Source organism: Zea mays, chromosome 2 (assembly GCF_902167145.1).
Source record: "Zea mays cultivar B73 chromosome 2, Zm-B73-REFERENCE-NAM-5.0, whole genome shotgun sequence".
Taxonomy (NCBI): Eukaryota; Viridiplantae; Streptophyta; class Magnoliopsida; order Poales; family Poaceae; genus Zea; species Zea mays.
In genome coordinates this window covers 10,737,133-10,806,888 of record NC_050097.1, presented here as the reverse complement: position 1 = coordinate 10,806,888, position 69,756 = coordinate 10,737,133, and the positions used below count along the sequence as shown (strand labels likewise).

The window sequence follows — 69,756 nt, the reverse complement described above, 5'->3', positions numbered from 1 at the left end:
CTGCTTGTTCGCGCGGCCGTTGCTCGACGCTGGAGGCTATAAGATGTGGCTCACGTGACCAAGTTCTCCCCTTCTCTCGCCCACTCGCGCCGCATCGGCTAAAACCCCACAAATCACTGTCGCGTTCGTCCGCAAGGGGGGGGGGGGGGGGGGGGGGGGGGGGGGGGGGATTCGTCGTCGTCGCCAGTGACACGAGCCTACGCCACCAATTAGCGACCGGGGTTGACGCGGGTGCGTTCGGCAGCGTGCGCGGATCGTGTGGGAGACAAATTGAGCTTGGGAGGTCAAACTCGGGCCCTGGAATTGCTCGCTGTCGTCGTGGGCCTGGTGTATTCCGCCGTGCGCCGTGGTCAGGGCATCCGAGCGCATAATCCAAGGTAAAACTACCTTAATACTAACCGCTACCATGCTCTCTCCGTTTTGCGCGCAACTACGCTAGGATTAGTGTCTGTCGGCGTTCGCTCGGGTCCTCCGTTCATGGCGCCGCCGCGAGGAGGGAACATGTCGTCTCGCGGACTCGTCTCGCGTCGCAGTGGGGAAGAGGGCCGGTAACCGTTGATCTCTGCGGCAGCGGTATGGATTAACTCTGAGTAAAGTTTCGCGTAATCCAATCTGGATGGTTGATCTGTGAACCAACGATCTAGATTGAGCGAGGATATCAGTGAGGGTAGTGAGTGGGGAGCGTCCCATCGGGATCGGACGATCGGCGTGTGCATCAGACTTCATTAAATCGTGAACGTAGATCCAGGATCGGAGGGCCCAGAGTGAATACTGGTTCGTTCGAGCAGACATCTAATCCTCATCGTCGGATGTTGATCGGACGACTGTTAACGCGAGATACCCCTTCGGCTTGCGCTTTGCAAATAGGACCCTCGAGTTAAATGAAATAGAACCCGCAGTCCGTAGAGGAAATTCGACTGAGTCTTAGAATTAGTTGCACTGGGGCCCCTGACTTTTCTAGTTATTGGGGCCCAATCCAGAACAGTATTAAACCAGAGAATTTAAATTATAAATGGATTTTATTTATATAAATAAGTGCTAAAACTTGTAAAATGCATAGAAATTCCATTTTTGGTCCAAATTGAGCCATTCCACTTTCTAAATTTTTGTAATATTATTCTTTATCACTTAAAGTCTCTGTTTTGGCATGAAAACAGTAAGAAAATTAATCTCTCATTTAATTCTACTTCAAGCACATTAAACCTTAGGAAATTCATAACTTGAAATCTATAACCCCAAAATTGGTGATTCCAGTTCCTATGATCTCATTTTAATGTGTAGATTTTTACTGTATATTTTATTTACATGTTTGATGTGTTGTTAATTTATGCTATACTATGTGTGTATTGTGTTGACGCGAGTAGACGAGCAAGCCACTGTGGATTCTGGGGTTCAACAAGTAGAGATAGCTGAGCAGGAGCTCATTGAAGGCAAGTTGTGCCCTTGATCACTTACTTCTCCCAGCCATGTTCTTATTAATTTTAATGATCTGCATAGGTTAATTTTGATGGGATCCTTTAGGTTACCCCAGTTTTGGTTATCTTTATACCTTGTTCACCCCTAAAATATTTTTTGGGTAGTACTTGCTATTGCTTTATGTGGATTGGGTATGAAGATACACTACTCATGATTATTCTGTTATTATCTTGTTATTATTATTGTTCATGTTAAGATCATTAAATTAATGGGAACATGGAGCGACCACCCGGGAAAACAGTGCTACCACAAGGGTATAATGGGACGCCCTTGGCTGATTAACTAGGAAAGCTAGTGGAGGTCTTCCTTACCCGAAAGGGGCAAGGGCAGTAGGGAGTGGTCAGTGTAGGAAGGTCCTTGGGTTGATTTTGTTGCGATGGCGGTCAGGCAAGAACCCTGCATTGGAGCTTCCTATAAACTGTAGCGGGATTTCTGAAGCTAGTGGAACTTTGTAAAGGCCTCGTAGTGTTACCCTGCCTCGCCTCCTCGGTAGAGGTGTATGGGATTGGCCATCTCTTGGCAGATGGGTAACATGACTTGTGGGTAAAGATGCGCAACCTCTGCAGAGTGTAAAACTGGTATACTAGCCGTGCTCACAGTCATGAGCGGCTCGGACCCTCACATGATTAATTTATGGAACTTAAATTTAATTTGACATTTGCATCGCATTTGGGAATATTTTACTATTACTTTTCTTTATTATTATTAAGGTTTGGTATTTACTTACACTTAGTAATTGCTAATAAAATTTTGACCAACTTATAAAAGCAATGCTCAGCCTCAGCCTTTATTTCATTGATCAGCCTTACACTTCATGAACTCCCACCTTTGGTGAGTTCATGCCACATTATTCCCCACAACTTGTTGAGCGATGAACGTATGTGAGCTCACTCTTGCTGTCTCACACCCCCCACAGGAGAAGAACAGGTGGTCGAAGAGGAGCTGCCTAACACTGAGGCATTCGACTTGATCTAGGTGGCGTTTCTCAGTTGACATTGGCGCCGACGATCCTTAGTTCATTTTATCTTTATTATTTTATTTTGTATTAAGTCTTCCGCTATGTAATAATTACTCTGATGTTTTATGACATTTATCTCTATACACTCTGTTATTATATATGTTGTCTTCTTGGCGCATGTATGAGATGCACCCGGCTTTGTTCCTTAAAACTGGGTGTTACATCCATGGCGAAGATTGCGCCCACCAAACCAAAGACTGCCCCGAAACGAAGGCTACCAGAGACAGAATGGCACGGGCGCAGCCAGCCGACAACCCCAGAATTGTCGCGCACAATTACCAGCAACCCCCTCCACCATATATCCACGCTCCCGCCCCGCATCCACCGCACCACGCTTACCAACACCATCAGGAAGTACAAATCGTACCTCCTCCACCCCCACCACCACACCAGCAACATTAAAACATCCCCCATGCCCCAAAGCAGGAAGACTTCGCCGATCAACCATATCGCGGAGTCATCCACATGATAACTGGGGGGTCCAGCACTGACTTCGACACCAAGCGGCAGAAGCGGGACCACTACCGCAGCATCAACCATGTCGCCGTCACTGGCCCAGTCGTGCAGACAAAGTGGTCCCACATACCGCTAACCTTCGACGCACGAGACGTCGACCTGCGCAGCGCCCCCCACTGCGACGCCATGGTTATCAATTGCAGCGTGGCAGGCTGGGACCTGCACAAAGTCCTAGTTGACAACGGCAGTCAGGCGGACATCATCTTCCTCCACGCCTTCGATCGCATGGGCATAAGCCACAGCCTGCTTAAGCCTTCGGACAACCCGTTGTATGGCTTCGGCGGCAAGGGCACCTTCCCCGTCGGCAAAATAGAGCTGCCTCTCTCCTTCGGTGTAGCACCCAATGCCCGAAGTGAGCAAATAACCTTTGACATTGTGGACATGGTATATCCTTACAATGCCATCATGGGCCGGGGCTCCATCAATAAGTTCAAAGCAGCCATTCACGGACTGTACCTATGTATGAAGATACCAGGTCCGTTAGACGTCATCACAGTCTTCGGCAATCAGCAGACTGCGCGCAACATAGAGCGGGACTTCGTGCCCGGTCAAAGAAACGTGCACTGCCTCACGGCCCAACGCGAGGTCCCCGCGCCCGCCAGCCCAACTAATAAGCAGCACGACAAGGCACAGCTGCAGAACAACGATGGGACCAAGACTGTCCCCCTCGACCAGGCCACGCCCAGGCAGACAGTCACTATCAGCAAAGACCTTACTTCGCATGAAGAAGAGAAGCTCCTCTGCTGCCTGTCCAAGAACAAAGATGTCTTCGCCTGGTCGGCCCTCGATCTGGTCGGGGTTAGCCGTTCAATAATTGAGCATAGTCTGGGAATCGACCCTTCGGTAAGGCCGAAAAAGCAGCGGCTTCGCAAGATGTCCAACGAGAAGACGGAGGCCGCCAAGGCAGAAGTGCACCGCCTCCTGGAAGCCAAATTCATCGAGCCGGTGGCTTACCCCACATGGCTCTCCAATGTCGTGATGGTGCAGAAAAAGAGCGGGAAGTGGCGAATGTGCATCGACTTCACCAGTCTCAATAAAGCCTGCCCAAAGGACAATTTCCCGTTGCCGTGGATCGACAAAATAGTCGATAGCGCGGCCGGATGCGAAGTCATGTCCCTCCTCGACTGCTTCTCCGGTTACCACCAGATATACATGAAGGAAGAAGACAAGGCTAGCACCAGCTTTATAACACCCTTCGGCACATATTGCTTCATCAGAATGCCGGAGGGACTCAAGAACGCCGGGTCCACCTTCTCCAGGCTTACCAAAACAGTGCTCGAAGGGCAAATTGGCAGAAACATATACACATATGTGGACGACATTGTTGTCGCCAGCAAGAGCAAGGAGGACCACCTCGCCGACCTCGCCGAAACATTCGCGAACATGCGAGACGCACAACTCCGCCTAAACCCGGAAAAGTGCGTCTTCGGCGTTCGCCAAGGCAAAATATTGGGCTACCTAGTATCACACCGCGGCATCGAGGCCAACCCAACCAAGATTCAAGCCATCATAGACATGACGCCTCTGCAGTCCGTCAGGGACGTCCAGCGCCTGACAGGCAGATTGGCCGCTCTCAACAGATTCATCTCCAGGTCCGCCGAGCGAAGTCTCCCCTTCCTCAAGACACTCCGTGGTGCAAAAGACTTCGCCTGGGGACCAGAGCAGGCGGCGGCCTTCGCCTCATTAAAACAGTACCTGACTGAGTTGGTCGTCCTTACCAGCCTCGACCCCTCGCTCCCCCTGCTGCTCTACGTCGCGGCTTCGCCACATGCGGTCAGCGCGGCACTAGTGCAGGAGCAGACTGTCGAGGGCATGGTCCGGCAGTGCCCCGTGTACTATGTCTCCGAGGTACTGACACCGTCCAAGTGCAACATGACAGAGCTGGAGAAGATTGCCTACGCAGTCGTCATGTCTTCGCGCAAACTGCGCCACTACTTTGAAGCATTCAAGGTCCGAGTCACCTCTGACAGGGGACTCGGCGAATTATTCAGAAACCCGGAGGCATCGGTGAGGATTGCCAAGTGGGCAGCCGAACTATCCGGCTACCACATCAGCTTCGAGCCCAGGACAGCCATCAAGTCACAAGTCCTGGCAGACTTCGTCGTCGACTGGACTGGGCCAATAACACAACCAGACCCGTCCACAGAGAAGGTTTGGACGATCCATTGCGACGGCGCATGGTGCCATGCGGGGGCAGGCGCCGCTGCAGTCATTACCTCACCAGCCGGGGTCAAGCACAGATATGCAGCGCGCCTCAGCTTCGCTCTGGAATCCGACAGATGCACAAATAATATAGCAGAATATGAAGCAGTCATCCTCGGCCTCCGCAAGCTAAGGGCCCTCGGAGTCACCACCTGTATCATCAAAACAAACTCCAAGATAGTTGCCGGCCAGGTCGAGAAAGACTACACAGCAAAGGACCCCGCACTTATGCAATATCTCTCGGCCATCCGAAGTCTCGAGAGGCAATTCAAGGGGTTCACCTTGCAGCATGTGGATCGGGCCAAGAATGAAGAGGCCGACGCATTGGCCAAGGCTGCCGCCAGGGGCGAAACTCTGCCCTCCGACGTGTTCTTTCATGTCATCGGCACGCCAGCCGTCCGGAGCCCCGAAGGGCTCCAAATAACCAATGACAGCGAGGGCCACCGCATAGTCAACCTTATCATGACCGAAGACTGGTGGGCACCAATAACCCTGTTCCTACAGGGGTATTATCATCCAGCCGACATCAGTGAGGCCAAGTGCCTCAGACATCGAAGCCGAGACTTCGCACTGATTGAAGGCCAACTCTACAAAAAAGGGGTCAGTCAGCCAATGCTTAAGTGCGTCACCGAAGCCGAAGGCATGCAGATCCTACGAGAATTCCACAGTGGCACGTGTGGCTCACACGCAGGGCCAAGGGCCCTAGCTGCTAAGGTGATCCGCCAGGGCTTTTATTGGCCCGCAATGATCTGCGCCGCAAATCGGGTCACACGGTCCTGCGAAGCCTGCCAGAAGTTTTCTCCTCGGTCAGGCAGCCCCTCGCAGTATACAAAGCTGATCGCCCATACATGGCCCCTCCAGCGCTGGGGCCTGGACATTGTCGGGCCCCTGCCCACCGCTCAGGGGAACCTTAAGTTCGCCTTCGTCGTTGTTGAGTACTTCACCAAATGGATCGAGGCGAGGGCTGTTTCTACAATAACATCAAAGACTGCCCAAAAATTCTTCTGGCAGAACATTGTTTGCCGCTTCGGAGTACCGTCCGAACTAACAGTTGACAACGGCAAGCAATTTGACAACCAAGACTTCAAGGATTTTTGTTTCTCCATTGGCACCAAGCTTGCCTTCGCCTCAGTCTATCATCCGCAGTCCAACGGGGTCGTGGAACGCGCCAACGGAAAAATCTTCACAGTTGTCAAGAAGATGCTCCTTGATGAAAAAAAGGGCAGATGGACCGATTTGTTACCTGAGGCAGTCTGGGCACTAAACACGACTGAGTGCAGGGCGACCGGGTTTACTCCCTTCTGCCTTCTATACGGATCGGAGGCCATGACCCCGCAAGAAATGAAGCATGGGTCCCCGCGAACGGTTCCGTCAGCCGTCCCCGACGTGGACGAGCCAACTTCAAAGGATCTCATTGACGGAGACCGAGTCTTCGCCCTACAGGCCCTAAACAAATACCAAGCCCAGACCAAAGCATGGCGCGACCACACAGTCATCCCGAGGGAGTTCAGCGAGGGGGACCTCGTACTCGTCCGAATAGCTCGGACGGAGTCCAAGGGCAAGCTGGAGCCCAAGTGGGAGGGCCCCTTCATAGTCAAGACAAAAGCTTCCCCCAGCGCTTACAGGCTCACAACGCCAAACGGCGAGGACCTGGAGCACTCCTGGAACATCGACAACCTCCGCAAATTTTTTGTTTGACTCCTCAGGGCTGATTTCGCCCTTGTAATTCGCAAAAACAATCTTGTACCGGCCCGCACTCTTTTCCTCCCGGGGGGTGAGGTTTTTAACGAGGCGGAGCCATGTAATATATGTGTGAAAATCCCCCGCAAAAACATGCGTCGAAAAAAGACCGCGACGACGGTCTTCGACATTCGACCAATACGAGGTCATCGCGAGGCTAAGCGCTAGCCACCCTCGTGTGCGACAAATCCGCGCAGAAGTCGCCTAAGGGTGCAGCCGGACTAGCACAACAAGTGCGAAAAAGCCAAAGTCTACCGCGAAGACTATCCGCGCAGAAGTCGCCTAAGGGTGCAGCCGGATTAGCACAACAAGTGCGAAAAAACCAAAGTCTACCGCGAAGACTATCCGCGCAGAAGTCGCCTAAGGGTGCAGCCGGACTAGCACAACAAGTGCGAAAAAACCGAAGGCTACCTCAAAGACTGTCCGTGCAGAAGACACCTAAGGGTGCAACCGGACTAGCACAACAAAAGCAGAAACGACAACATCAAACCGTCCGCGCCAAGACCAACTATAATCGCACCAGCACAGCACAACAAAACACACCAGACAAAGTACACAACGCCCTCGCAGGCATAGACAAGCGAGGGCACACAACTTCATCATACAAGCCTTTACACATATACAAGCGAGGGCACCACACTCTACATCGGCTCAACCTTAGGAATAATTCCCATCTCCCTATAATTAAATAACATTATCCTAAGCTCCTCACCCGCAAAAAGACTTCGCAGTTCCCCTTCACCTGTACTCACGGCGGCCGGCAAAGACAACAGTTCCTGCCGGCCAGCCCTACTCACACGAAGCCGAGCCCCCTCCGCCCCACTAACTCTACGCTTCGCAACCGCCCTTCATCGTCGTCGCCCGGTGCTAGGACCTGACACATCTCCTGCGTCCGCGGCGTGCGGTGAAGCCTCCGCCGCAGCCACGTCCAAGGCCGCAAAGTAGTCCAAATCCTCCGACGACGACTCCTCAGTCCACTCAACCGAGCTCCCAGAGTCAGCAAAATCAAAAAACTCAGATGCAGATCCACCACATTCATTACCATCTTCCGTGGTCGAAGCCGCCAAAAATTTAGTAGTAGCGGTTGCAAGCGCAGGCCCAAAATCTTGAACCTGCGCAGCAACCAAAATTCAGCAACATATACAAATTTCCCCAACCCTCTACACCCACTACGCCACCTGCGAAGGCCCTGACGTTGCGGGAGCCTCCGCCGTTGGCTCCGCCGTCGCTCCCGCTGTTGTTTCCGCCGCCACCGCTGCGGGATCTTCAGCACTCAGCGCAGCAGCTGCGGGGGCATCAGGCGCGCCTTCGGCGACCTCTGGGGGCAGGTCTTCGCCGGCCGCATCGGATGCGGGGGCATCCAGTGCGCCTTCCGCAGTCTCCGGGGTCGGCTCCAGGGCGACCCCAGACACGGCCTCCGTTGGGGTCGGCTCCGGGTCAGGCAGCGCGCTGTTCAACGCCCCGAAGTCGTCCACCCTCTCGCCACGCGCCGCCTAAGACAAAACACACAAAATTCAGCAAACACACACACAGCCTACATCCAACAAACACCAAACAAACGAAAACGTTACCTGAGCCCTCGCCGTCTCGGCCCGCTCTCTGACCACCTCGCGACCGTGCGGACCCCACATCCGGTCGTAGATGGCTCCGGCGGATTCCTTCACTACGGGGTCCTCAACCTTAAAGATATCTCGCTCAAAATCTTCATCGTCTTGGTCGAAGACCTCGAAGTGCCGGCACCCTTCGCGGGAGAGCGCGTTCATCGCCCCCTCGCAAGTGACCAGGGAGGCATACGCCATAAACCCCTCCACGACAGTGGGGAGTGCCTGCAACTCCTCCTGCACCCACTCCAGGCAGCGAAGTCCGGGCTCTCGGTCCGGCACTTCGAAATCACCGGTCCCCGCGCCCAGCCCACGGTATGTATCTATAAGCAGCTGGCGCGTCCACTCTGCCTCCGCGCGTGACATGGCCTCGGCCCTCTCCACGCGGCTCTCCAGGGCGGTGAGCCGCTCCTGCAGCTGCTCGGTGCGCTCCCTGGCAAGATTGCCCTCTGCCCGTGCCAGGTTAGCCTCCGCCTGCGCAGCCTGCGCCTTGACGAGGGCCTCGTTGGTCTCCCTCCTCTCCCCCGCCAACTGGCGCCGGAGGTCAGCCTTCTCTCCCTCCAGCGTGGCCACCTTGTCCGCCAGCTTGCGACACTTGCTGTCGGCGGCCGATTTTTCACGGACGGCGTCAGCGTGTTGTGTCCAAAGTCTCTCGACTTCGGCAGCCACAGCTGCCGTGAGGGCCCCCGACGCTGTGCGGCTGGCGAAGTCAGCCACCTGCAGAGCAATCGTAAGACCGCGGCCCCAACAAGCCGATAAAAAAAGGGACGAAGTCCAGCTCAGCGGACCTGACTTAGCGCCTTCGTCACCTCCTTCAGCCGACGGGACGCAGCGCCCGCCTCATCCCTGAAAACCGCGAGGGCCGACACCTAGCCTCCGGCGCTAAGAGCCCCGCCCTTCGCCTTCGGCACTGCGGCAGCCGTCGTGGTCGCCGCGGCAGGCGCAACCATAGCAAGTTGGCCTTCGCCCGACCCTGCGACGTACCAACGAATAAATCTAAGAAAAAAATAATAAAATAATAAATAAATAAATAGAGCCAACGACTTACCACCGAGATAGTCGTCCACACTAATATCGGTGGCGAAGTCGGCGACACATTTGCCCGACAACGGCAACGCTCGGGCCGCCTTCGCGACCTCCGCCACTCCGCTGGGCGGCGGCACCGCCTTCACCGATTTGGAGCCTCCGGCGCCTTGCTAGATGTAGGGACGCCCGACTTCGCCGCCAGCGGCGGCCTGCCTCCGCCGGGGGCCGCAGCCTTCGCAGCCCCCCGCTGCCTCTTCGGCCTGGCTTCAACGAGCCTGACAGCCGCCTGGCGCTTTTGTGCAGCTCCCTGGCGATCCTTGTCCATCACTGCTGACACAACAGCACCAATATTCCGCCCGTAAGGAAAAACCCTCCATTCACGAACCATGCGAGATGTAAAAAAGTCATCGCCAGCCGCGCGGGGGATAGGAACATTTCTAGGCCAACAACCCCCGGTAACCCTCAGCATCCGAGCCGAAGACTCCCGGAGCTCGGGCGAAGACATCCTTCCCCCCGGGGCCACGCATGTCCTCATCAATTCTCTAGCAAAACCATCAGAAACCCCAAGTCCTCCCATAGCAGTACCTAATTTTCTCTTTTTAGAGGATGGGGCGGCCGCCGGCGCAGGGTCGTCTCCAGTCTCCACCGCCGGCTTCTTCCCACGGCGGTCCACATCGTCTTGACCAGGGTAGCCGTCATATGGCAATTGATTTAATTCAAAAACCCTGTTCAAACGGTCATTCGATCCGCGGATATCCCAGCTGCGCTGGCCCTCTGTCCTCGGCACGTAACGTCCAACGAGCCGCACCGCCCCATCCTCCGCCTCACGCACAAAGGCGGCCGGATCGCGGTTTTGCAGATTCAGCGCGAAGGCGGGACTCCGCACCACCCTTCCGCCATGGAAAGGCATCTGGCGAGGGCACACTTCGCCCAACGCCCAGCCATGCGCCAAGGGCCATACCCCGTACGCCACAAATTCTTCAACCAAGTCGCGCCCACTGCTCAGGCCGGCGGCGCACCGAAGGGCTCCTTCGTCCACATCCTCCTCCGCCACTTCAAAGGGCGGGTACGCTGAGTAAAAATGAGAACACATATCGGACACGGGGAGTCCCTCATGGCCTTCGACGGTACCCTCAGCAACGTAAAACCAAAATTCATTCCAGTTGCCCCACTTGTTGCGGGCGCAAGGAACCAACTCGACTACCTGCATCGTGGTTTTGCCGGTCTTCGGCGTGAATGTGCAGGACCCAAACTGAGCAACTTCATCTCCAATCATCCTCTTCTGCCAGTGCAAACAATAATACTTCGCAAAAACTTCGACCGATGGCTGTCCGCCGTACGAAGTCGTCGCCCAGACATACTTCGACAGAGCCACCATCGCATTCGGTGTCAGCTGATGTATTTGAACGTTGAACCTGCGCAGGACTTCGCCAACAAATCGGTGCGCAGGCAAGCGGAGTCCGGCGGCGAAGAACGCCTCGAAAACAACCAACTCGCCCTCCGGCTCGGGGACTTCCTCCGTCCCCGGGACTCGAGCGACTCCGCCGCCGAAGTAACCCAACCGCTGCATATCTTGCACGCGGACCGACGACATCCGCGATACGCCAAAATCAACAGAATCGCCGGCGCGCAACTCCTCCGCCATCAAACTACTCAGCGTCTCCTCAGACGAGGCGGCGGCCGGCGGCGAGGGATCGGCCGGCGGCGTAGCGGCAGCGGAAGAAGACGAGGACGACATCGCTACGTACCGGCGGCGGCGGCGGGCGGTCTGCTTCACTCGAGCCAGATCTCCGGCGAACAAGAGCACGGCGGGCAGACGAGCAGCAAGACGGCGCAAAGGGCGGCTAGGGTTTTCGCGGAGCGCGGAAAGTGAAGTTCAAAAAGCGCTGACCCCCGCCCCCTTTTATAGGCAGGGCGCGGCTCTTCGGGAAACCCGCAATCCAACAGGGCGCGGCGCTTCGGGAAACCCGCAATCCAACAGTACGCCGTCAATCAACGGTCATATCAAAAAAACCCCCGCGGAACCACTTCGAGCGAGGGCAGCGTCTCCGCCATCTAGCGACATCTTCGGCACCAGGTGAATTTGTCGAACTGGTCCCTCGGAGGGCAAATGTTGGGGCGAAGGCAAAGGCGCCACCCTTCGCTCGAAGCCTTCGCTGCAGCAGCTGAGCTAACAGAAACAAAATAGGCAGGGACACCCTTCACTTGTTCCGCACCAGACGAAGACCGGCGACGAAGGGCATCCCACAGTGCGGCCTCGTCCAGCTCAGAGGCCCACGTGCGATCCGGCCCATCGTAACGGGCCCCGCGTGGCCGCCGTGCGTTACGGGCCTAATTTGTAAAGGCATCCCTGTAATTACGGTCTGTAACCCCGCTTTATGGGAATATTCTGGGGATAACCTAGGTAGCTGAGGGCACATGTGTCCTTAGCTCAAGGCGCTGCGCGCTCAGGTACCTATAAATACCCCTGCACAGTGCCCGTGAGAGGCCAGATTAACAGAGCTATTGCCATCTAGCGCGAGAACCCTGTTGACGTCACTGTTCACCCTTGTTGGATCCCCTTGCAACTGAGAGCAAGTTCCAACACCAACGGCCCATAATGCCCCGTACCCCTTCGCGGGTCAGTTTTATTAAAGAGCCCCTGAAGTTTCATAGTATCAACCCGCCATCCGCTGGCACTATGCCCTGAGTCTGTGGATTATTACCCCGTGGCCCCTGCTGTTATCAGATTTTGAGGCCAAGTCCAGAGATAGTTTAAATCGAATAAATGAATAGAAAATGGATTTCTAACATGAAAATAATTACTAGAACTTTATAAATTCATAGAAAATTCATACTAACTCCAAACTAATCCATTCCAGTTCCTAAAATTTTGTAATTTTATTCTCTAGCACTTAGTGTCTCTATTTTATCATGAAAACAATAAGAAATTTAATCCCTCACTTAATCCATTTTAAACACATAAAACCTTTGGAAATTCATAACTTAAAATCAATAACTCCAAAAATTATGATTCTGGTCCCTAGAATTTTATTTTAATGTGTAGATTATTACTGTGTATTTTACTTATGTTTGGTGTAATGTTAGTTTCTATATATGCATTGTGCTTGTTTGTATTGTGGCGAGTAGAAGAGCCCGTGACTGAGGATCCTGGTGAGCAGCAGGTTGAAGTAGCTGAGCAGGAGCTCATTGAAGGCAAGTTGTGCCCTTGACCACTTTTTACCCAATAATGTTCTTTAATACCATTTATCCATGCATAGGTTAATTTTGATGGGACCCAATAGGTCACCCTAGATTGTTTATCTCATTACTTTGTTTACCCCTGAATCACTTGGGTAGTTTGCTATTGCTTTATATGGTTTTGGGATAATCATTTATTACCTCTATGTTCCAATTCTTTTTGTTATTCTATGTATGTTCATGTTGAGGTCATTAATGTTAATTGGAACATAGAGCTTAACTTGAGAAACACGTGCCACCACAAGGGTTTAATGGGACGCCCTTGGCTGACTAATTAGGAAAGCTAGTGGAAGACTACCTTACCCGAAAGGGGCAAGGGCAGTAGGGGAGTGGTCAGTGTAGGGAGGTCCTTGGTTGATTTTGCTGCGATGGCGGCCAGACAAGAACCCTGCATTGGAACTTCCTATAAACTGTAGCGGGTTTTCGGAAGCTAGTGGAACTTTGTAAAGGCCTCGTAGTGTTGCCCTGCCGCGCTTCCTAGGTAGAGGTGTATGGGAAGTCGCGATCCCTTGGCAGATGGGTAACATGACTTGTGGGTAAAGGGTACAACCTCTGCAGAGTGTAAAACTGGTATACTAGCCGAGCTCACGGTCATGAGCAGCTCAGGACTCTCTGATGTTTAAATTATGGAACTTAAATTCAATTTTGTCATTCGCATATGCATGGGTTTGTTATTAATTTTGTTCTATTACTCTACTTATGGTTTGGTATTTACTTACACTTAGTAACTGCTAATAAAATTTTGACCAACTACTTAAAAGCAATGCTCAGCTTTAACCCCTATCATTGATTAGCCTTACACATCACATGAACTCACACCTTTGTGAGTTTATGTCCACTGGTTCCCCACAACTTGTTGAGCTATGATCATGTGTGAGCTCACCCTTGCTGTCTCACACCCCCCACAGGAGAAGAACAGGTGGTTCAGGAGGAGCCACAAGGCGAGGAGTATGATCTGATCTAGGTGGCGTTTCTCAGTTGACATTGGCGCCGACGATCCTTAGTTCATTTTATATTTATCTTTTACTTTGTAATAAGTCTTCCGCTATGTAATAAATACTCTGATGTTTTATGACATTTATCTCTATACACTCTGTTATTATATATGTTGTCTTCTTAGCGCATGTATGAGATACACCTGGCTTTGTTCCTTAAAGCCGGGTGTGACAGCAGATAAGCTCTCGGTCCTGGTGGAGATCAATGAGAGGGCATACGAGGCAAGAACTGGTGGTACTCTCGAGGGGGTACCTCCCAGACGCAGGGGCGAGGGTCAGGATAATATGGGAAAGTGGCAGGATAACTTTGTCTTGTCACAGGGGCGGTAGGGTGGTGGCAACAGGTTTGGATACTCTGGTAGAGGTGCAATATCTGGTCAAAGTGGTGGTAGATACCAGAGGGACAGGGGCAATCAGGGTTACCGCAGGGGCTATGATAGCATTTCAAGGTTTCAGGATGCAAGGGGTCGCAACCAGTCTATTCCATCAGGCAGAGGTGGTAATGTTAGATTGATTCGATGTGTTCCTGTGTTCTCTGCTTTTGCTATTGGTTATGGTCAAGGATCTAGATGCTGTGGAGCGGTCTGAGGGGTGGCGTTTCACGGACCGCCATGACGCTGCGCTCCAGCTAAACCTACTCCAGCTCCACGACGCCGACCAGGTACGTCTCTCTGAGTGTCGTGCCTTGACATGCCATGTTTTGACTCCGATGGTTAGCTTGTTACCAGTTAAAGATGATATATTATTTTTGAGATCATCAGATCAATAAGAAACATGTTTCAATCTCATGGCAGTTAGCAGTGTCACAACTAGCATTTTTTAGAACAAGTGTTAGAATTTTTTGGCGGGGAACAATCTCATATCTCCATGACGAGTTCAGCTGAATGTCAATAGTTCTAGGATACAACAGCTTCTGTATGAGATAGTTCCTGCCCACCTAAAAATCTATTGAATTTGCACTTGGCTAGCTATGATATAGCAGTATCCAAATTGATCAAACAAAAGCAAGAATGGGCATATAGGTAGAGTATAAAAAAGGAAAATAATATATTATACGTTTATTTGTTATACATAATTTATAATATAATATGTATGGTTAGTCGAATTAGATGTTTGTTTGTCGTTAAGGCGGTATGCATAGGGTGTGTAAAAATACAAACAAACATAAATGGCTTGTTTGGTTTCGAATACTAATTTTTAGTCCCTGTCATGGCTGGCGGCTTCAGGTACTGCATTTGGTCAGGTCTTTTCTGGCTTTTTTGTTGGAGGTGCAGAGCATGGATAGGAAGATACCATTCAGAGAAAAAGTTATCTATACTGTTATTTCTCTTTTCATTTTCCAGTTGTGCAGCCAGCTCCCACTTTATGGCATTCATTCAATGACTGGAGCTGATCCTTTCTACTAGATGTGTGTCATCCTCCCATCAAATCGTGGTAGTGTGGCGAGGTTTGATCAATTTGTAATTTCGGTTCTAACTTCCTACTTATGGATACCTGATGTCACATTTCATAGAATTGTCCCGATGAACTATAAGGAACCTTGCTTTTGTAGTAAGCTATTTTATGATTTAGAAGAGTTTGATCAATCAGTTTCAGCAAATAATGTAATTACATAAGCAAATAATGTATATTGTTGTTTTTCTTTGTCTAAGTGAGTTGATACATGTTTGCTTACCAAATGTAATTTTGAGTAAGCACATCAAATTGGACATGCTTTAATTTCTACGGGTGTCGTATATCAGAGGTAAACAATATTAGATGTTTATTTATTTGTTTGGAGGTATCAGTTTTCTGTGAATGTACAGTTGTTTGCTTTGTGCTTTATTTAGACTTCTAATTTATATCGATATTTATGACATGTGTTTACCTGTTTTGTAAATCGATCAAAAAGTTTGACTAGCAACTAATGGTGTCTATACATGTATTTATGGAGCTGCTTCTGGTCATATGTGTAGTGGATCTCTCCTCTTGGTAACTAGCTAGATCATCTCTTGTTTTTATTTTAAATTTTAAAATTAACTTCTTATTTGCAGAACAAATGGATGGAGTTGTTCCCTTCAATCATGTCCAAGGCAAGAACTATTCAGGTCATAACCCCCTACGACAGGGGCCATGAGGGCTCATCTTCGCCACTGCCCCTACTCCCACCTTCTGGTAAGAGATATCCTTGCGCTTTTTTTGCTTATTTGCATTTATAAATTCCATTCAGATAATAATTGTGAAGGCAATCATGTCTTCACTTTTTTATCTAGGTTCATTGGGATTAGATTACAATTACGGTATCAATCATGTCTTTGTTTGATGAATAGTTAACTAAATAATTTGTCATCCCTCAAACATCATTTATTCTGCTTACAAGTTATCAGTATTATTCCTGGCCCGATTCAAGAGGTCTCTAACTGTGTCTATCAGAACGAGGTGCACCACACCACACTGCTAGGGAGCGAACACAGGTCTTGCAGGATGTAGCTTCTGACCCAAATCTTCTTAGAACCAAGATTGTCCGTTGTAATCTCTATGGGCATGGAGAGACTATTTTCTTCCAGGTCTTTTTTCTTGTTCTGTCTTGTCACATTTTCATGTGATATTGTTATGCAATCTGAATGACTTGTTAGAAAAATTAAGTAGAAGTGTATGCCAAAAAGTTTTGTACCTTGTTGATGTTAACACTAGATATTGTTACCCTTTCTTTTTGGCATTATCTATCCTATATGTCGAGGTCTGCATCTCTTTCTGTGTTCTTCAAATTATCGTGCTAAACTGAAAGGGCTTTGGTTCACATTCAGTATCTTGGACTCTTGGTCAATGAATGTGTTGTTAAAATGTTTGAACTTGCAGTGCTTTGTTGTTTGTCCTGAATCCTGGCTGCTATCTGACCTGTGCCAAAATCCATCTCTTTTTATGATTTGCAGCTACTAGATAAACCCTTGTTTTCAGTTTCACAGTTCAAAAACACTTATCAAGAAACAACACGACACAACCAGACAACTCTCTGTGTAAAATTTATCGCCTCCCTCCGTTTCTTCCTCTACTCAGATCTACGCGTGTCCGTGGCACCGTAAGACTGCAAGAGAACTTGTGCACCGGATGTAGAAGATTGATAGCAACTATTATCCAGAGGTAATTAGTCTTTTCAATGGGTAATATGTTATGGTATTTTCCCTATTGACCCAGTTAAGTAATATGTGATGAATGCAGACACTCCACCAAATGTTTGTTGTGAACGCTGGCAGTGGATTTAAGCGGATCTGGAACAGCGTGAAGGGCTTCCTTGACCCAAAAACTTCATCCAAGATTCATGTAAGGCCCATAAATTGTATACCATCCTTTAGTGGACACTTGTTTGGTAGCACAATCATTAGTTTTTGTTTCTTCCGTGTAGGTGCTTGGTTCGAACTACCAGAGCAGGCTTCTTGAAGTAATAGATTCGAGGTACTTGTAGCTGTGTTCACCTGAACTTGTTCCCTTTAGCTGTTTCCTAGCTTCAGCATACCAACATTTAATATTGCTTGTTTTTTCTTAGTGAGCTGCCAGAATTCCTTGGGGGTTCATGCACATGGTTGCTTGACTATGGTTGCTTGACTCCAGTTCATGAGGAAGTAAGCTTATCCATTTCCCTTTGTAAATACAGTGGGATCTTGTTTTCCAGCCCTACTCGTGTCCACATGGCACCTTGTAGTATATTGATTTGTTGTATTTATTTCTACCGAAGGTAAAGGGCACAGATCGTGTGACATACTTAAGCTATGATGATCAAAGCCACCTGGATATGGCTCCTGAATCTTACCGTGGAGTGCGACGAGCTACTGGAATGGAGCACCACAAACCAATGGCTGATTTCAGCCAATATTCTGCTAATAGAAGGCATGGTATATTCTTTTCCTACCATTTTGGTCAAATGAGTCTGAACCTACAATTGCTTGTTAACATTTCATAAAGAGTCAGGGCATTGAAGATCGTGTGTGATGTCACAGTTACCATACATTCCTCATTCTATGTCAGCATTTGCCCCCCTTACCAAAACATAAATTATCAGAAGACATTGAATTAGAAAAATGAATTTGTTCTTCTGACATCTTTCATTTACATTGGAATTATGTCATAAAATCGTTATTGACAGTGGATGTACAATTTTGTTAGGTGCTACACCGTGGCTTATCTTGAAGACAGAAAGTTTTCTTCACTGACACCATTGGGGCTTTGCGTTTATTGCTGCTTGGGCCATAGACCTAGGAACCCGTAGGTCATGAATGGAAGGTGGAACCCGGAGCATTTTAACCATTTGCATTCAAGTATTCGCACTGTCATGGAACACACATTTGGTGTTTCAGATTATTATTGAAACACGATTTCATTGATTGTGCTTTATTTCAACACGATTTAAATATGAGATGTAGAGTGATTGATGTACATCATTTCACTAATCATGAAATCTGTAGAAGACGAAACTACTAGCAATATATGATATGCAAAATCCGCGTGGTAAACATTATCAATATCAAACAAATTATTTCTAATGGATTTTGCATTATCATAGTGATTGTTGTCGTTCCGTTTCTATATTTTATAAAAAAATGTTTACTCCCGTCGCAACGCACGGGCACTCACCTAGTGAGTTGCATATGATATATACAACGAACCCGCCCATGTTCTAAACAATCCAAGCTCTAAGTTTCAGAGACCCAAAGAGCCCCAATAGCACATAAAAAACAGCTAAAATGAAATCCGTACTACGCATATAGTGACTGGCTCAAAATAGCGGCACGATGCAGCAAGAAACCAGGAGCCGGAGCAAGAAAGAACTCACCAGGCGGTGCTACTGCCCGGCTTGGACGGCAACTGATGGAGCTCGGTTTCTGCAGAGATTGCTACCGACAGGATCCTCCTTGGGGCCGGCTAACCACGCACTAGACCAGGCAGCATAATGCAGAGCTGCAAACGCTCATATATTTGTGAACACAGAAATTCCCAGGCACCTTTTCTCTTTTTATTTTTCAATGGTTTGTAGTCCAAAGATTGTAGGTCACATCGATGGCCGTTGAGGTGTAGGTCACATCGATGTTTCTCCTGGTGCATAGGCGCACGGCTGATTTTGTGACAGAAAAAAGTACCAACCTGAAAGTCCTTAGGTTGGGTTCAATTGTCACTCGCGGTACACCCATCAGCTTATTCGACTCCAGGAGAAACATTACCTTCCCCACGAGCTCACCCAGCAAAGCCTACGCCTTACAGAAACCAAAATTTGCAGTTTTTGCACTTTGCAGAAAGCTAAACATCAGGGCAGCTCCACAAGCTGCAGCCTCCGAAGCTTTGTTTTTTTTCCGTAACTCCCTAAGCTAAGATGACCAGCCATGGGGCATGACGGCTAATGCTTGAAGTGCCTGACGCCGGTGAGGACGAGCGACACACCATACTTGTTGCAGCACGCGACGGCGTCCTCGTCCTTCTTACTGCCTCCTGGCTGGGCGATGATGCCGATGCCGTTCTGGCACGCCTCCTCGACGGCATCATTCCAGGCTGCAGGGATTGACGGCCAAGTCACTCACCAGAAAACCAAGAACCAACTAGCCTCATCAAGGGACTAACAGAACATGAAAACAAGAAGCGTGATGCCGCATCTCACCAAAAGGAAAGAAGGCGTCGCTGGCCAATGCAGCTCCCTTGGCCTCCTCTCCTGCCTTCCTGAAGGCGATTCGGACGCTCTCTCGCCTGTTCGGCTGACCACTGCCCATTCCCAGCATGCAGTTGTTCTACAGACACAGTATCAGGTGGGGACCATTTAGTGGCTTCAGTGATTAAACAAGTAGTATGTATTAGCTTGCAAAATTTACTTCGATAACACCTAGGAAATCACAAACCTTGGCTATCACAATCGCATTGCTCTTGACATGTTTTGCGCAAAGCCAGGCAAATTTGGCATCGGCAAGCTCGTTTTCTTGCGGAGACCTCTCAGACTTTGTGGTAAAGGTGATCTCTTCAGGGGTTAGATCATCAGACTCCTGAGCTAACCACCCACCACTCACCTGCCTAAGTGAAAGCATCCCTTTTCCACTTCTCTTCGCCTCGAGTATCCTCAGTGCCTTGGACTTGCCTCTGAGAACCTCAAGACCCTTCTCCGTATAGCCGGGAGCAACCACTATCTCATAGAACATCCGCGTCTCACCATCTGTAGGACTCCTGAACTCACGAATTTCCTTCGCAAGATCCTAAACATATAGTGGCATATATAAATAGAAGTGCCCAATGATGTTACGCCAGTAACTAGTGATTTAGTAAGATGCAGCATGCTGAATACCTCGTCAATAGTCGTGTTGAATGCAACTATCCCACCAAATGCACTGACAGCATCTCCCCTTACAGCTAACCTGTAAGCTTCAAGAATGTCCTTTCGTGAGGCAACACCACATGGATTTGTGTGCTTCACCACAACACAAGTAGGACTATCAAACTCCGATACACAGTTCCATGCAGCATCCGCATCCAAGTAGTTGTTGTAAGACATTTCCTGCAAAAGAATATTATTTGTCCGAAGCTTCTTCAAGATATTTAGAATATAAGTTATACAATATAACATGATTTTCAGCATACACATTACAGTTCAATTGTATGTAGCTGGACGAAATAAGCAGTATGTCTAGCAAGTTAGGAATGTTTTGTATCAACCTAGCTGTTCTAAATTTCTTAAAACTTCTTAGCTGCTCGGATAACCGAATCTAGTCATACAGAACTTTACCTTTCCATGGTGTTGAATAGCAGTGGCAATACCACCAGCACCAACAAGAGAAAGGCTCTTGTCAGCATAGAATGCAGCACTCTGATGAGGATTTTCGCCATACCGGAGTGTAGACTTCAGCTCCAGTGGCACAGTAAAGCTTGGGGGGAACATCTCTCCTACCAAAATAACATGCATGCAGTCAAATGTCACTTAAAAATTCAATCTGTGTTGTAAATAGTGGTGTTATAGCAGCTTCTGAGAGCTGTTGTTGTAACCACTGCTAAGAAAATAGCAGACTATAGCGACGCTATCACCGTTTTCCGAAGGCTGCCACTAAATCCAATAGTCCTATTTACAATAATGAATTCAACTATTCAGTCTGTTGCTGAAACACTACCTTTATTTGATTGCTTCCACAACCATTCTGACACTGCAGAATCATAAGAGGCGACATGCTGCATGGCTTTCCATGCCAACATCCTGGGGAACTGCTGATCGTCTCGCTTTCCTTTAAGGTACTCCAGTAAAGCAGGATAATCATTATGATCCACCACAATAAGAACATCCTTATGGTTCTGTCAGAACACAGAGCAATAACTTTAACAGAATCATCCATAGTTAAAGTACACCAACCATGTATATCACTATTACCATTGCAATATATGTCCCAGATGCAAAAAAAAAAAAAAACTGCAATCATGTAGTGAGAATTGCATGGTAAATGGTGCCAAGAGCAGAAATACTTAGTTACCTTGGCTGCAGCTCTGATCATCGTGGGCCCACCAATATCAATATTTTCAATGCCATCCTCAAAAGAGATGTTACCAGAGGTGACTTTGTCATAAAAGGGATACAAATTCACCACAACCACATCAAATGTCCCTGTGCCCCAAGAAAAGAGTTTTTAGTTCATATACAGTTTGTTGACCTACAAAGTTAGCAGAAAGATTGAACCTTGTTGTGTGACAATTAAAATTCATAAGCAATGTTAAATGGTGGAATAATAAATTCACCAATTCCATGATCTTTTAGTGCCTTCAAATGATGCTCCTGGTCTCTCCTGGCAAGAATACCACCATGTATACTTGGGTGCAATGTTTTCACTCGTCCATCAAGCTGAAATAACGATACATGCAGACAATATGTGAAGACGAGAAAAGAATTATGTTCATTACCACTAACAACATTCTGTAGATGCTCAAACCATTTCAGGGAAATGTGTGATTTCTTCAACTTTTGTTACACTGACTCCTGCTGCTTCCAGGCTGGATGCTGTTCCACCAGTGGAAACGATGGAATACCTATGGGGACAAAACGTTGTTTATGAGATACTTCATTGCTGTTGCTGAGTTAGAATTTTACTTTGTTCTTTACCTCGAACTTGCATCCTTATTTTTTATACTATACAGAAGTAATATACATCATATCATCTACAAGTAAGAATTCCTACTACCTAAAACACCCTGGCAGACAAATTCTGGAAACAAGTCATAAAGACATATTCTTACCCCAAACCCTGAAGACCATTGCCAAGATAAGCCAAGTCCGTTTTATCCGACAACGATATCAATACTTGTTTCTTTCCTGAAACTGTAGGATACCAACAACAGTTAATAAACCCGAAGTAAGCCCCCGGTGAGTTAGGAAATAATGGGTATCAAAGAACACACGCACAATTTTATGGGCAGCTAGAGCATAGGTATATTCATAAACATAACTGATCCCTTAATTAATTCAATTTCCAGAAACGTGAAATTAGCCGCGACCATGACTCATGAGAAACATCCAATCTAGGATATTAGAGATAACCAACTAGACGAAATCATCCCAATAAGATTTCTTCAGTCACGGTACACAAAAGGCAAGCTTTTACCTATACAGCTCCACGACAAACACTAGAGCACATGAACAAAGAAATGAAAAACTTTAATTACCGCTGGGCTTGGTCTGCGCCGCTGCCACGGCGGGGCCAGCAGACCGCGCCACCGCCGAGAGGGACGACGCAAGGGCCACGCGATCCTGCAGGAAACCAGCAGCAGGCTCACTAGACAGTGATTAAAATCACGAGGCGACCAACGGAGGAGGGAAGCAGGCAGGGAAGTGGCAGCAAGAGGCGGCCGCGCGGAGTACCGTGTGGCGCGGCGCCGGGGCCAAGCTGTGGCACCGGCGGAGAGGCGCCGCGCGCAGACCTGCCGCGAGCTTGGCAGCGGTGGCCGGGGACGACAGCAGGTGGAGGTGGAGCGGCATGGCTGCGCTGTCTGCTGGGCGGGGCGGGGCGGGGCGGACTGGCGGCGGCGCACCGAGGGGAATGGAGTAAAAGGCAGGTGCAGGGTACAGGAAAGAACGGCTGCCAACATTTTTTTTTTCTATTTCTAATGTTATTTCCAAAAAAAATAGTTTTCCTGAAAGTGTATATATATTATTTTTCAATAAAATCTAAGCTTTTGTTTGGATGTCTATGTATCCTTTTAATCTATTTACGTTATAATGGTTTACTGTGTACATAAACATACAAAAAAATCAAAAAGTTGGTCTTTAGTCAAACACAACGGGATGTAAATTGTCAAACAAAATTGATATCAGAAATTTTATTACACGTAGTAAGGGCTAGTTTGAGAATTTTATTTTTCTAAAAAATTCATATTTTCCTAAGAGAAAAAAGAAATATTTTTTAAAAAATAGAAAAATCTCTTAAAAAACAGATTCCCAAATTAGCACTAAATTGTCAAAACTTTCGGTAGAAAAAAAATGCTCTGGGTACTCTTAATGGCGTCTCGCTAACAATAGCAAACGTCTACAAATAGAATAATGACACCATTCTTATCAACCTTATGTTTTTGAGCATTTATGATTATATCTCTCTGGCCTTGCAATTATAATTTTATCCCTCAATTTTAACTTTATGATTTTACTCATTCGTTTTTAAATCGAAGCTGCGTCATACCCTTGCATCGTTACGAGGAAAGACAGATGCATATGTAATTTGTTGTGGTTTTATCTCTTGTTATATAATTGTGATTTTACTCCCAACTTTAGGGTTGCGCTTGTACAAAATAAAAAGAGGGTAGTTAGGGCCTTTCACTCGTTTCTTTTCACATTTTTAACACTAATTTTGATTTTCAATATCGGCGTTAAAAGGGAGGGCAAACGGTAGCTTTGTTTCAAAATAGAGAGATTAAACTATAATTAAAAAACAAAAGGTAATTAGGCCATGTTTGGAAGGCTTATGGGGTGTTTGAATGCATTAAAACTAATAGTTAGTGACTAAAATTAGTTAAAATATCCAAACACTCTAGCTAATAGTTCAGCTATTAGCTATTTTTAGTAAATTAGTTAATAGTTAGCTAGTCATTTGTTAGCTAACTAATCTAACTAACAATTTTTAGCTAACTAACTATTAATTCTAGTACATTCAAACACCCTCTTAAGAAGGTGTTTAAATGCACTAGAGCTAATAGTTAGTGGCTAAAATTAGTTGAGACATCTAAACACCCTAGCTAATAGTTTAGCTATTAGCTATTTTTGGTAAATAGTTAATAGTTAGGTAGTTATTTGTTAGCTAGCTAATTCCATTAATAATTTTTAGCAAAAGTTCTAGTGCATTCAAACACCCTCTAAAGCTAATAGTTAACCAGCTAATAAATTATTAGTTAAGTTCAATCACCTAATAAACTAATTGTTAATTGTGAATTGGTTAACCATTAATTAGGATATTAGCTAAAGATGTTTGGAATTTTAAAACTAATTTTAGATGTTAATTACTAGTTTTAGAGGTTCTAAACTGTGTCTAAAACCTGTGAACGATATTAGTTAAAGATGTTTGGAATCTTCAAAACTAATTTCAGCAGCTAATTATTAGTTTTAGAGTTTCTAATCGGGTCTAAATCACAATTATCCTGTTTTTTTACAGAGGACACACCGGGCGTCGCACGCCACTCGCCTTGTCGGTTGTCACCCCCACGGCCCCACTAAAAGCTCACTGTTTTATTCTGTACAAGTGTACGATACAAGACAATAGTGTACATATCCTACCGTACCCGGGACACAAAAGGACGAAGAACAAGGCTATCTATCTCTCATCAGACAGATATTCAGATGTAGAATATCTGCCCGACATTGAGCAGGCTCTCATGGGGCACGTTGAAGATGACGCTGTTCTCCCTGCACACCCTCCTCATGAAAGCGTACATGTAGTCAACGGCGAGCTTCTTCACGACGCCCGAATCCCGCCGCGCGCGCACGATGGTGTTCCCGAGGATGTGCACCACGCCGGCGTCCTTGCACCGGTTCAGGAACTCCAGCTCGTCGCCCACCGTTCCGCCGCTGCTGCCCTGCCCCGCCGCCGACGCCGACGCCGAGTAGTGCAGCACCCGCAGCCCCGTCGGCGCTCGGGACGACTGCGCGGCGGCGGGCACGACCGAGTCCTGTGACGAGAAGCTCAGATCACCGCTGGAGCACACAGTCGCGCAGGTCCGCTCGCCCACGCTCAAGAACGCCGCGCGGCCGATGCCGGGCGCCTGCTCCGGCACGCTGAACTCATCCGAGTCGGAGTAGCCCTCCATCATGCTCTCCAGCCGGACGAAGAAGAGGACGCAGTCGAACAGCACCTTCTCGAAGTCCTCGTCCCTCTTGTGCAGGTCCTTGTACCCGTACCTCGCCACGCACCGGAACATGTGGAAGCTCCTGGGCCCGATCCTCCGCACCAGGAACCGCTCCTCCGTCGGCACGGTGTACACGGGGAGGTACTTGACGCAGACGAACACCACCACCGAGTGGATCGCGGGGAGGTTGGTGATGAAGTGGGAGAAGATGTGCGGCACGCCGCTCGCCAGCTCCGTGTACACGAAGCCGATCCCTGGGACCCTCACCAGGCCCAGGCTCGGGCCCAGCCCCAGGATCCACGCCATGGACACCTTGCTGTGCATCTCGAACTCGTACCGCTTCACCGTGCAGAAGTGCCACACGTACATGATGAGGAAGAAGGCCGTCGCCACGACGAGTGGGACCCAGCCACCCTGGTCGATCTTCAGTATGCAGGCCACGAAGTAGGGAACCTCCACCATGAGCGACAGCACGATGAAGGTCACCACGAGGATCCAGTGGCTCTTCCATACCAGCAGCATTATTGGCACCATCAGGAATGTGGTAACTAGCATCACTATAACCACAGCAGTACCTGCTCAGAAAAAAATTCCAATATGAAAGTGAACTGTTTAAGTGTTGTCTGATGTACAACATATTATGCAGTACATGCAGGGACATTCTATCAATATCATGAAAAGGTTCAGTTACACCTATTTGTTCTTATTTCAGAAAGAAAACAATGAGAGGAAACATTACCATATGCATTTCCTATCTGGCTCTGGTTCTTGAATCCTGCAGTCACGGCAATGCAGAGAACCAGAAGGATCCAATTGATGTCAGGCATGTAAATCTGCCCAAGGAATTTCTTCGAGGTGTGGACTATCTTCACGCGGGGGAAGCAACCAAGTGCAAGAGCTTGCTTTATGATTGAGTAGGTTGCAGATATGGTAGCTTGACTTGCAACAATTGCTGCAGCAGTTGCTATGACAAAGGCGGGCCAGTATATGGCATCTGCAATGATCAAACTATGTTACTAACTTACTATCACCAACAAATCACAGACAGCACTAATACACACACACAGTGGCTATACACACTATCAAACGTGTTGTGCACTATGCTGCCAGTGTGCGCCTAGCAGGGCACACTGACAGCTGCGCCTTAGATTTAGTAGCCAATAGGATTGTATGATGTCGTAGTCATGGGGACCTGGAATTGATCGATAGAAGGCGTCAGCCACATGTGTTTTGTTGGAAATTATGTAGGCAGCCTGTCCTGTGTACGCCAGTAGAAGGCATGGAAACACAATCAAGGTGAAAGCAATCTGCAAACATACCTTCACTTTAGCAAGCATGTAACTGCGTACACATATGGCTACTCGATTCTGAAGGCATTTTACCTGAATTGCCAATACAGGAAAGTGACAGAGATCAGCAAATAACGCTTCGGTTCCTGCACAGAAGGAAAAAAAAGTTTTACAAGCTACAACGGATATACTAGAGGCGACGAAACATAAGCAAGCTATTTTTCTTAACCCCCCACCCAAAAAATAAAAGGCAAAGTGATCCGACTCTGACCCGTGATGCTAAGCATGATTCCTCCAAGAGACGTCCATATGTCATAATTTCTTCTCCGTTGGAAAAAACGGTATATAGATATCGGGTTGTATGCTCTTAGCACAGAGTTATTATACTTGTGTATGTTTATAGCTCCGACGCTTCCAATTAAGATGAACCATAGGAGAACTATCGGTGCAAAGAGCAGTCCCACTTTATCTGTTCCATAGTGTTGCATGCTAAATAATCCAATTAAGATGACCACGGCGACGAGCACAACAACATCTGCAATATGCAGAGAAAAACAATATCAGTTTTACTATGAAAATGATAGATTGGGACTGCTGTAGTAAAAGCGAAAAGGACTGATGTGTCATGAGATTGTGAATTGTGATGCATACATCAACAGAAACAGATATGCACTGCACTAATTTCCTTCCACTGTTACAGACGGAATTCTTACAATTTCTTTTAAAAAATCAACAAGTTGCATTACAATATATATATATATATATATATATATATATATATATATATATATATATATATATATATATATATATATATATATATATATATATATATATATATATATATATATATAATGGAAAATACATACCGGTGCTCATATTCTGATTCTGGACCCTAATGCCACCTGATGCAGAAAGAACTACAGAAACCACAAAATCATAAGTCACATCCTAAAAACCATCAGATTTAGAAAAAAAACAATGTGATGCTTAGCATCATAAAAAAGGGACGATGGGTACCAGATATAGCAGGCGTAAGGATTCCATCTCCAATTGCTGTACAAGTACCAATTAAAACAAGAACAAGAAGAATGTTTCTCTTATATGCATGTGACTCTATCCATCTCTTTATTTTTGCTGCAACTGAATTCTCTTCATATGTTTGCCGGCTATACGTCGTTAATTCCTCATCGGTCCTGTGTTGATTAGGTATGGTGTTGATCTTTGCATGACGGCATAACAGGGAATAAAGAGCAAATGTACCGCCTGCAAGAAAGTGCAACATGTTGTCACCTTAGGAAGCACACTGCACACATTATGCAAACTCTGAGCAGCAGCAAAATTATCTCAGATCAAAATTTTGATAATTATAAAAATGCACTTAATTTAGCACCCTGGCATCTCTCAAGAAAAGAAAGGTATTCTTCTAGGGCACAAATTCAAGAGGTATCATATGTCAAAAGTGTGATGTGCTATCATAATTCGCAAGCACCGTAAAATTTATATTTTCTAATCTATAAAAAAATAGTTTTTGAGAAGTATGCTATTAGTAATTCACTTTTTAATGCATCTAGATTTTAAGGGATTAGTTAGACATTTCCTTTAACTAAAAACTTGGTTGCGCATTGTTGTCTGCCTGCGGTGAAGGGGCTATTGGAAAAGGTTGTTTTTATACTTTATTCCTAGTATTTTTTTTCTTTTCCTCCCAGTTTCATAAAACGTCTCGCAAACCTCTTTCCGTCCTTTCAAACAAAATAGGACTGTGAGGATCAAGCATCTTACCTTGACCGTTGTCATTTGCCCTCAAGACAACAAAAACGTACTTCAGAAGCGGTATGAAAGTGAGGGTGTAAATAATCAAGGAAAGAGCTCCAATAACATCCTCATCCTCACCCTCACCTATTCCACGAGGAAATATATTATAGAACACATATAAAGGTGACGTGCCCAAGTCACCAAAGACCACCCCAAGGCTCTGAAATGCCAACCGTAGTAACAAAGCTGATGAGAACTTCTGCACGAAAGGAAACAACAGTCAGCAGATATTTTTTATTTAGCAATCTATTTACTTAAATCACAAACTATGATTCTTCTTCTGAACCGGAGATTCTTCTGCTAACGATTTCATTTGGAAGTTGAATGAACCATAGACTTGTTTAAAACAAAAGGGCTCGCTCCTTGGTTAGGAAAAATGATAATATGATCCCAGGAGCCGAACCAAGTTTCTTCAACCATCCTCTACAATTGGAAAGATACATGTTCGTGCAGTCAAAATGTAGTCGCGCTGAGATGGCTCATTTATTCCAGAATCTAGATGTTTTCGGAGAACGTACTGTGCATGAACAATGAGATGGAATGATGGATCGTCACATGCAGACACAAATCTTATAGCTATTGCAAGTATTGAGGAAAAATATCAAGTCTTGGGAACAAAAACAAAATCAACATGAAAAAAGACTGAAAAGAAAGAAATGCCAGACCTTTTCTCTGTACATATTCTTCAGCCTGCCTGCCTCCTCATCCATGGGTTGATCAAGGTTCTGATCTAGCTCCCACATGCTTCCCCGGTTTGTCAGCTCACTTTCTGACAGCGATGCCATTGAGCTCATCTCCCCTCAGCGACAGTTCCTCGAATGGAAAATCTTGTCTTTAGAACCGGTATTCAGAGTTCACAGGTGCTTGATCTCACACTCAAAATGGATTCGAATCTCGTCACCAGCGCCGGTGCATTCGGTTCTTGACTTCTTGGTGTTTGCAAACACCAAGCCTTGTAGCCAAATCTCCCCACTAGCACCGCTTTGGTGTTTGCAAGAAACGAAAATGGAATCTTCGGTCCAACAGTTTAGTGGCCAAAAATCACGCCAAACTAACAGCACGGACCGAAATCAAGAAGCAGAAATGGGCCACGGTTTCCTGTAGCCACGAGCAATCCCAACCAAAAAAAAAACCAACTTTTCCTCCGACAAGCTCGCCGGAAATCGAATTTTAACGCCGCTGGCGCCACGACCGTCTCCGAAAAGGCGAAGCACGAGAGCTGCGCGAGGAGAAGGAAGACGAGAAGTTGAGGTGCAGACTGGAGGAAGCGACAGCATCAATACCCAACCGAGTGGAGCAAAACAAGGCAAGAAATACTGACAGGAGATGAGGAGAAGCAGATGTCTAGGCACAGCAAGGACAAGGAGCGGAGGCAGGCAGGCAGGTGGGGCGCCCCCACGAATTCGGTCTAGAATTAAATGACAAAGAGCTTTTGCCTTCGGTTATGGATGATTGCAGGTTTGTCATTACTTATAGACAAGGAGAACAGAGAGGAAGAAGATGATAGGGAGGCCGGAGGGGTCCGAGGGGACGAGGGACCGAGAGAGAGATCAGAGAAGTTTTGTGCATCTTCTTGCTGGCCGGGGACTGCTGGTGTTTATGGCTGGCTGTAGACCGGAGTACCGGACTGTAAAAACCACGGCGAGTGCTGATGCTGCCATATGACATGGCAAGTCACTGTCAGCCATCCGGTCTAGTACAAAAAAAAGTTTTTTAGTGGCGTTGATTCTACTATTTGCTTAATCAGGTCCTAATCTTTTTGGTGATCTGATGATCCAGATCTGTCCCCGTCTCTCCTCAGTTAAACTAGTATTTCGTTCCAGTTTCATCTTGTCTGTTAGCTATGGTATGGTATGGCAGTTGATTTCTATATGCGCTGGGATTTTTCTACAGTATCTGGAGTTCTAGACTTCTAGTACTCTAGGCTACCAACAACAGCCAATAGTCAGTTTAGAGTGCCATTTTTTAAGTTCATCCAATGATCTACAATCTGAGCCATATCTTATTAGCCTTAGTATATTTTGTACTCTTGGAAGCTTATATGAAAAAATATTAAGCACAACGTATACCTGCGACAGGTGAGAACTATTAAATTTTAGCCCATGTCACGTCAGAGATTTAGATGCTAGAAAAAATATTAAATATAGTCTAATTACAACACTAATTACACAGATAAGAACTAAATAACAAGATTAACCTATTAAGCCTAATTAGAGCCTCTCTGGCGATGCCTCAAATTGGTGTCTCAAATTAAAATATAGGGTTTTACGCAGAAAAACTACTCTAGCAATGTCTCGTTTTTATAAAATTTGGTAAAAAAAATATTATAGAGCATTATCTCGAGCGCCTCAAATATATTACACTATAGTAGGTTGCCCTATAATCTAGATTTGGAGCTTTACTGTTGGAGCAAATTATTTTATTGATGTTCTAAATTCTACAAAATATACTCATTTTTAAAATATAGATTTAGGCTTAAAAAATTTGTCCCAGAGTATAGTGTTCTAGCCTTCAGTTATGTAATTAGTTTTATAAATGTATTAAATTTAATATTCATAATAAATATTTAAACATCCAATATAACATGGTCTAAACTTGTTCCTAAAATCAAACACCCCAAAATGATACGAAGTACTCGTACAACGGTACAAAATATCATTTACATACCTACTACAACTCTCCCCATCCATCTAGCTATGCCCTTTCTAGAATTTCTAAGCATTATTTTGCTTGCAAATACTCATTTTTAGAGCATTAAAAAGGACCAATTTCGGATAAAACAATCACATCGTCTGCCGCTGTCTGGTCTCTTCAGGGAGGCCTACATATGATGACAGCTACTTGGTGTCCGGCCCTGAAACATGCTGGTAGGTAGGCTGTAGGGATTTTCTGTAGGAACAAAAGCGCTTCGATTATGCAAGAAAATTGGAACGCAATGCGATAATTTTGTCAGGTAATAGTGCAGGGAATTATGCCCGGGAACTAATTCCTGTGACCTTTCTCGCCACCAAAAAATCAGAAAATATTTTTTATTACTCACAATAGTTGCACAAGATTTACCACCGCATGGAGACTCATACAAGCCATTGCACAGGAAAAAAAATAATTTCGTGCAAAACCCTCTTGTTGAGTTGTTTCTCGTAATATTCAAGACTAAGCAAGTAAGCATTAGTACATTCGAACATACTCCTTTTCACCCTAAAATAAGAGTAAAAAATCTTTTTTGGGGGAAAATGATTATTGATTCAAAGAACAATACCTATATCAGCATCTTCAAAAAAAATTACTCTATACTTGGAGCCTGTTTGGAAGCACACATTTTTTAAAAATTGATTTATAGAAATTAGAATAATTCCAAACATATCAGTTTATATCTCAGTTTATAGAAACTAGATTACCAGCTTTTTAAAAACAAGAATCTACTCCCCTTGCCAAAACTAACTTTTATTTGTTTAATTACATCTTGCCCTTGTTGGTTTCCTGTAATTTACATCTATTGCCACCGCTTTTTAAAACAGGTGAAAGATATGCTAGTAATTGTGTATCAAATAACTAGAAGGTGGTTTCTTAATTAGAAACTTAGTTCCAAACGCCTCCACCTTTTTTTCATGAACCAGTTTCTAGAATTGAGTTTTTTTTATAAAAAAACTGGTGTGCTTCTAAACATGTCTTTAGTCTAATGATACATATTATATATTATAAATATTAATTATATTTAAAAAAAACTTCTCAAAACATGAGTTAGACATTTATTTTCGCAAGCCCTGCCTGCCTTCTCTTGCTTTCATTCAGGGGTTCGTGTTCTGAATATGCCAACATTCGCGTCAGGGCCAGCAGGGCAGCTGCTGAACAGACGGCGAGCGCGGCGGCTAGTGCAGTTGCAGCCACTGCACTACATCAGCAGCCACCAGGTTAGGTTCTAGTGTAGGTATGCATGCAGTCCGGAGTATGTTTATCCATTACAGAAAGTGACGCTAGCTTGTGCCCTCCCTCCTTTCATTTGAAAAAAGAGGCATGACATAGTGAGAGTTTCTGAAATAAGGAATGGATCGTCACAGGTGCATTTCTTTGTTCTAATTACTCGAGCTTAGATTTTTATCATGAGATCCCCTGCTCAGTCAAATTTAAATACTAAGTATGCTCTCAGTTATATTTTGTTCTAGGTCCGTCCCTTGATCGTGATCATGGCCTAGCGCGGGGGCAAATGCAAAATGGCGCCACATCCCACGAGTCAGTCATAGATAGCCTGAATGGCTTATCTGAACGAGTGAGAACAATGGCATCGGACCTGTAAGTGGATGTTATTCTTCTCTGCAGATGGTGTGATGCATGCTCCACCAAGCCACCATATATGCTCTCTTGATGGATTGGTACTTGTGACAGGATGAGTATTCCTCTCTTCATCATCTAGCTTATTCTCTTATTTTTCTCTAAGTGCGTGTGCATGTGTGACGGTGTGAGAATGGCCCTATTTAGATATAAGTTAATACTTAACTGGAAATAATTACCTCCTTTTTTTTGAAACAAGCTAGCAGGAGTTCTCCCTTATATATTGATAAGGAGAGAAATGTCGTAAGGCAAAAGAATCAATACAAAGGCAATGGCAAGCGCAATAGAGACTTACTAAGCATCCCTAGCAACTAAAAGAAGACTCACAACTAGCAACCTACCTAAGTTGATGAGGATAAGAGAGTAGCTAATTATCTAGCCCCGGCTGCAATTCAGGCTGTCGTCTCACACTTAATCAGTGCTATGATCTGCTGACAGGTCGAAAACCTGCGATCAAAAGTCCTTACATTCCTTTCCCGCCATATTATCCAATTAACAAGGATCAATAATGTTCTGAGTCCCTTCCTACTACAACCCGATAACATAGCTAAGTTCTTCCACCAATGCATCAGTGTGTGTTTTCCATTGTTTTCCTATAGACACCGGTTTTTGCTATATTTTAACTATTGAAGAACCAAGAAAATGACCAGAGAGAAGTGAATACGTGTTTTCACTCAAACAAAATCTTGGCTTACTTTCCTATTTGATCTCCACGATCACATGCACAACAAATCACATGACAAGTACACACATCAACTGACGTATACTCAAAATGTTCGTAGAACATGGCCATGAGTGAGGACAGAGCGCGTAGACTCGTGTTGGTCTATACCGTGGGATAGTTTATGATCATACAAGATTAACAACCAACCAGTGGCTTAAAAGTGGATGTGGTGTTAGGGTCGGCCGTTACAGATCAAAATTTTAAAAAGTGCATAAAGCAAAACCCATTTAAATGAATGGATTAAGGTCAATTATGTATCAGTCCCAGGAGTCCAGATGTATTGTACAGATAATAATAGAAGCTAATGTCAAGTATGGCCTGTAGGCACTAGGCAGCACCATTGTATGTGGTGGCCGTTCTCGCTCTCGCGTCAACCAGCATGAATATGGATAGCGATGGAGAGCATGCATGGCGATGGGCGATGGCGAGATAAGAGACAAACTGGCGCCACTATTAGGCTAGCCGCAGTCGTGTACTGGAACCGGAGTTGTAAAGGATAGCGTTGGATATACAGTGCAAAAAACAATGCAGCGGCGTACTGGAAACATACTCCACGCGGCGCAGTAGGCCAGCAAAAAACTGTACTCTGCGAGTAGTACGGACATCTACGCTATCAGCACAAACCGCACACGTGTCGGCGCCTCGATAGTTGGATGGGTAGTGGGAATAAAAAAGTGTGGGAAAAAATAATAGAATATGTGATAGTTGGTATAGGGTAGATATTTAGGGTGAATATGAACGCGAAGTATTATAGAATAGAGTAGAGAATCTTGCTGATTAGGATGAAATATTTCTTTTAGAGTAGAAATTTAGGGTTTCACGAGTGCGGATAGCCTTAGCTCCCTCGAGTGGCATATTCCGGCATATCCCGATCCGTGGTCTCGATCGGCCGCCGTGTTGGCCCTGACAGACAGGTTAATGGCACGACGCGACGCCGGGGCTGCTGTTTCCTGTAAGACGACAAGGACGCAGGGTACTACGTGGTGGCTCATCATGCATGGAGTCCTTCCGATCCGATCCAAATCTACGAAACCATACAGGGCTGGGCCGGTTTCTGCCCGCTGATAGAAATCCCGTCATCACAGTAATCTTACCTGACTGGGCCTGCATCGTCGTATACTCGCACTCCACGTTTTCCTCGAAAACAATTCGCTCAACTAAACAGACAGTAGTGCTCATCAGCCGGTTACATTACATGAAGGCATTTTCATAGATTACCGGCTGAGATAGGTTTGTTTGTGATGGTTGATATGCAATCCCAGCCAAGAACACACGGCGTGACGTGCTGTGGTCTGTGGAGAACCTGCAGCTTCCACTGCTCTCGCTTGTTCAGGTCGTTGTGGATGAGATTGAGGAATGTTGCGTAGCGAAGCGAACATATCTCACTTCAATGCATGCCGAGCTCAGGATCAGGAGAGGGAATTTTTATCAAGTCATGTAACGTCGTTTTGGAGCCCTCGCCAGTCGCCAGGACGGCATAATCTCCACGAGAAACCAAAGGAAAAGAAAAGAAACTGTCTGGTGGGAACTGAAGGACGGCATAATTTCTTTACCCAATCGCAATCGGCCCACCGAGCATGAGGGGGGGCGACTTCCTCGAATTTTCCTTCTCTTCTCTGACCGACTGATCTTAGCGATCTTCTCCCTCGAATCTTAGCGTAGCGGTAGCGCCGATCCTGTTCCTGTGCCGTGCCGGCTTGGATTGGAAAATAGGAGGGAGAAGATCAACGCCGCCGCGGTGCGGCCTGTGGAGTATTAAACAAAGATGCGCAGAGCCCGGCTGCGCCGGCAGCTAGCAGCCAACGCGAAACTTCAGCTTCCGCTCCGCCGTCCCCCTCCCGGACCCAAACAAACAAACCATCGTCACCCAATAGCCACCGGCCAACTGTCAAGCACTCCTTCGGTGCTTCCCCATCTGCGCCCCCCGATCCCTCCGGACCCGCGAGCGAGGCCGTCGCCGGCGCGCGCGAGATTTGAGCTGAGGCCATGGAGTCACCGTTCCGGGCCGACGTGGTCAAGGACAAGGCGGCGCTGGTCACCGGCGGGGGATCCGGCATCTGCTTTGAGATCGCCGCCCAGCTCGCGCGCCACGGCGCGCAGGTCGCCATCATGGGCCGCCGCCGGGAGGTCCTCGACAAGGCCGTCGCCGCGCTCCGGTCCCAGGGCCTCCGGGTTCGTGCGCGTCACGCCGTCCCCCCCCCCCCCCCCCCCCCCCCCCCCCACCCCCCCCATCGAACTCACTCCCTAGTCCCAACGCTGCGATTCTTGGGCTAGATTTTGCCTGCTGCCCGTTTATGCTTTCTGTTCGTAGTTTTGGGGAAAACGACATTTTTGCCCATTCGCTAGCTGTGCATATTGTTTATCTTGTGGTAAGGAATATTGGTCGGATTGCTGTAACTAACCACTGGCTAAAGACTTGGCTAAAAATATACTCCGCTGATTATCTCTCCTGTTTGGATGGACTAGAGCTAATTTTCACTGTTTTTTAGCTAGCTATTAGCTCTTGTACCCAAACAGACTCCTGACGAATGCAGTCAGTGCATCAAATCGAACAGCTTAGATGTTTTCAGAACTGAACGTGCCTATGCCAAACCTGTGGAATAAAACCCGTATGCTAGTTCCCTGCAGTGATCTTAATGAGCACAAATTGAACCATACTTCCTTTTCTTTGGGGTAGTATAAAGGTATACCTTTTCCTTCACAAAATAAGTGTTCCCGTTTAATCATCCAAGTTCGGTGTGACGTGCAGGCTGTTGGTTTCGATGGAGATGTCCGCAACCAGGAGGACGCGGCCAGAGTGCTTGCTGCAACAGTTGCACATTTTGGCAAGCTCGACATTCTTGTGAACGGTGCAGCTGGCAACTTCCTTGCTTCCCCGGAGGATTTGACGCCCAAGGGATTCAGAACTGGTACTTCATCAAAATGTGCTCTTGTTTCCATTCAGATTCACTGAGTCTTTGGTTTGGGCAATTGTGATTGCCTGCTAGATCAAAAACTTGTTTATTTTACTTTGTTTGTTATTACGCTTTTTTCAGACAAGTTTGTAATGACTGAATTTCTCTCTGCAGTTCTTGAGATCGACACTTTGGGTACATACACAATGTGCTATGAAGCCCTCAAGTATCTGAAAAAGGGTGGGCCAGGAAAAGGCCCGTCCACTGGTGGACTAATCATTAACATAAGTGCAACACTGCATTACAGTGCTTCTTGGTACCAAATCCATGTCTCTGCTGCTAAGGTACCTGGTTCTTCTCTGAATCACTCCTTAATAACAGAAAATAATTGGAGTAAGCAGATTCGTTTGTATAGGCTGGGGTTGATAGCATCACAAGATCACTGGCTCTGGAGTGGGGAACAGATTATGACATTAGAGTCAACGGGATTGCACCTGGACCAATTCAAGACACCCCGGGGCTGAGGAAGCTTGCACCTGAAGAAATGAGCAAGGGGCTTCGAGAAATGATGCCATTGTTCAAATTTGGGGAGAAGCGGGACATAGCAATGGCTGCGCTCTACCTTGCTTCTGATGCAGGTTGGTTCTGTTCTGCATATTTCCTAACGAGATTATCGTAAGTCAGATACTCACATAATTTCAACAATAGATGTGCACCACTTACCTGAAGGTCATTACGAAAGATATTGTCCACAGAGCTAATAGAAGGGCTTGTTCGTTTTGCTCTCAATGTATTGGATTGAGTGGGTTTAAATCCCAAACAATTTAAAATCTTTCATATTGTTTTCCAATTTCATTCCATCTATATGGAATAGTAATTACCGAACAAGGCCTTAGCCGACTCTATATTGTGATTTTTGCTCGGGGAACGGCGGCGGTGGCTAGGGTGGAGGGGGCGGTGGCGGGGAGAGGTGGAGGTGCCGCGACCACTGACACCCAGCCTCGAGGGAGAGGGGAGAGGAGAGGAGAGGAGGGGTAGGAGTGCGGGTCATGCTGCCTAGGTGGCGGCGGCAGCTAAGGGAGGAGAGGGGAAGAGAAAATTACTACATATACTGATATACCCAATGGTAGTGGATTATATGAACTGGGCTCTAGGCCCATAGCACTTAGACAGACACCAAGGGTTTGTTTGGGATCAAAGGTAATGAAGTGGGTTAAGTGGGCTAGAATCCCTCACTACTCAATTTTGAATAGTGAGGGATTATAGCCCCCTCAATCCCCTCCATTACCATTTATCCCAAACAAGCCCTAACAGTCTAACACTGTTTTAGGTGTAATCTAAAGGAATCCATAGAGCGGTGAAACAGTTTGAATTCAGCTGAAACACAGACATTTGACATAATCATGTTTGCAGGCAAATATGTAAATGGGACAACACTGGTGGTCGATGGAGGTCTTTGGTTAAGTCACCCTCGCCATATTCCCAAGGAGGAAGTTAGGGAGCTGTCGAAGGTGGTTGAGAAGAAGGTTAGGGCCTCTGGTGTTGGTGTAACATCTAGCAAATTGTGATTTGCATTTGTGTGATCTGTAGCATCGATCAATATGTTATTACAGAACTTTATTGTCTGTGTGGCTCTTGCAATCTAATTAGCGAGTTTGTTTAGTTGAGTAACTTGGCATATTTACAGTACATTTCTTTCTTCTAAGTTCCATTTGAGACAGTTTTGATTGATATGTGATGCCAGCCAAGATGTTTGTCGCCAAACGTTCACGTTATGTGCTGTGAACACAAAATACAGCATAATTGTCCCTCATCTCTTCATAGTGTCATCGAGGTGTTATGTTGAATAATAAATTTCAGTCTAGTTTAGGATAAACATATGTGTCAAAACATTGCAAATGGGGCACTTCATCAAAGTTGTAGCTACTGCACAATCAGGAAAAGCGAGAGGATTTATATATGTAACAAAACATGTAACAACTATATACCATACCAGGTGTGAACACAATGGAGATGGAGATCTTCAAGAGAAAGAAAACAAGACGCTGACAGGCAAGCAAAGCTGTGCGATTCTCCTCCTGTGTCTCAACTGCCGCGTGAGAAGGAGAGAATCATTTCTTTGCCTTATAAGTCACTATGACGGTGCCGTGAACTCTTTCGGAGGTATCCAGTTTAAGAAAAAGCTCTTGTACCATCTCGTTCTGCTGGTCTTTGATCATGACTCGTGGATGACGATCTGAACTCTGACGGTACCAGTTCACAAGTTTCTTTCTGAAAAAAAAAATTCTCCCATTCGAACTGTCTTGTAAGGCTGAGCAAACCATAGTTTCTGGACTAACTATGATTGTTACATGAATTTTATTGCCTTCATGTTAGAACTTAGAATGCAGCGTCTATGAAACGACTGGTAATATGTGGCCTATCCCATTTCAGAAACATTTATGTAAGTTAGTATGTGTCACTTTGAATTAGGAGGGTGAAATCTGCCATGATAACCGAAAACTGTAACCCAAGACAAGAGCTTTAGTTTGAAGCCAGCAACAAAATCATAGTAGGATATGTGAGATGTCATGCATTTGACTATGCCTGACATCTAGCTGCTAGTAGGTGTGTAGTGTGGACCCGAAGCCTGTCTACCTATGGAAACTGGAAAGCATTATTGGGCCTACTTATCCCATGTCTTGGTCAATTCAAGACTTGCCATCTTGTAGATGGAGCCTAGATGCAATGCAAAGCTCATCAGGTCAGTTACCAGTCCACAGCATGGTTCTTTGTGCCTCTTTCCAGCATTGCCGTTTTCAGTCATCCGGTTGCTGGTGCCATCTTCTGATACACACACACACACACACATGCTGCGCAACATGACATGCGTTGCTTGCAAGTAGTTGAGCCACAAGCACATACTGTTGTTGGATGTGATAGTTTGCCTGATAGAGATCTGTAGCGTACATGCTAGGCCAAGAGCCTGCTCCGTACGTACTAATCGATAAATGAACAGACAGTAGAAAGTTAAGTGCTATAAACTTCTCCATTTACTTAATTTCTTAATTTGCAGTTTGATATTTTCCTTGTATGTGGTATCTAGTGGGACAGCAGGATAGGTGATGATGTGAATAATGACTTTCTGAAATAAAAAATAAATAAATAAACTCTGAGTCTGAGCTGAGGAACTCTGTCGACCATGTATAAAGGTGAGCAAACCCCATTGGCTTCCCTCTACCTCAGAAGAAGCAGATACAGGTGATACCACTCCTCCATGAAATCTCTCTCTCTCACACACACACACACACATATTCTCATTCTGCAACTTAGCACAAGAACATTTTGCGCAAATGTTGTTTGTTTGATTTTATAGACCTGCTCATGCTTTAATACATCTGATCTTCATAAAAGTTTGATTTTTTCCGAAATACAGTATAAGAACTGCACAGTTCTACTAGCATTTGCTTCTGTATAGATAACTTTCTGTTGTATCCTGCATATGTACCTATTTGTTTCCATCTCTTGTGACTTTATTGGCTTGAAGCCATTTGCTATCATCTCTTGGTCATACATATAAAATCTTTTCGTCTTCTCGTGCTTATGAAATATTTTCATCTTCTCAACCTTTTAAATTCATTTGATCTTCATGGAACTTGAAGCCTGAAGTCATTTGCTTCTACCTCCTCTCACACATATGAAATATTTATTTGTTTCTTATCATGGTTGTGCTTTGGTGTCCTGAATCATGACTGTCAATGTTCGCAGCATATGTTCTTGTAGGTTGAATAGAAGAGTGGAAGCACCAAGCTGTACCAATGGGGCGTGGAAAAGTAGAGCTGAAGAAGATTGAGAATCCAACAAACCGCCAAGTTACCTTCTCCAAGAGGCGGATGGGGTTGTTCAAGAAGGCAAATGAGCTAGCCATTCTTTGTGATGCGCAAATCGGAGTCATCATATTCTCTGGCAGTGGCAGGATGTACGAGTACTCCAGCCCTCCATGGAGGTGCGTGAAGCATTCTTTTTTTATTTATTTATTTCTGAAGCTTGTTTAGTACAGTAACATATAAGGTTCAACTTTATTCTGCTATATGGTTTTAGACTTTAGTAACGAGTTCAAAAAATTCATGAGAGCTTCAGAACTGATTTGCAATTATTCCTGCCAACTACAATCTTATAGCTTGGCATGCATCATGGAACCATTTAACTTACCATATACAGTTTGAAGCCTTCAGTAAAAAAAAGAAGAGATGATGATTAGGTGTGTGGTATAAGACGGGTATCATATATTCATGTTGCCAGCGGTTAATAGTTTCAATAGTGATTATTTATGACTGAGCAGCCATCAGGGGTTTTACGACGTTTTTATACCGTGCTATATATATCACTGCTGCTTCTGGTTGCAGAATAGCAAGCGTCTTTGACAGGTACCTGAAAGCCCCTAGCACCCGTTTCGAGGAGATGGACATCCAGCAGGTGCGGCTTATTCTCTTGAATCAAGATGTTGCAATCTCTGTTTTCCAGTGATGTATAACCACCTAATGTTCGCCCCCTCCTTTCCCATAAAGAAAATCGTCCAGGAGATGACTAGGATGAAGGATGAGAGGAACAGACTGAGGATGATCATGGCGCAGTACATGGCGGAGGACCTGGCATCGTTCTCCGCGCAGGATCTGAGCAACCTTGAGCAGCAAATCGAGTTCTCGCTGTACAAAGTTCGCCTCAGGAAGGTAACTAAGCACTAACTATAATATTGATTGGAGTAGCCTCTTGTAGGTTCTTGTAGTTCTTTATCTAAAAAGAAGACGAAAAAAAACAGTCTTGGAGATCCCTCGCCCTCAGTGCTAACTGCTAACGCTGAGCACACACTTGTTTTGTTTCTGGCAGCAAGAGCTACTCGACCAGCAGCTGCTCGAGATCCACCAAAGGGTACGCAGCATTCCAACCTCCTATCCGTCGCTTGGTAGCCTATACACATCTCTCTTTCAAAAGGTCCGAGTTGTTGTGACACACAAGAGTTCTGTTTCTTTCTGAACTTCCGCAGGAGATGCATATGCCAGCAGAGCAGGGCGGCTACCTGTGCCTCATGGTAAGGTGCTTGGTCCGTTTCCCGAGCCCTTAACCTCAAGTGATCTCATGTCTGTTTGTTCCAAAACTTTTCTTTGACTGAACCACGGCTGTGGCCTTTGAAAAAACACAGAACCCGGCTGCGGCTATTGCTAGCGGGCAGCACCAGCAGGCTGGCGAGATGGTGGGAATTAACCCGAGGCCGTTCCCGTGGTGGGACGTGGGAGCCAGTGGCAGTGGCAGTGGCAGCCAGAGCCAGCAGCAGCTGCTGCACGGCCGGGACGCCGCGGAGTCGTCGATGACGGCGCTCGGGCTGTCGCCGCAGCTGCATGGGTACAGGCTCCAGCCGCGGCAGCCCAACCTGCAGCAGGACGCCGACATCCATGGCTGGCTGTGGTAAGCTGCTGCCGCCTGTGCCTGGACACTCATTTGCTGTTGACTGTTGTGGCAGAGGAGTGCGTTCTCATTCTCAAATCTCAACTCTGACGGATGACGGGGATGGTGTTGATGCCTGCAGATTTGCTTTGGTCGTGGGTGTGCGTCCTCAACGAGACGAGACGACGCTGAACGTGCAGCTCCTCTGCTTGCGACCTGTTCATTCTAGAGTCTTTGATCATGACCTGCCCCCGTAATGAAACCGCCAGTAGTCGTCAATATCTCCTTCTCTAACCTAAGATTGGACCTAAGAGGGACATAATGTGGTCGCAAATCCATATAATAGAGTCTATCCGTCGCCTCAGCCAACGTGCCCTGCTGAAAATAAACTTTACTGGAGCTGGCTTGTTAGTGCTGGGAGCTGGGTTGTCATCGCGTTGCGCGTCGTTTGTGTTGAGGTTGTAAAGTAGAAACTGTGCGAGAATGAAATGAGAACCTCTGTTTCTTTATTGAATAAAGCAATGTATTTATACAAGAGGAGGAGACACAAAAGGAGGGGTCAAAAGCCACGTCCGTACGTGGGGGATGTGCAGGGGCACGTCCCTTTGGAAGACGTCGGTTGCCACCAGAGAGCAACTGATTATATTTTATAACACTCCCCCTTAAGCAGTTGTCCATTATGTATATCCTCCCTTGAAACCTGTAAGCAAAAGGTGGTTTGCAATAATATACTGTGTAATACTTCAGAAAAACCCAGTGGGAAAAATTTGGAGAAAATCAACAGTATATGGTATGTCTTTGGTGTCTCTATCGAAAAACCCTGATAGGAAAAATCAAGAGACTGACATATGCTTGTGTTGACATTGCCTCATTAAAAACCTAACATGAGAAAACATGGTAGTAAAACTCATATAGGAAAAGAGTACAATGTGATGTCAGTATTAGATTAGTCAAGAGATACTCCCCCTGATGCAAGCAAATCTCTAAGTCGACGCATACCAATACCCTTAACACATATCCGAAATGTGGAATAAGGTAGCGACTTAGTGAATAAGTCTGCGAGGTTGTCACAAGACTTAGTTTGCATGACCTTAATCTCACCACTCTGTTGAAGTTGATGAGGGTAGAATAACTTAGGGGAGATATGTTTGGTGACATTGCTCTTGATATAACCTTGTTGCATCTGAGCAACACAAGCAGCATTATCTTCATAGATAATGGTGGGTGATTCAATGGGATGGATCCCACATGATGATTGAATGTGATTAATCACCCTTCGAAGCCAGACACATTCACGTGAGGCTTCATACAAGGCAATAATCTCTGAATGATTAGTGGATGTTGTTACTAGAGTTTGCTTGGATGACTTCCAAGAAATAGCAGTTCCACCATTCAGAAATACAAACCCAGTTTGAGACCTTCCATTGTGGGGGTCTGAAAGATAACCAGCATCTGTGTACCCTACAAGGCTAGGATCTTGATTTCTTCCGTAGAATAGACCGAGATCTGCCGTGCCATGGAGGTATCGAAGAATATTTTTGATTCCAGTCCAATGGCGTTTGGTAGGGGATGCACTAAATCTAGCAAGTAAATTTACCGCAAAGGCAATATCGGGCCTTGTATTGTTTGCTAGATACATAAGTGCTCCAATTGCACTAAGATATGGGTACTCAGGACCCAAAATTTCTTCTCCTTCGTCTCGTGGTCGAAAAGGATCCTTGTCCCTTTCTAGGGTACGGATGATCATAGGAGTCTTAGACGGATATGCTTTATCCATATTGAATTTACTCAATACTTTCTGTGCATAAGCAGACTGATGAATGAGAATGCCCGTGGGAAGGTGCTCAAGTTGCAAACCCAAGCAAAATTTGGTTTTACCCAAATCCTTTATCTCAAATTCCGTCTTTAAAAGATTGCGTGCCTCATCAATATCACGTTTATGGCCGATGATGTTCAAGTCATCCACATATACTGATATGATGCAGAAACCTGTAGAAGATTTCTTTATAAAGACACATGGGCAATCATCACTGTTAGAATAACCCTTATTCATAAGGAATTCCTTCAGTCGATTGTACCACATTCTCCCTGACTGTTTTAAGCCATATAGAGATTTGGTGAGTTTGACACAAAACATGTTACGATTTTTGCCATTATTCGGTACAGGTATTCCATCAGGAACCTTCATGTATATGTCCGAATCTAGTGACCCATAAAGATATGCGGTCACGACGTCCATCAACTGCAGAAGTAGACGTTTTTGTACTGCCAATGAAATTAAATATCGGAAGGTTATTCCATTCATAACAGGAGAATATGTCTCATTGTAATCAATTCCTGGTCTCTGGGTAAACCCTTGAGCAACTAATCTCGCTTTATATCTCACAACCTCATTGTTCTCATTCCGTTTCCGGGTGAAAACCCATTTGAATCCAACAGGATGGATTCTAGGAGGTGTAGGTATCACAGAGGTGAATACCTTTCTTTTTGCTAGTGAGGATAATTCAGAGTTGATTGCTTCCTTCCATTTGATCCAGTCCGAGCGTTGTTGACACTCTGCCATGGATTTAGGATCTGGGTCAGATAGAAGGTTACCAGCTATGATTGATGAGAAACATGAATTTATGACCGTAGTTTTACGATCATACAATTCTCCAGAACTAGTATAATTAATGGAAATCTCTTGTACCCCATGAAAGTCTTCTTGATTTACAGGAAGAGTAGATATGGGGTGTTCCGATGTACCAGCAACATCTGAATTGTGCACATGAGTGCTGGTTTGTGGATGTACAGTATCCACTTGGTGTCCATCAACTGGTGGTTGACTTTCGTTTACTGATTTGGAGGATCGAATGTTCCTCTCTTTCCTTTGACGCTTAGTAGAAGCATTATCCTGCTTAGCAGCCCTCACCCTCTTCGGTTGAGAAGATGGTTGAATGGTTTTTCGTGGTACCTCCACTCGACTGGGCGCATTAACAGCAGGATTCAAGGATTTTGTGACACCATTATAGTCAGTAAACGCATCAGGCAGATTGTTAGCAAAGTGTTGCAATTCTATAATTTTCTGAACTTGAAGCTCAGATTCCCGGGTTCGAGGATCTGAGGACAGGATGGATTTGTCATCCCAATTGATTTCCTGGCATTCATTAGGATACTTAAATTCTCCCCCTAATGCCGGGAAATGGTCCTCGTTAAAGATGCAATCAGCGAAACGAGCTGTGTACAAATCCCCTGTAAGGGGCTCTAGGTATTTGATGATCGATGGGGATTGATATCCCACATAGATGCCCAATTTCCTATGAGGTCCCATAGCTGTTCGTTGAGGCGGTGATACAGGGGTGTAGACCGCACATCCAAATTTCCGCAGATGGGATATATTTGGAGGGTTTCCTCGAACCAGATGCAACGGAGATGTTGTATGATATGCAGTTGGGCGAAGTTGAATAAGATCAGCAGCGTGTAAAACTGCATGACCCCAACAGGATGTAGGTAAATTGCATTCATGAAGTAAAGGTCTTGCGATAAGTTTGATCCTCTTAATAAGAGATTCAGCTAAACCATTTTGAGTATGTACATAAGGCACAGAATGTTCAATGTGTATTCCTTGGGCCATACAATAATCATTGAATGCTCTAGAAGAGAATTCAGCCGCATTATCTAGGCGGATTTTCTGGATTTTATGTTCAGGATAATGTGCTTTCAATCGAATGACTTGCGTCATGATTTTAGCAAAAGCATGGTTACGTGTAGACAGAAGGCACACGTGTGACCATCGTGTAGATGCGTCAATTAATACCATGAAATATCTGAACGGTCCAGATAATGGTTGTATGGGTCCACAAATGTCACCTTGAATTCGTTCAAGGAACTTGAGTGGTTCAGCGTGAATCTTAAGAGGAGATGGTCTTAAGATTAGCTTTCCCGTTGCACATGATGTACATATAAAATCAGATGGTTTAGGAAATTTGGCAGACTTTAAATCATGACCGATGCAATTACCTGTGATTTTCCGCATCATCCCTATTCCAGGGTGACCAAGGCGTGCATGCCAGGTCTTGAATGAATCTACATTCTGAAAAATCACTTTGTACGTAACATGAGGTACTGGTTTTATGTATGTGTAGTACAATCCGGATGGAAGTGAAGGTATTCTTTCCAGAATGTTAGTGCCATATTCAGAAGGTTTGGAAATGAGGAGAAATTCCTCATTGCTTTCTGTATGAGTAGAAATATGTAAACCACTTTTCCGAATATCTCGAAAACTCAGAAGGGTACGAGTTGAATCGGGATACAATAAAGCATCCTCGATAGTGACTTGTGTACCCATAGGGAGCGTAATAGTCGCTCGTCCAGAGCCAACTATTTTTGCATCGCGCCCAGCGATTGTCAAGATATTTCCTGACCTCTTTGTGAGAGTTTGGAAATATTTTGTTTCCCGAAGAATAGAGTTGGTGGTACCACTGTCTACAAGGCATAATTCTTCCTCCATTGGATTGACTTCCGCATAATCTATATAATCAAGAATTGCAAGAACTCAATTAATTATACATATAAGTACATACATAGTTATACAGTAGAGTATGGAGTATACACACAAATACCAATGTCTAGGTACTTATTACAGCACACATGTTGCACACACTCATAGACTACAGATAGATGATATCTGGTGGAGCATAAGGATCCTAGTTGAGGTCTCCAAACACATCACTCGAAGCATATTCGATGATGGCGTTGTCCAAGTCCATGTGATCGGTGTCGGTCAGAAGCGGAGGATTGGTCGTGCTTGGTTCCATTGTAGCCATGCTTGAGCAACCAGCTCCATCCTTCAAGTTAGGTGGGGTAGTGAAGTGAGCTTCATATCCCTGTCCTTCAGCATTTTTGCCCTTAAGAGATTGCTGGTACAGTTCCACTAAATGGCGAGGAATGCGACACTTCTTAGTAGGATGGTTGTAGCATCCACACTTCTTACACTTCTCTTGCTTGGAAGTGGGGGTGTCTTTCCTCGGAGCCTTTGTATTTTGCTTATCCGGACGCTTGTTGCGTTTGCGCTTCTTTGAATTATCAGACTTCTTGGGATGGCTTTTGGGGCCATCCCCTTTCTTCTCATTCTTCACAGTATGATGTATTTCAGGCATAGGAGCAGCTCCAACACGACGTTGCTTATGATTTTTCATCGTAAGCTCATCATGCTTTTCTGCCTGAAGTAGATCATGTATGAGTTCAGAGTAAGTCTGATAATTGCGAGCACGGTACTGATGCTGCAGGACCCTATCAGATGGGATCATAGTCTGAAGTGTTTTTTCAATCTTATCCGCATCTGATGGTTCCTTGCCGCAGAAACGCAAGCGAGCACAGATCTTATGAACAGCATGGTTGTAATCACCAATAGACTTGTAGTCTTGTAGACGAATATGGGTCCATTCATGATTCGCCTCTGGTAAGATTACAGCCTTTTGCTGCTCATATCTGTTTTTAAGAGATAACCATAATACATTTGGCTCTTCTTCCATCACATATTCTGCTTTCAGATCAGGATGGAGGTGATGTCTTATAATGTACAAAGCGTTGTACTTATAAGCATCATGCAGTGGGTCAACCCTCTCGTTGGGAGGGAGTAGTGCACTCAGAATATTCTTTGAGGCTAAGCTGATCTTGATATCCAACGCCCAGGTAGGATAGTTGTGACCATCAAGAGCAAGTTCTTCGAACTCGCGGGCCATGATCCTACACAAGCAACCAGAGAATTTCGTTAAGAAATCATCATGGGTGTGTTGTAATATGTGTGTTGTACACAACATACATGTATTCTTGCCCGTATTGGATTTAAGAGAAAAATCCAATTGAGATGAAAAATATGCAATATAATGCGATATTGCATAAATGAATGATAATTTAAGGTCTCAATTGCAAAGTGATAGTCGCCTAGAGGGGGGGTGGATAGGGCGAAACTGAAATTTACAAATATAAACACAACTACAAGCCGGGTTAGCGTTAGAAATATAAACGAGTCCGCGAGAGAGGGCGCAAAACAAATCGCAAGCAAATAATGAAGTGAGACACACGGATTTGTTTTACCGAGGTTCGGTTCTTGCAAACCTACTCCCCGTTGAGGAGGCCACAAAGGCCGGGTCTCTTTCAACCCTTCCCTCTCTCAAACGGTCCCTCGGACCGAGTGAGCTTCTCTTCTCAAATCACTTGGGAATCAAACTTCCCGCAAGGGCCACCACACAATTGGTGCCTCTTGCCTCAATTACAATGTGAGTGTTTGATCACAAGAAAGAATCAAGAAAGAGGAAAGCAATCCAAGCGCAAGAGCTCGAAAGAACACAAGCAAATCACTCTCTCTAATCACTATGGCGTTGTGTGGAGTTTGGAGAGGATTTGATCTCTTTGGTGTGTCTTGAATTGAATGCTAGAGCTCTTGTAGTAGTTGGGAAGTGGAAAACTTGGATGCAATGAATGGTGGGGTGGTTGGGGTATTTATAGCCCCAACCACCAAAAGTGGCCGTTGGAAGGCTGTCTGCTCGATGGCGCACCGGACAGTCCGGTGCACACCGGACAGTCCGGTGCCCCCTGCCACGTCATCACTGCCGTTGGATTCTGACCGTTGGAGCTTCTGACTTGTGGGCCCGCCTGGGTGTCCGGTGCACACCGGACATGTACTGTTTGCTGTCCGGTGTGCCAGCATGGGCGATTCTGACTCCTGTGCGCGCATTTATTGCTCCGCAGAGAGCCGTTGGCGCGGAGATAGCCGTTGCTCCGGAGTCGCACCGGACAGTCCGGTGAATTATAGTGGACTAGCCGTTGGAGTTTCCCGAAGCTGGCGAGTTCCTGAGGCCGACCTCCCTTGGCGCACCGGACACTGTCCGGTGTACACCGGACGGTCCGGTGAATTATAGCCGAGTCGCCTCTGGGAATTCCCGAAGGTGGAGAGTTTGAGTCTGAGTTCCCCTGGTGCACCGGACATGTCCGGTGGCGCACCGGACAGTCCGGTGCGCCAGACCAGGGGTGCCTTCGGTTGCCCCTATGCTCCTTTGTTGAATCCAAAACTTGGTCTTTTTATTGGCTGAGTGTGAACCTTTTACACCTGTATAATCTATACACTTGGGCAAACTAGTTAGTCCGATTATTTGTGTTGGGCAATTCAACCACCAAAATTATTTAGGAACTAGGTGTAAGCCTAATTCCCTTTCAATCTCCCCCTTTTTGGTGATTGATGCCAACACAAACCAAAGCAAATATAGAAGTGCATAATTGAACTAGTTTGCATAATGTAAGTGTAAAGTTGCTTGGAATTTGAGCCAATTATTGATACTTACAAGATATGCATGGATTGTTTCTTTCTTAGATAACATTTTGGACCACGCTTGCACCACATGTTTTGTTTTTGCAAACTCTTTTGGAAATCCTTTTCAAAGTTCTTTTGCAAATAGTCACAGGTAAATGAATAAGATTATGCAAAGCATTTTCAAGATTTAAAATTCTTCTCCCCTTGTTTCAAATGCTTTTCCTTTGACTAAACAAAACTCCCCCTAGAATAGATCCACCTCTTAGTGTTCAAGAGGGTTTTGATATATCATTTTGAAATACTACTTTCTCCCCCTTTTTGAACACAATAGGAAAATCAATTGATAAATATTCTTAGAAAGCACTAAGTTTTTGAAATTGGTGGTGGTGCGGTCCTTTTGCTTTGGGCTCATACTTTCTCCCCCTTTGGCATGAATCGCCAAAAACGGAATCATTAGAGCCCCTGAAGTACTATCTTCCCCTTTGGTCATACCAAAGACGAAGTCCGGTCCTTTTGCTTTGGGCTTTTACTCTCTCCCCCAAAGACAAGGTCCTTTTCTTGGAGCGATGGCGAAGGATGAGTTACGGAGTGGAAGCATTTGTCTTCGCCGAAGACTCCAATTCCCTTTCAATATACCTATGACTTGGTTTGAAATAGACTTGAAAACACATTAGTCATAGCATATAAAAGAGATATGATCAAAGGTATTCAAATGAGCTATGTGTGCAAGCTAGCAAAAGAAATTTCTAGAATCAAGAATATTGAGCTCATGCCTAAGTTTGGTAAAAGATTGTTCATCAAGAGGCTTGGTAAAGATATCGGCTAATTGATCTTTAGTGTTAATGTAAGAAATCTCGATATCTCCCTTTTGTTGGTGATCCCTAAGAAAATGATACCGAATGGCTATGTGCTTAGTGCGGCTATGCTCGACGGGATTGTCGGCCATTTTGATTGCACTCTCATTATCACATAGCAAAGGGACTTTGGTTAATTTGTAACCGTAGTCCCGCAGGGTTTGCCTCATCCAAAGCAATTGCGCGCAACAATGTCCTGCGGCAATGTACTCGGCTTCGGTGGTGGAAAGAGCGACTGAATTTTGCTTCTTTGAAGCCCAAGACACCAAGGATCTTCCCAAGAACTGGCAAGTCCCCGATGTGCTCTTCCTATTAATCTTACACCCCGCCCAATCGGCATCCGAATAACCAATCAAATCAAAAGTGGATCCCCGAGGGTACCAAAGCCCAAACTTAGGAGTATAAGCCAAATATCTCAAGATTCGTTTTACGGCCGTAAGGTGGGATTCCTTAGGGTCGGATTGGAATCTTGCACACATGCAAACGGAAAGCATAATGTCCGGTCGAGATGCACATAAATAAAGCAATGAACCAATCATCGACCGATATACCTTTTGATCCACAGACTTACCTCCCGTGTCGAGATCGAGATGCCCATTTGTTCCCATGGGAGTCTTGATGGGCTTGGCTTCCTTCATTCCAAACTTGGTTAGAATGTCTTGAGTGTATTTGGTTTGACAAATGAAGGTGCCCTCTTGGAGTTGCTTGACTTGGAATCCTAGAAAATACTTCAACTCCCCCATCATCGACATCTCGAATTTCTGTGTCATGATCCTACTAAACTCTTCACATGTAGATTCGTTAGTAGACCCAAATATAATATCATCAACATAAATTTGGCATACAAACAAGTCATTTTCAAGAGTTTTAGTAAAGAGTGTTGGATCGGCCTTGCCGACTTTGAAACCATTAGCAATAAGGAAATCTCTTAGGCATTCATACCATGCTCTTGGGGCTTGCTTGAGCCCATAAAGCGCCTTAGAGAGCCTATAAACATGGTTAGGATACTCACTGTCTTCAAAGCCGGGAGGTTGCTCAACATAGACCTCTTCCTTGATTGGTCCGTTGAGGAAGGCACTTTTCACGTCCATTTGATAAAGCTTAAAGCCATGGTAAGTAGCATAGGCCAATAATATGCGAATTGACTCAAGCCTAGCTACGGGTGCATAGGTTTCACCGAAATCCAAACCTTCGACTTGTGAGTACCCCTTGGCCACGAGTCGAGCTTTGTTCCTTGTCACCACACCATGCTCGTCTTGCTTGTTGCGGAAGACCCACTTGGTTCCTACAACATTTTGATTAGGACGTGGAACTAAATGCCATACCTCATTCCTTGTGAAATTGTTGAGCTCCTCTTGCATCGCCATCACCCAATCCGCATCTTGAAGTGCTTTCTCTACCCTGTGTGGCTCAATAGAGGAAACAAAGGAGTAATGTTCACAAAAATGTGCAACCCGAGATCGAGTAGTTACCCCCTTGTGAATGTCGCCGAGGATGGTGTCGACGGGGTGATCTCGTTGGATTGCTTGGTGGACTCTTGGGTGTGGCGGTCTTGGTTCTTCCTCATCCTCCTTTTCTTGATCATTTGTTTCTCCCCCTTGATCATTGCCATCATCTTGAGGTGGCTCATCTTCTTGATTTTGCCCTTCATCAATTTGAGCCTCATCCTCATTTTGAGTTGGTGGAGATGCTTGTGTGGTGGAGGATGGTTGATCTTGTGCACTTGGAGGCTCTTCGGATTCCTTAGGACACACATCCCAAATGGACATGTTCCTTAGCGCTATGCATGGAGCCTCTTCATTACCTATCTCATCAAGATCAATTTGCTCTACTTGAGAGCCGTTAGTTTCATCAAACACAACGTCACATGAGACTTCAACTAGTCCAGTGGACTTGTTAAAGACCCTATATGCCCTTGTGTTTGAGTCATAACCAAGTAAAAAGCCTTCTACAGTTTTAGGAGCAAATTTAGATTTTCTACCTCTTTTAATAAGAATAAAGCATTTGCTACCAAAAACTCTAAAATATGAAACATTGGGCTTTTTACCAGTTAGGAGTTCATAAGATGTCTTCTTGAGGATTCGGTGAAGATATAACCGATTGATGGCGTAGCAGGCGGTGTTGACCGCCTCGGCCCAAAACCGGTCCGGTGTCTTGTACTCATCAAGCATGGTTCTAGCCATGTCCAATAGGGTTCGATTCTTCCTCTCCACTACACCATTTTGTTGTGGAGTGTAGGGAGAAGAAAACTCATGCTTGATGCCCTCCTCCTCAAGGAAGCCTTCAATTTGAGAGTTTTTGAACTCCGTCCCATTGTCGCTTCTTATTTTCTTGATCCTTAAGCCGAACTCATTTTGAGCCCGTCTCAAGAATCCCTTTAAGGTCTCTTGGGTTTGAGATTTTTTCTGTAAAAAGAATACCCAAGTGAAGCGAGAATAATCATCCACAATAACTAGACAGTACTTACTCCCGCCGATGCTTATGTAAGCAATCGGGCCGAATAGATCCATGTGTAGGAGCTCCAGTGGCCTGTCGGTCGTCATGATGTTCTTGTGTGGATGATGGGCTCCAACTTGCTTCCCCGCCTGGCATGCACTACAAATCCTGTCTTTCTCAAAATGAACATTTGTTAATCCTAAAATGTGCTCTCCCTTTAGAAGCTTATGAAGATTCTTCATCCCAACATGGGCTAGTCGGCGGTGCCAGAGCCAACCCATGTTAGTTTTAGCAATTAAGCATGTGTCGAGTTCAGCTCTATCAAAATCTACTAAGTATAGCTGACCCTCTAACACACCCTTAAATGCTATTGAATCATCACTTCTTCTAAAGACAGTGACACCTACATCAGTAAAAAGACAGTTGTAGCCCATTTGACATAATTGGGAAACAGAAAGCAAGTTGTAGTCTAAAGAATCAACAAGAAAAACATTGGAAATAGAATGGTCAGGAGATATAGCAATTTTACCAAGTCCTTTGACCAAACCTTGATTTCCATCCCCGAATGTGATAGCTCGTTGGGAATCTTGGTTTTTCTCATATGAGGAGAACATTCTTTTCTCCCCGGTCATGTGGTTTGTGCACCCGCTGTCGAGTATCCAACTTGAGCCCCCGGATGCATAAACCTACAAAACAAATTTAGTTCTTGACTTTAGGTACCCAAACTGTTTTGGGTCCTTTGGCATTAGAAACAAGAACTTTGGGTACCCAAACACAAGTCTTGGAGCCCTTGTGTTTGCCCCCAACAAACTTGGCAACGACCTTGCCGGATTTGTTAGTCAAAACATATGATGCATCAAGAGTCTTAAATGAAATGCTATGTTCATTTGATGCATTAAGAGTTTTCTTTCTAGGCAACTTAGCACGGGTTGGTTGCCTAGAGCTAGATGTCTCACCCCTATACATAAAAGCATGGTTAGGGCCAGAGTGAGACTTCCTAGAGTGAATTCTCCTAATTTTGCTCTCGGGATAACCGGCAGGGTACAAAATGTAACCCTCGTTATCCTGAGGCATGGGAGCCTTGCCCTTAACAAAGTTAGACAAATTTTTAGGAGGAGCATTAAGTTTGACATTGTCTCCCCTTTGGAAGCCAATGTCATCCTTAATGCCAGGGCGTCTCCCATTATAAAGCATGCTACGAGCAAATTTAAATTTCTCATTTTCTAAGTTGTGCTCGGCAATTTTAGCATCTAGTTTAGCTATATGATCATTTTGTTGCTTAATTAAAATCATGTGATCATGAATAGCATCAACATCAATATCTCTACATCTAGTACAAATAGTAACATGCTCAATGGTAGATGTAGAGGGTTTGCAAGAATTAAGTTCAACGATCTTAGCATGTAATATATCATTTTTATCTCTAAGATCGGAAATAGTAGTATTGCAAACATCAAAATCTTTAGCCTTAGCAAGCAATTTTTCATTTTCATTTCTAAGGCTAGCAAGAGAAATGTTCAATTCTTCAAGCTTAGCAAGCAAATCATCATTATTATCTCTAGGATTGGGAATTGAAATATTACAAACATGTGAATCAACCTTAGCATTTAAACTTACATTTTCATTTCTAAGGTTGTCAATCATCTCACGGCAAGTGCTTAGCTCACTAGATAGTTTTTGACATTTTTCTACTTCTAGAGCATAAGCATTTTTAACCTTAACATGTTTCTTGTTTTCTTTAATTAGACAATCCTCTTGGGAGTCCAAAAGGTCATCCTTTTCATGAATAGCACTAATCAATTCATTTAATTTTTCTTTTTGCTCCATGTTAAGATTGGCAAAAAGGACACGCAAGTTATCCTCCTCATCACTAACATTATCATCACTAGAAGATTCATATTTAGTGGAGGAGTTAGATTTAACCTTCTTCCGTTTGCCGTCCTTTGCCATGAGGCACTTGTGGCCGACGTTGGGGAAGAGGAGTCCCTTGGTGACGGCGATGTTGGTGGCATCCTCGTCGTCGGAGGAGTTGCTAGAGCTTTCGTCGGAGTCCCACTCCCGACAAACATGGGCATCGCCGCCCTTCTTCTTGTAGTACCTCTTCTTCTCCTTTCTTCTCCCCTTCTTGTCGTCGCCCCTGTCACTATCACTTGATAATGGACATTTAGCAATAAAGTGACCGGGCTTACCACACTTGTAGCAAACCTTCTTGGAGCGGGACTTGTAGTCTTTCCCCCTCCTTTGTTTGAGGATTTGGCGGAAACTCTTGATGACGAGCGCCATCTCCTCATTGTCAAGCTTGGAGGCATCGATTGGTTGTCTACTTGGTGTAGACTCCTCCTTCTTTTCCTCCGTTGCCTTGAATGCAACGGGTTGAGCTTCGGATGTGGTGGCATCATCAAGCTCGTTGATCTTCCTCGAGCCTTCGATCATGCACTCAAAACTTACAAAATTCCCGATAACTTCCTCGGGGGTCATTTTAATATATCTAGGATTACCACGGATTAATTGAACTTGAGTAGGGTTAAGGAAAATAAGAGATCTTAGAATAACCTTAACCATCTCGTGGTCATCCCACTTTACGCTCCCGAGGTTGCGCACTTGATTCACCAAGGTCTTGAGCCGGTTATACATGTGTTGTGGTTCCTCCCCTTTGCGAAGCCGGAACCGACCGAGCTCCCCCTCGATCGTTTCCCGCTTGGTGATCTTGGTGAGCTCGTCTCCCTCGTGCGCGGTTTTGAGCACATCCCAAATCTCCTTGGCGCTCTTCAACCCTTATACTTTGTTATACTCCTCTCTACTTAGAGAGGCGAGGAGTATTGTTGTTGCTTGAGAGTTGAAGTGCTCGATTTGGGCCACCTCATCCTCATCATAGTTCTCATCCCCTACCGATGGTACCTGTGCACCAAACTCAACAACATCCCATATACCTTTGTGGAGCGAGGTTAGATGAAATCGCATTAAATCGCTCCACCTAGCGTAATCTTCACCATCAAAAGTTGGTGGTTTGCCTAATGGGACGGAAAGTAAAGGTGTATGTTTGGAAATGCGAGGGTAGTGTAGGGGGATCTTACTATACTTCTTGCGCTCTTGGCGCTTAGAAGTGACGGAGGGCGCATCGGAGTCGGAGGTCGATGATGATGAAGTGTCGGTCTCGTAGTAGACCACCTTCCTCATCCTTTTGTGCTTGTCGCCTTTCCGATGCGGCTTGTGGGAAGAAGACTTTTCCTTCTTCTCTTTGTGGTGAGAAGAGGAAGACTTTTTCTCCTTTCGTTTGGAGGAGTCCTTCTTCTTCTCCTTCCTCTTGGTGCGGGACTCTTCCGATGAAGTGCTCCCGTGGCTTGTAGTGGGCTTTTCGCCGGTCTCCATCTCCTTCTTGGCGTGATCTCCCGACATCACTTCGAGCGGTTAGGCTCTAATGAAGCACCGGGCTCCGATACCAATTGATAGTCGCCTAGAGGGGGGGGGGTGAATAGGGCGAAACTGAAATTTACAAATATAAACACAACTACAAGCCGGGTTAGCGTTAGAAATATAAACGAGTCCGCGAGAGAGGGCGCAAAACAAATCGCAAGCAAATAATGAAGTGAGACACACGGATTTGTTTTACCGAGGTTCGGTTCTTGCAAACCTACTCCCCGTTGAGGAGGCCACAAAGGCCGGGTCTCTTTCAACCCTTCCCTCTCTCAAACGGTCCCTCGGACCGAGTGAGCTTCTCTTCTCAAATCACTTGGGAATCAAACTTCCCGCAAGGGCCACCACACAATTGGTGCCTCTTGCCTCAATTACAATGTGAGTGTTTGATCACAAGAAAGAATCAAGAAAGAGGAAAGCAATCCAAGCGCAAGAGCTCGAAAGAACACAAGCAAATCACTCTCTCTAATCACTATGGCGTTGTGTGGAGTTTGGAGAGGATTTGATCTCTTTGGTGTGTCTTGAATTGAATGCTAGAGCTCTTGTAGTAGTTGGGAAGTGGAAAACTTGGATGCAATGAATGGTGGGGTGGTTGGGGTATTTATAGCCCCAACCACCAAAAGTGGCCGTTGGAAGGCTGTCTGCTCGATGGCGCACCGGACAGTCCGGTGCACACCGGACAGTCCGGTGCCCCCTGCCACGTCATCACTGCCGTTGGATTCTGACCGTTGGAGCTTCTGACTTGTGGGCCCGCCTGGGTGTCCGGTGCACACCGGACATGTACTGTTTGCTGTCCGGTGTGCCAGCATGGGCGATTCTGACTCCTGTGCGCGCATTTATTGCTCCGCAGAGAGCCGTTGGCGCGGAGATAGCCGTTGCTCCGGAGTCGCACCGGACAGTCCGGTGCACACCGGACAGTCCGGTGAATTATAGTGGACTAGCCGTTGGAGTTTCCCGAAGCTGGCGAGTTCCTGAGGTCGACCTCCCTTGGCGCACCGGACACTGTCCGGTGTACACCGGACAGTCCGGTGAATTATAGCCGAGTCGCCTCTGGGAATTCCCGAAGGTGGAGAGTTTGAGTCTGAGTTCCCCTGGTGCACCGGACATGTCCGGTGGCGCACCGGACAGTCCGGTGCGCCAGACCAGGGGTGCCTTCGGTTGCCCCTATGCTCCTTTGTTGAATCCAAAACTTGGTCTTTTTATTGGCTGAGTGTGAACCTTTTACACCTGTATAATCTATACACTTGGGCAAACTAGTTAGTCCGATTATTTGTGTTGGGCAATTCAACCACCAAAATTATTTAGGAACTAGGTGTAAGCCTAATTCCCTTTCACAAAGCGATGCAAGAGATCGAAAATTTCATTATGTAGTAAATAAAATATTCAAATGAAATTAAGTACCTATAGTAACTTAATAAGATGAATATATGAGTAGCAGAATTGCGTATGGAATTTAATAAATAAATAAATATTCTTGCTCGTATTAAGTTTTGAATAACTTAATTGAGATGAATATTAATTATTCTATATGTTCTATCAAAAAATTAATTCTGCTCGTATTAAACCTTTTTGGTTAAATTGAGATGAATTTTTTTGTTTTGAGTTTGCATTTTAAGGAATGCAAAAATAGAACACATGGCAATAAATATCACATGTAAAGAAAATATTTATTGACACAATTTCCAAGTACTAAAACTTTGGAAAAATTCGTGACAGAAGCTGCTACTGAAGGATTTATAAACTTCTTTAATCAAAGCAATCTAATTTTCTAGGATTTAGAAAACTGAAAATAGCTAAAATAAAAAGGAAAATGGCTAACTAGGCCTACGACATGGGTAAGCAAACCGGCCCATCTATGGGCGTGCGTGGTCCATTTAAGTGATGGCAGTTAGGGTTTACAACCACTGCCGTCACCAGCCGCCGCTGGCCAGTCGCAGGGCGTCCTCGACGAACCGCCACGCCGGGCTGTGTGCTCCCGCGTCGGGCGAGCCGCCGCGCCGGGCTGGCGAGCTCCCGCGCCGGGCGAGCACCGCGCCGGGCGAGCCGCTGCCGCGCCGGGCCAGCCGCCGCGCCGGGCGAGCGCGCTGCAGCGCCAGCCGCCGCGCCGGGCTGGCGAGCTCCCGCGCCGGGCGAGCACCGCGCCGGGCGAGCACCGCGCCGGGCGAGCCGCTGCCGCGCCGGGCCAGCCGCCGCGCCGGGCGAGCGCGTGCTGCCGGGGCGCGCCAGGGAGCCGCCCGCGACGCGTGCACCCGAGGCCGGGCGAGCGTGCTGCCGGGGCGCGCCAGGGAGCCGCCGCGCCGCGCGCACCCGAGGCCGGGCGAGCCCGTTCAGAGAAGACGGCGAGGCGGTGAGCGCGAGCGCTCACGGATGTCGTCATCGTCAGACGGTCTCGCTGTCGCCGACCATGACCCCGGCGCGAGTGGCCGTGGAGAGAGGTGGTGCGCCAGCCGACGTACCACCCTGTTGCCGCTCGGGCTCAAGAGCGTCGACGGTGAGACCGTTCCGGATGGGCCGTCGTCGGGAGTCGGGGTAGGCAGTCGCTGCTGCACCCCGTCGCCGAGGACTAAGGCGATCCTCTCATCGTCGTCGGAGGAAGAGGTGGCGTCGACAGCAACCGTCGCAGTGGACGTGGATGCAATATGGCCGACGGGGCGACCGCGAGGGCCGGTTGATTTCCGCGCAGTCAGCCGTGTCCGGGCACGAGGGCGCGCTGGAGAGGTGACTTGAACGAGCAGTCCGCTCGATCGAACAGCGGGGGCGGCGGTGTCTGCATCCGTTGGAGGAGCCCGCGGTTGGCGAGCAGGACACGGCCCCCATCCATGGAGGGGGCAGTACCGCATTGGACGGAGCGGCTGCTGGGTCTCGGACTCACGCAACCGCTCTGCAACCCGCTCCGGCGAAGGCGATGGGGGACGCACCCATCGGTCTTGGCGTGGCGCTGGCGGTTGCTGCGGCGGTGCAGCAGTTGCCGCAACGTTGCTGGGACCAGCGCCAGGATCACCCCCGGTCCGACGGACGCGCTCAGGGTCAAGTGTGGCCCGGGCGTCCTTCTTGCTGCGCTTCTTGGCATGGTGGCGACCATGTCGATGTGCAGCACGTAGAAGATGACGTGCGGCAAAGTCAGCGCCTCGCCGGCGATGATGGCCACCGTTCAAAAACCGAAGGATGAAGGTAAGGAGGGCAACAGAAAGATCTTTGTAGATCATAGCGTACCCGACTGTTTTTCTTTTGATGAAGAACTCCTTGCCTCCGCTGTTCTTGTTTTGGCTTTTTTTTCTCTCTTTTGTAAAGCAAGTGCTGATAACGTGTAAAGTAGAAACTGTGCGAGAATGAAATGAGAACCTCTGTTTCTTTATTGAATAAAGCAATGTATTTATACAAGAGGAGGAGACACAAAAGGAGGGGTCAAAAGCCACGTCCGTACGTGGGGGATGTGCAGGGGCACGTCCCTTTGGAAGACGTCGGTTGCCACCAGAGAGCAACTGATTATATTTTATAACAGAGGTGTCGTGAACGAGCAGAAGCAGCAGTTACTAGCAGTAGAAGCAACGGTAGGAGCCGGACGGCATAGCACCTTTGCCCTGTTGCTTTTGTGCTGCCAAACTGTCGGTGCATGTTTGACCAGTTTTTCTGATAATTTACGTGCGCAGAAAGATAAAGGTTTTCATAAGGTTCGATATCTAGAAAGTGACATATTCTTACTATTGCAACGAATCGGTCGATTATGTATTTATGTTGATTTTGTATAATTTTTACCAAATCGAATCTTATAAAAGCGAGCTGAAAAGATGAGTATTTGACAATTCGCAATAGCTTTTGATGGCCAGAAGCTGAAAAAAACTGAAACAAACAGGGCCTTAATAACATAACTTAGGTTCTGAGTTTAGTCCATTATGAGAATTTTAAACTGAGGTTGAAAAATCTTTTCGTCTATCACACATTAAATCATAGATCTAAGGCTAGAGCTTAGATGTGCTTGTTCTTATATAAGCTACGATATCATTGTTTATGGATGTGGTTGTGCCCTGAGGCATCCAACAGTGTAAGTGGGGGCCTCTACTATCCTATAAACCTAACGGTACAAACCTCGAAGCCCCTCGCGTCCTGAAGCACCAAGCAGTGTAAGCTCCTAAGACTCCTCGTGTTCTATCACACTTAACAATATAAGTCCCTAAAAACATCCGCACTTAGGAGTGATAATGGATCATAATCCAAATGTTTCTTCACAATTGATTTAAACTCTTAATTAATTTTAGTTCAGAAATGAATAGAAAACATAGTCTGATCCTAATCCGATCTTTAATATGTTTGGTTGCAATGACAGGACGGGATAGGACGGGACGATCTCTCAAATAAGTTTGTTTGGTTCAGGGTCAGGGGTTGGGACATGACTATCCCAGTGTTGTCCCCAGTTATCCCTTAAAATTTGAGGAACGAAAGAGGGACGCTCCTGTTCTGACTGTCTCGCAACCAAACACATAATAAATTTTACAATGTAAAATTTAGACTCCATTACCACCCATATCCCCAATAGCTATCTAAACAACTCTATAAATATGAATTTAAGAAGGTGATGAGATTTGAAACTTTTCATGTGGAGGCCGGTTTAACCCGTCCCAGAACCACATGTGCCAAAAAGAAGTTCAAAAGGTTTAGTTTGACTTGTAAGTCAAGTGACAAAACGAGTTGAGCCGCTAGGGTCGATTCAACCGCCTGGCAGTCAGTCTACCAGTCAATTTGTCCCGCAGAGGTTAGAACGGTTGTCTAACATTGACCCCAGTTGGACCACCCCCAAGACCGGTTTTGACCAGAGAGGTCTAGAGAGTAAACCCCAATTGAACCGCTCTAGGAGCCGATTCAACCGGTCTTGAACAGAGAGCTCCTCAGCAGAAACTGGCCCTGAGGGCAGGTTCGACCGCTTTTGAGCAGGGAGGATCTCCAACTCTCAAAAACTCACACCAGTTGAATTTACAGATTGTCCAAAATATTTGGTTTTCAAAATAGTTTTTGAATATGATAAGCTTGAGCTTTTGCAAATACATTTACCTTTACAAAAACATTTAAATGAAGACATGAATTAAAAAAATAAATGCAAAGGACACATTAACATTAGACAAATGATTGAATGACTCAATTCATTGTTGACATTTCGATCCCTACACAGCTTTGGTGGACGAAAATCTGCTCGCGTTGAACAAGGATCAAATGCTGTCTTTGGAAACAATAGTGGATTGTAGAATACAGGTACATGACGAAACCTTAAATAAGCACATTGCTAATCTGAAATGAAACGTCATCCACAAATAGGCAGGCCAATGGATGAGAAACCTCAACCTACAGTACAACAAGCACTCGAGCTCGAGTACACCCTACATACATTCATCTCCAACCATAAGAATCAGCACGACCAATGATTATTTATTGGTAAACATGCTACTGGATGGGCTCGAATCAAAATACCAACCAGGGTTGCTCCGCTATCCTTTTACTGCTCGACTACCTCCCCCGCAGGAGTGCCAACAGAAACGGCATTCGCCTGAACCGCGGTTCGCCCCACAGAGGTAAAACTTGCAGGCAGCTGGTACAGAGGCTGACTCCCGTCAGATTCACCCAGGTAGGCTTGACCCAGACAGTAGCCCAGTGCCCGTGCAACAGGGACTGCCACTGCGTTCCCGACTTGAATATACCTATAGCCATGAGAAAGCACACATTGTTCAGAAGGATTGCAATGCAGCATGATCCCTATGGGTCTAAAGCACCTAGGGCCCTAGGCCCACATGTTAGTAACACATCGCCGTGCAGTTTATGTCAGTAACTGCTTCTGATTTCAAGAGCTGTAATTGACTGATCAATCCTTAACAGCTGACAACTGCCAAGAGTTAATAGATCAAGTACAAGCAAACTGAAAAGATGGAACTTACTTCTCCTTGATCGGTCCAAACAATCGGTAGTAATCGGGGAAGCCCTGTAACCTTGCGTTCTCCCGGATAGTCAAGACTCTTGCTTGAGTCGGATGCAATATAACCTACGGACACGTTCAATCAGGGTCGTATACAGACTACACAAGCAGTAAAGACAGCCGCAGGGAGTAGGATAAGAGTAGTTTGTGCTGAAGCTGACCTGGTTATGAGGCTCTGCTCTGGTCACAACTGTAGGAACCGTCTCGTCCCACCACAGGCGCCCGAATGGCCTACAACATCATATATACAAGGATAAGTAACCAATAGCCTAGTTTTTCCCCCAAAAAAAATAAAGAAAGCAGGACCATTTTGCCACTTACTTGAGTGATTTGCCCTTGATGAATGACATCGCATAGTCAGGAACCTAGATGACAAAGATTTGTGCAATAACTTAGCATGTCTTAACCATGAATCTCACAGTACTTGCACCATCTCATCTGTTTTAAGTTTGAACATGTAGCATAAATGTTGCATTGTTGTGGAAACAACAGCAATGAACAGCACATACCAGTGGTTTCCCAGACGAAAGGTACACACGTTCGACTTCTGGATCCCACTCAACAACATTATTTGCTCCAACCTTGACACCCTTTAGGTCACGGAAGTTGGCTCCCTGTCATAGGAAAGAGTGAAGATTGTTTCAGGACAAACAACAAAGGAAGGCACAATAACACTATCAAGCCACCAACCTTCTTGACAGGAATTTGCTTAACCCGCTCATAATCATCATTGTTAAGCCGTAAGGGCTGGTGATCCAAGAGCTTGCCTTCATCTGGACCAGCCTCCTCACCAAACGACCAATCCAACATGTCTGAAAGAATAAAAATAGAGTAAACTTCATATGTAGCTGCAGAAAAGCACCAAGAAAAAAGATTGTTCTTCTAAAATTAGAAGAGGTCAACCAGTAAAGTTCAATGGGCCTTTTACCTTTACGACCAAGTCGAATGTAGCGCTGGAACTCTGTCTTGGGGGAACCACCATACTCCATTACATCGTTAGGTTGATGGTTTTCGACCTGCAGAGAGGAGTAAGTGTAAGACTGCATGCACATTGAGAAATACTTGAACTTGACAAAACACTTGCCTTTGGTAAATCTGAAAATGCATCACCAAGAAGCAAAGCTTTCTTCAGGGATGGCCTTTGTGTCTCATCATATGCAACCATACATTGCTGCAAACAAATTCAGTTGGTCAACAAATTTTACACATTCCAAAGGATTTCGATGTAGTGATTGCACTTACCGAAAAGGCATTAGGTGCTCCTCCACGTACTACAACGTCATATGTAGGCAGAGGATACTTAGGGAGCACCTACATTGTCAACTACACCTGATTAGCCACCAGTCGACAATGCAATATAAATCTAGCAAAGCATATAAAACAGCAAGGTACAAAACTGACCATGGAAGAAAGAGCACCCCAGAGGAACACACGCATCCTGAACTGTGGCAGACCATAGCAGCCTGCCACCATCATTCCAAGGCGTGCTTGGTACTTCATAGCAACTAGGCAGCTCAAAGCATATTTTCCTAGGTAGCCATCAGCAAATTTCAGTATGTCCACGACATTTTCCATGAGAACATACTTGGGCTTCAAGTATGCCACAATATCCATGAAAGTCACCATTTGCTTGTTTTTCTCATCTTTAAGTGGCTCATCACGGTTCCTGAACCGATTAAACCCACTTATACCTTGACATGGTGGGCCTCCACAAATGACATCAACATCACCCTTTTGAAAGAATAGATTAGGTAGATGTCACCAAATAAAAATGGGGAGCTAAACAGAGAGGAAAACCACACCCAACTAAATACTCACAGGAAGCGGGAGAATTTTTCTTTTGCGCCCTTCTTGTACAAATTCTCTAATTTTCAGCGGACAGTCACTGGTTCGTGAAACAAGGATTAGAGTACAAATAGACATACAAGGCAACAAGCAGATGACACTACCAAAATACTAACCTCAGGTTATCAATAGGTTCCCATGTATCCTCTTCAGGACCATATCCTTCCCATTGGACCTGCAGAAATTTAGCATTACACCAAAATGCAAAGAAATGTCCATTGTTCAAAAACTTTTTCCTATATCATCATAGTAATTGAACTTTTTCTTGGAATCAAGTATAAATGAACAGATAATGCTTGAATACCTTAAAATATACGCCTTTTTTCCTTCCAGTGCCATCATAGCGTATTCCAATAAGCTTCTGTACAACAAATTCATCCTTGTCAAGAGTGTCAGCATCCTCTTGATCCTCTGAACCTGCTAAATTCGAATCCACGTCTTGATGAACATATTTTTCACATAAGACTGCCCATTCCTTAAGGAGAGCAAGAAACTCATCAGCTTTCTCATTTCGCACCTACATTCAAAGGTCCAAAGAAACTTTTTGAGAGCAGCTGGACAGAACAGATGGAATCCAAGATGCAGCTTAATATGCATACCTCAGTCTGTGGATGATTGTATTTTAAACTTTGGCACGCAAAACTGTTAAGATCAACAGCCCATCGCTGCAATCATAGCCATAACAGTAGAATCAGTGGTAAGTAAGAACATGTTCTATCCAACAGATAACTAGGTAGAATATTACAGTTTCAAGTTTCAGGCCAGAAAGAGCAGCACCCAAGCAAAGACCAGTGGACATGCCCCCACAGCCCGAATACAAGTCAAGAAGGGTTGCTGTCCTCTCTGGCATATTAGATGACGTCTCCAAACCCGCATCATCAGAAGAAATACCCGAAGCGGTTTCACTGCCTGACTGCCCATTTTCTAGTAGAAAAACAATTGTGAGGTTTTGCAAAAAAAACATACACATTTAACAATTGTCCTTTTGTTTACAGAAACTTACACTATTAGATTTTAATTGCATGATGTATTTAGGATTTTGTCTATAACAAGTATACATTTGGGTACATGTTATGCAGACATGGCAAATAGAATTTTATCTAGTACTGTGAATATGAAACAGTACTACCATATGGGTACATACACGTTGCTATCTCATATACAAAAAAAAGACAGGAAAAACATCTCTAGACCTGCTTTTGGCTTCTTCATAAGCTAATTTTAAAAGTTGAATTTATTTCAGTTTTTGGCATTTGGCCGGTAGCCAAAAACAAACTTTAAAATAGAGATGTCTAAGGTAGACAGTTCAGTTATCCTTCAATGATACTAAAACATGATTATGTACTCTCCTAAAAAGAACAACTCGAGGCAACAATTAAGCATCACTTAGATAGAGCTTAAGTGGAAAGGCGAGTTCGACAGCTAGGGCGTCATAGTAAACTTGCAGCAACTCGAAAGGCATCCGCCTTAGGGTTTGATATGTCACCTTGGCGCTTCGATTTGCGAAGATCTTAGCCTTTGTAGGGTTTGGGGTAAAAGATTGATGTTAGGGTACGCAGGATTAAGGGGGTGTTTGGTTCCCATCTTTTAAAACTAAAATACCAAAGAGATTGATTAAAATAGGTCTTCCAAATATAATTTCTAAGGACAAAGTTTAGTCCTAAAGTTTAGGAACTAAGGAAGTGTTTGTCTCCCACCTCCTAAACTTCAATTTCAATGGCTAAAGTTTAGTTATTTTTATTCACTAAAATACTAAACGGAGTGACAAAAATGTCTTCCAAATAATTTTTTAGAGAATAAGGTTTAATCACTAAAGTTTAAAAGGGTGACTAAAAATCAAACACGCTCTAAGGATTTTTTGGGAGCAGTGATAATGGAGGAGATTTGAGAGATCAAAATTGAATGGCAAAGGGATTACATGCTCTAAAAGAACCAAACACCCTAAGTAGGGCCGCGGGGTACATAGAGCCTTACGACGCGAAACACTCCAGGCGTCAGCGGTTGGGAGCTCCAGGCGGCGGCGGTCGGGATTCGGGATCTCCAGGTGGCAGCAGCGGCCCTGCCTCCCGCGAGATCCCCTACCTCTTCACTGCCTCTAGGCGGCAGCGATGTTAGCCGCCCTGCGCCCCTGCCTCTTCCCTCTCTCCTGCAGCAGTCAGTGGCCCTGCCTCCGCGAGCTCCCCTCCACCCTGCCCCCGCCATCCATCACCGTCCAACATCGGCCAGCTCCCCTCGCCCTCTCTGCTCTCTCTGCGAGAGCGGCCTAGACCCAGGAGGTGCTGCTCTCTCTGCTCCCACCCTATGTTGAGTCAGAGCAATACCGGTTCAGCACTCTATTTTGCTTTTTAAATGGTAAAGTGAATGTGAATTATCCTCTTTGTAGACTTTATAGCTAATATGTTAGTTTAGGTTAACTTGTACTCCTATTGCTTATATAGTACTATTATTACTGTCTACTCCATACATATGAGTTTGTTATTTTAGTTTTGTATTAAGTCCATCACTATCAACTTTGACCGGTTATATAAGATGTTTTATAAAATTTTACAACAAAAAATAAAATTATTAGATTTATCATAAATTGAATTATCATAATATATAATTCTTTTAGATTAAAATAACTTAATCATATATTCATTATTGGTTAAAGTTCAAACAATTTAACTTATGATAAACCTAGAATGACAAACTCAAGCGAAGAGAGAGTATTTATTTGAGACTATGATCCTATTTACTATTGTATTTCCTATTTCTATATACTACACAAGAGTCACATCATCTTACACCATAAAGATTAAAAAGTAAAAAGGGGGCCAGTCAGCTTAATGCCTTAAAAACTCTGATTTTCAGTGTAAATCTAATTGGAAACATAAAAGTTAATTTTTTTTCTAGCATAACATAGAAATATTGTAAAAGGCATTAGAGTGGGAGATCATTTGGTTAGTAGTGTCATTCCACTAATTTAGCAAAGCCAGTAAATTGTATTCAGCTAGTCATGGTTATTAAAACAACGTTTAAACGTCGTTTAAACTATAAAACGCTAATAGAACAGCGAAACGCTGAAACGCTGAAACGTTTCACACTTCCTCGTAAAACGTTGTTTAACGACGTTTAAACGTCATGTTTTGACGTTTAAACGCGATATATAGTTAAACGCCACGTTTCGAACGTTTAAGTTGCCTGCTTGTAAATTTTGGCCCAGCCCAATTAGAGATTCCGCCCAGGTTACAATTTTGTGCTTGACGACCTTGATATGGATGATGAAGAAGAAACAAACAACAGTGGTGCCCGTGGTGATGAGCAAGACAAGGATGATATTGGTTTAGATGATTTGGATGATGGTTATTGAGTGCTTGAGTAACACTTGTGTGCTTGTGGTTGTGGACATTGCATTCTACTTTAGTTGATTTTGTGCTATGTTTTTGATGGTGGACTATTAGACATCCCATTCCACTTTGTTTACGGTTGTCGACTTGCTATTAGTTGAACTTGTGTTATTGTGGTAATGTGGTTGTGGACATGTCATTTTACACAATATTATTATGTGAACTTATGTTGCTTGTTTGGTATTTGACTTTATATAATTGTCTGAAATTAGGAACAATTGGATCTATACCATTAAAAGATCCAAACTTTAGATATATATCATGGACCCCACATGTCATTGACTCATGTGGACCCACATGTAAGTGAGATAGTAATGGTATGAATCTAAAGTGGTGATCTTTTAATGGTATGGATCCAAATTTCCCCTGAAATTATGATATATTGAAATTTCCCTATGTTGTTTATAACTACGTTTAAACTTTGTTTAAATAGTTTAAAAGTTAAAAGTCCATCCATGAGTGTTTCAACGTTTCGTCGTTTTAATAACCATGCAGCTAGTCAACCAAAAAAGAATGATGTAGAAGCAATTACCTGATGAGATATTAGCAAATGTAGAATATGCAACAGAGTAAGACATGTCATAGTATAGGTCACAATGTTCTATCAGTTGGGCCTTAGCTTTTGGATCCATCTAAAGCAAAGAAACAATTGTAGTGAGAAATATTATGTGTATAGCAAAACCGCAAAGCTCTTAGCAGGGAACTTACATTTGGATCAACATGGACTATCTTGACCTTGGAGATGATGCAATCAAGCACATTGTCATTCTTTTCCTCGGAAAGAAAAACACGTCTAGGGTCATGCTTGTGGCCATCAACATTAATCGACACCAACGAATTGATGACCTGCACTGTTAAGGTTCAGTTCTATGCTAATTCTTGATATAAATAGAAATGACATTAAGCTCAATACACACCGTGTCCTCTGCACGGAAAAACCAACGGCAAGTAAAATAGTGGCATCGATCAGTGCCCTCAAAAAATTCAGTAATGCGACCAATGTAATCAGCCTCATTTTCTCCAGCCTAAGATAAGCAAAAAGGAACCAGAAACTTAAGGTCAATAACTATTATTAAAGAACATATAAAATGTTGTAATGTGAGAGCAAAACAATCCAGAAGAATTGCACACAACCATTACTTCGACCATACTTGTTCATTGCATCAATGATTTCAAGTCGCCTAGTCGTCTGGTCGAACCCTAGGACCGACCAGGTGACTAGTCGCGATTAGGCGACGACTAGGGCGACTAGTCGACTCCTAGTCGGTCCTAGTCGGTCCCTGGTCGTCCTACACTAGTAGCTATACGTATATAGGTATATATATAAATATACATGTATACATTATATAAATTAGAGACTGCAGTAGTGCAGCAGGCTGCAGGACTCCAGGAGAAAGGGCAGGGACGCAGGGTGCTGTAGCCGTCAGCAATCAAAGTCCAGGACTGCAGGGGCGGTGCAAGAGAGGAGAGGAGACGTGTAGAGAGCCAGAGACTGTTGGCGGGTAGGTTATAATAGGAGAGGAGAGGAGACGTGCAGTGACTGTAGATGGGCTAAAAAAGGCCTAATAACTAAACCCTAGCCGGGACGACCAGGACACATAAGTCGGACGACTAGTCACCCTAGTCGACGATTAGTCGGACGACCAGGACGACTAGGTTATCTGGTCGAGTCGTCCAGCAAATCGTGTACTAATTACCGACCAGCCCGACTAATCGCGATTAATCGCGATTAGTCGGACGACTTGAAATCATTGCATTGCATCATCAATGTTTGTGTTCAGCTGAATTACTAAGAATTTTCATCAAACTAAAATTTAAGACACAAACAACACTTTAACTTCATAAACAGGCAAATAAGACAAGAAAATTTTCAAATGCTCTCAGAGATCATAATGGATGTGATCAATGGCTGGCACCCCTTTATATTATACTCCCTCTAGTCACAAATACTTAACACATGTGAGTATTCCAATGGCACACAAGCGATTTAAACGGTGAAAATGTTGAACTTACCATTAAGTTAGCATAATTTAAAAATATTTAACAACCTAAGAATTGGAAACTATTAGAGGCTAAAGTTGTTTTTGTTCCCAAATTGTATTTAGCAAAGCTTTTTGGCAAAGCTTGATATTTATGAACTCTTTGCTCGGCGCCATAGATTTGTAAAAGGACCAAAATTCACGTTTACCGAACTTTTTTCGGAAAAATTACCAAAAAAACGGTGCGTCGAAAGTACCACCATGTATAGTGGTGGGCCTACATGCAAGCAAGGGTATTCAATTGAATACTCATTATTTTTGGCAAAACAATTATATATACATGTATATGTTATGTATATAAGCTAAAATATTATAAAAAAACATAAAATCATACTGTTTTACAGCTATTTTGTCTAAACTTTGGTTTTCACTAGCCCTCTTCATTTATGTACCGTTCAACCGATCATACAGTACAATAGTGTAATTTTAAATTGTCAAAAAATATGTTCTACCAAAAATTTGAATACTCATACTTCAAATCCTAGGCCCGCCGCTGACCATGTAACGCTGGGCGCTGACCACACGCACAACAGATTGCAAATGGACAACAAAAAACAATTAAGTGATGCTTCCTTAACAAATACATGAGCAGTGCGTAAATGAGAGCAGCAGCAGCAGCATGACAAATAAAGGCAATGAAGACGATGGGCAAAACCTTGACATAAACGTCATCCCCGAGGCAGTAGACAATGTTGTCCACCTTAGCGCTCCGGTAGTGGCACCTGGCCTTGAGCTCATCGTCCTCCTCCGGTCTGCATGCGCAATAGATTAACAAATAGCAAATTGCTCAGCTCTCAAGCAACGAACAGGGAGCAAAAATCCAGTCATAGTCATACTAAACCAGGGTAAGAAGGGAGGGACAATATACTTATTTGCGGCAGTGCTGCGCTCGTAGCGCTTGGGCCAGTTGCTGTGCGCCTCGGCCGCAGC

At 45.2% G+C, this 69,756-nt stretch overlaps 5 protein-coding genes and 1 long non-coding RNA gene across 10 annotated transcripts in view; 3 read left to right on the top strand and 3 right to left on the bottom strand.

The window, feature by feature from the left end:
• Window positions 1-17,051: 17,051 nt before the first annotated feature.
• Window positions 17,052-17,370, top strand: LOC103645948 (uncharacterized). Its single transcript, XR_002267505.1, has 3 exons — window positions 17,052-17,114; window positions 17,197-17,246; window positions 17,338-17,370. It is a non-coding gene; the product is annotated as an uncharacterized lncRNA (long non-coding RNA).
• A 1,405-nt stretch (window positions 17,371-18,775) lies between these two features.
• LOC103645947 (bifunctional purine biosynthesis protein PurH) lies at window positions 18,776-22,910 on the bottom strand. Its single transcript, XM_008670672.3, has 12 exons — window positions 22,660-22,910; window positions 22,464-22,548; window positions 22,038-22,119; window positions 21,734-21,830; window positions 21,543-21,645; window positions 21,281-21,411; window positions 20,927-21,104; window positions 20,548-20,705; window positions 20,110-20,319; window positions 19,673-20,020; window positions 19,438-19,564; window positions 18,776-19,331 (listed from the first exon to the last, which is right to left on the bottom strand). Exons 1-12 carry the CDS (start codon window positions 22,774-22,776, stop codon window positions 19,180-19,182), a joined length of 1,788 nt encoding a protein of 595 aa, XP_008668894.1. The 5' UTR covers window positions 22,777-22,910; the 3' UTR covers window positions 18,776-19,179.
• Window positions 22,911-24,491: 1,581 nt separating this feature from the next.
• On the bottom strand, window positions 24,492-29,842 carry LOC103645946 (uncharacterized). 2 transcript variants are annotated; one of them, XM_008670670.4, is made up of 10 exons: window positions 29,556-29,842; window positions 28,900-29,453; window positions 28,202-28,433; window positions 27,440-27,685; window positions 27,289-27,339; window positions 26,691-26,954; window positions 26,513-26,565; window positions 26,323-26,437; window positions 25,870-26,124; window positions 24,492-25,705 (listed from the first exon to the last, which is right to left on the bottom strand). In XM_008670670.4, exons 2-10 carry the CDS (start codon window positions 29,026-29,028, stop codon window positions 24,621-24,623), a joined length of 2,430 nt encoding a protein of 809 aa, XP_008668892.1. In that variant the 5' UTR covers window positions 29,029-29,453; window positions 29,556-29,842; the 3' UTR covers window positions 24,492-24,620. The 2 variants fall into 2 exon arrangements, with proteins under 2 accessions (XP_008668892.1, NP_001288551.1); NM_001301622.1 differs by lacking the exon at window positions 29,556-29,842 and having other exon boundaries at window positions 24,621-25,705; window positions 28,900-29,028.
• Window positions 29,843-34,814: 4,972 nt separating this feature from the next.
• Window positions 34,815-38,535, top strand: LOC100194355 (uncharacterized). 2 transcript variants are annotated; one of them, NM_001139390.1, is given in 6 exon segments: window positions 34,830-35,459; window positions 36,037-36,196; window positions 36,356-36,525; window positions 36,597-36,819; window positions 37,595-37,707; window positions 38,178-38,535. In NM_001139390.1, coding segments are annotated over 6 exon segments (858 nt in total). In that variant the 5' UTR covers window positions 34,830-35,273; the 3' UTR covers window positions 38,184-38,535.
• LOC100272346 (uncharacterized) lies at window positions 38,231-42,137 on the top strand. 3 transcript variants are annotated; one of them, XM_008669192.3, is made up of 9 exons: window positions 38,231-38,344; window positions 39,373-39,421; window positions 39,929-40,166; window positions 40,567-40,636; window positions 40,729-40,890; window positions 41,048-41,089; window positions 41,205-41,249; window positions 41,361-41,623; window positions 41,745-42,137. In XM_008669192.3, coding segments are annotated over exons 3-9 (771 nt in total). In that variant the 5' UTR covers window positions 38,231-38,344; window positions 39,373-39,421; window positions 39,929-39,978; the 3' UTR covers window positions 41,746-42,137.
• Window positions 42,138-60,708: 18,571 nt separating this feature from the next.
• The window catches only part of met5 (DNA methyl transferase5), a 9,514-nt gene continuing 466 nt past the window's right edge, over window positions 60,709-69,756 (bottom strand). Inside the window, exons 1-20 of the mRNA NM_001111697.2 lie at window positions 69,695-69,756; window positions 69,482-69,578; window positions 67,705-67,812; window positions 67,496-67,633; window positions 67,320-67,419; window positions 64,147-64,325; window positions 64,001-64,066; window positions 63,706-63,918; window positions 63,518-63,576; window positions 63,375-63,441; window positions 62,958-63,287; window positions 62,799-62,867; window positions 62,641-62,727; window positions 62,485-62,572; window positions 62,247-62,368; window positions 62,066-62,170; window positions 61,878-61,921; window positions 61,718-61,787; window positions 61,519-61,622; window positions 60,709-61,284 (exon numbers count right to left, since the gene is read on the bottom strand). The exon at window positions 69,695-69,756 is cut by the window's right edge and continues 466 nt beyond it. Of these exons, the coding sequence (NP_001105167.2) occupies window positions 61,083-61,284; window positions 61,519-61,622; window positions 61,718-61,787; window positions 61,878-61,921; window positions 62,066-62,170; window positions 62,247-62,368; window positions 62,485-62,572; window positions 62,641-62,727; window positions 62,799-62,867; window positions 62,958-63,287; window positions 63,375-63,441; window positions 63,518-63,576; window positions 63,706-63,918; window positions 64,001-64,066; window positions 64,147-64,325; window positions 67,320-67,419; window positions 67,496-67,633; window positions 67,705-67,812; window positions 69,482-69,578; window positions 69,695-69,756 (2,310 nt within the window). The 3' untranslated portion in view covers window positions 60,709-61,082. The remainder of the gene's footprint in view (window positions 61,285-61,518; window positions 61,623-61,717; window positions 61,788-61,877; window positions 61,922-62,065; window positions 62,171-62,246; window positions 62,369-62,484; window positions 62,573-62,640; window positions 62,728-62,798; window positions 62,868-62,957; window positions 63,288-63,374; window positions 63,442-63,517; window positions 63,577-63,705; window positions 63,919-64,000; window positions 64,067-64,146; window positions 64,326-67,319; window positions 67,420-67,495; window positions 67,634-67,704; window positions 67,813-69,481; window positions 69,579-69,694) is intronic.

Bases quoted from the DNA above. Each gene is read 5' to 3' on its own strand.
- LOC103645946 (XM_008670670.4), bottom strand. From the start codon at position 29,028: ATGAGCTCAATGGCATCGCTGTCAGAAAGTGAGCTGACAAACCGGGGA. The intron at 28,434-28,899 runs GTCTGGCATTTC...CCTTTCGTGCAG, and splicing joins AGAATATGTACAGAGAAAAG to AAGTTCTCATCAGCTTTGTT. The intron at 26,566-26,690 runs GTCAGAGTCGGA...CCTTCTGTGCAG, and splicing joins AATCATGCTTAGCATCACGG to GAACCGAAGCGTTATTTGCT.
- LOC103645947 (XM_008670672.3), bottom strand. From the start codon at position 22,776: ATGCCGCTCCACCTCCACCTGCTGTCGTCCCCGGCCACCGCTGCCAAG. The intron at 22,549-22,659 runs GTACTCCGCGCG...GGTTTCCTGCAG, and splicing joins CCCCGGCGCCGCGCCACACG to GATCGCGTGGCCCTTGCGTC. The intron at 21,831-22,037 runs GTAAGAATATGT...TTGTCCCCATAG, and splicing joins AATGGTCTTCAGGGTTTGGG to GTATTCCATCGTTTCCACTG.
- LOC100272346 (XM_035964613.1), top strand. From the start codon at position 39,979: ATGGGGCGTGGAAAAGTAGAGCTGAAGAAGATTGAGAATCCAACAAAC. The intron at 41,090-41,204 runs GTACGCAGCATT...GAACTTCCGCAG, and splicing joins TGCTCGAGATCCACCAAAGG to GAGATGCATATGCCAGCAGA. The intron at 41,250-41,360 runs GTAAGGTGCTTG...GAAAAAACACAG, and splicing joins GCGGCTACCTGTGCCTCATG to AACCCGGCTGCGGCTATTGC.
- LOC100194355 (XM_008669087.4), top strand. From the start codon at position 35,274: ATGGAGTCACCGTTCCGGGCCGACGTGGTCAAGGACAAGGCGGCGCTG. The intron at 36,526-36,596 runs GTACCTGGTTCT...TCGTTTGTATAG, and splicing joins TCCATGTCTCTGCTGCTAAG to GCTGGGGTTGATAGCATCAC. The intron at 36,820-37,594 runs GTTGGTTCTGTT...TCATGTTTGCAG, and splicing joins CTACCTTGCTTCTGATGCAG to GCAAATATGTAAATGGGACA.